The following is a 72,089-nucleotide window of genomic DNA, read 5'->3' on the forward strand; positions in this document are numbered from 1 at the left end:
GCATTCAACTCACAGACTTGAACGTTCCTTTTGATAGAACAGTTTTGGAACACTCTTTCTGCAGAATCTGCAAGTGTTTATTTCGAGCGATTTGAGGCCTATGCTGGAAAAGGAAATGTCTTCAAATAACAACTACACAGAAGCATTCTCAGAAACTTCTTTGTGATGAGTGCATTCAACTCACAGACTTGAACCTTCCTTTTGAAAGAGCAGTTTTGAAACACTATTTTTGTAGAGTCTGCAAGTGGATATTTGGAGCGCTTTCAGGCCTATGCTGGGAAATGAAATATCTTCACCTAAAAACTAGACAGAAGCATTCTCAGAAACTTCTGTGTGATGAGTGCATTCAACTCACAGACTTGAACATTCCTTTTGATAGAGCAGTTTGGAAACACTCCTTTTGTAAAATCTGCAAGTGTTTATTTGGAGCGCTCTGAGGCCTATGCTGGAAAAGGAAATATCTTCAAATAAAAACTAGACAGAAGCATTCTCAGAAACTTCTGTGTGATGAGTGCATTCTACTTGCAGAGTTGAACCTTCTTTTTGATAGAAGAGTTTTCAAACTCTCTTTTTGTAGAATCTGCAAGTGCATATTTGGAGCTGTTGGGGGCCAATGCTGGAAAAGGGAACATCCTCAGATAGAGACTAGACAGAAACATTCCCAGAAACTCCTTTGTGACGAGTGAATTCAACTCACAGATTTGAACGATTCTTTTGAAAGAGCAGTTTTGGAACACTCTTTTTGTGGAATCTGCTAGTGTATATTTGGAGCGCTGAGAGGCCTATCCTGGGAAATGTAATGTCTCCACTTAAAAACTAGACAGAAGCATTCTCAGAAACTTCTGTGTGATGAGTGCATTCAACTCACAGACTTGAACGTTCCTTTTGATAGAACAGTTTTGAAACACTCTTTCTGCAGAATCTGCAAGTGTTCATTTCGAGCGATTTGAGGCCTATGCTGGAAAAGGAAATGTCTTCAAATAACAACTACACAGAAGCATTCTCAGAAACTTCTTTGAGATGAGTGCATTCTACTCGCAGAGTTGAACCTTCTTTTTAGTAGAAGAGTTTTCAAACTCTCTTTTTGTAGAATCTGCAAGTGCATACATGGAGCTGTTGGAGGCCAATGCTGGGAAAGGGAACATCCTCAGATAGAGACTAGAGAGAAGCATTCCCAGAAACTTGTTTGTGACGAGTGCATTCAACTCACAGACGTGAACGTTACTTTTGAAAGAGCAGTTTTGGAACAATCATTTTGTGGAATCTTCTAGTGTATATTTGGAGCGCTGTGAGGCCTACGCTGGGAAATGTAATGTCTCCACTTAAAAACTAGACAGAAGCATTCTCAGAAACTTCTGTGTGATGAGTGCGTTCAACTCACAGACTTGAACGTTCCTTTTGATAGAACAGTTTTGAAAAACTCTTTCTGCAGAATCTGCAAGTGTTTATTTCGAGCGATTTGAGGCCTATGCTGGAAAAGGAAATGTCTTCAAATAACAACTACACAGAAGCATTCTCAGAAACTTCTTTGTGATGAGTGCATTCAACTCACAGACTTGAACCTTCCTTTTGAAAGAGCAGTTTTGAAACACTCTTTTTGTAGAATCTGCAAGTGGATATTTGGAGCGCTTTCAGGCCTATGCTGGGAAATGAAATATCTTCACCTAAAAACTAGACAGAAGCATTCTCAGAAACTTCTGTGTGATGAGTACATTCAACTCACAGACTTGAACATTCCTTTTCATAGAGCAGTTTGGAAAGACTCCTTTTGCAAAATCTGCAAGTATTTATTTGGAGCGCTCTGAGGCCTATGCTGGAAAAGGAAATATCTTCAAATAAAAATTAGACGGAAGCATTCTCAGAAACTACTTTGTGATGAGTGCATTCTACTCGCAGAGTTGAACATTCTTTTTGATAGAAGAGTTTTCAAACTCTCTTTTTGTAGAATCTGCAAGTGCATATTTTGAGCTGTTGTAGGCCAATGATGGAAAATGGAACATCCTCAGATAGAGACTGGACAGAAGCATTCCCAGAAACGTGTTTGTGATGAGTGCATTCAACTCACAGACTTGAACGTTTGTTTTGAAAGAGCAGTTTTGGAACACTCTTTTTGTGGAATCTTCTAGTGTATATTTGGAGCGCTGTGAGGCCTATGCTGGGAAATGAAATGTCTTCACATAAAAACTAGACAGAAGCATTCTCAGAAACTTCTGTGTGATGAGTGCATTCAACTCACAGACTTGAACGTTCCTTTTGAAAGAGCAGTTTTGAAACACTCTTTTTGTAGAATCTGCAAGTGGATATTTGGAGCACTTTCAGGCCTATGCTGGGAAATGAAATATCTTCACGTAAAAACTAGACAGAAGCATTCTCAGAAACTTCTGTGTGATGAGTGCATTCAACTAACAGACTTGAACATTCCTTTTGACAGAGCAGTTTGGAAACACTCCTTTTTTAAAATCTGCAAGTGTTTATTTGGAGCGCTCTGAGGCCTATGCTGGAAAAGGAAATATCTTCAAATAAAAACTAGACAGAAGCATTCTCAGAAACTACTTTGTGATGAGTGCATTCTACTCGCAGAGTTGAACCTTCTTTTTGGTAGAAGAGTTTTCAAACTCTCTTTTTGTAGAATCTGCAAGTGCATATTTGGAGCTGTTGGAGGCCAATGCTGGGAAAGGAAACAGCCTCAGATAGAGACTAGAGAGAAGCATTCCCAGAAACTTGTTTGTGACGAGTGCATTAAACTCACAGACTTGAACGTTTCTTTTGAAAGAGCAGTTTTGGAACACTCTTTTTGTACAATCTGCTAGTGTATATTTAGAGCGCTGAGAGGCCTATGCTGGGAAATGTAATGTCTCCACTTAAAAACTAGACAGAAGCATTCTCAGAAACTTCTTTGTGATGAGTGCATTCAACTCACAGACTTGAACCTTCCTTTTGAAAGAGCAGTTTTGAAACACTATTTTTGTAGAGTCTGCAAGTGGATATTTGGAGCGCTTTCAGGCCTATGCTGGGAAATGAAATATCTTCACCTAAAAACTAGACAGAAGCATTCTCAGAAACTTCTGTGTGATGAGTGCATTCAACTCACAGACTTGAACATTCCTTTTGATAGAGCAGTTTGGAAACACTCCTTTTGTAAAATCTGCAAGTGTTTATTTGGAGCGCTCTGAGGCCTATGCTGGAAAAGGAAATATCTTCAAATAAAAACTAGACAGAAGCATTCTCAGAAACTTCTTTGTGATGAGTGCATTCTACTTGCAGAGTTGAACCTTCTTTTTGATAGAAGAGTTTTCAAACTCTCTTTTCGTAGAATCTGCAAGTGCATATTTGGAGCTGTTGGAGGCCAATGCTGGAAAAGGAAACATCCTCAGATAGAGACTAGACAGAAACATTCCCAGAAACTTCTTTGTGACGAGTGAATTCAACTCACAGATTTGAACGATTCTTTTGAAAGAGCAGTTTTGGAACACTCTTTTTGTGGAATCTGCTAGTGTATATTTGGAGCGCTGAGAGGCCTATCCTGGGAAATGTAATGTCTCCACTTAAAAACTAGACAGAAGCATTCTCAGAAACTTCTGTGTGATGAGTGCATTCAACTCACAGACTTGAACGTTCCTTTTGATAGAACAGTTTTGAAACACTCTTTCTGCAGAATCTGCAAGTGTTCATTTCGAGCGATTTGAGGCCTATGCTGGAAAAGGAAATGTCTTCAAATAACAACTACACAGAAGCATTCTCAGAAACTTCTTTGTGATGAGTGCATTCTACTCGCAGAGTTGAACCTTCTTTTTAGTAGAAGAGTTTTCAAACTCTCTTTTTGTAGAATCTGCAAGTGCATACATGGAGCTGTTGGAGGCCAATGCTGGGAAAGGGAACATCCTCAGATAGAGACTAGAGAGAAGCATTCCCAGAAACTTGTTTGTGACGAGTGCATTCAACTCACAGACGTGAACGTTACTTTTGAAAGAGCAGTTTTGGAACACTCATTTTGTGGAACCTGCTAGTGTATATTTGGAGCCCTGTGAGGCCTACGCTGGGAAATGTAATGTCTCCACTTAAAAACTAGACAGAAGCATTCTCAGAAACTTCTGTGTGATGAGTGCGTTCAACTCACAGACTTGAACGTTCCTTTTGATAGAACAGTTTTGAAAAACTCTTTCTGCAGAATCTGCAAGTGTTTATTTCGAGCGATTTGAGGCCTATGCTGGAAAAGGAAATGTCTTCAAATAACAACTAGACAGAAGCATTCTCAGAAACTTCTTTGTGATGAGTGCATTCAACTCACAGACTTGAACCTTCCTTTTGAAAGAGCAGTTTTGAAACACTCTTTTTGTAGAATCTGCAAGTGGATATTTGGAGCGCTTTCAGGCCTATGCTGGGAAATGAAATATCTTCACCTAAAAACTAGACAGAAGCATTCTCAGAAACTTCTGTGTGATGAGTACATTCAACTCACAGACTTGAACATTCCTTTTCATAGAGCAGTTTGGAAAGACTCCTTTTGCAAAATCTGCAAGTATTTATTTGGAGCGCTCTGAGGCCTATGCTGGAAAAGGAAATATCTTCAAATAAAAACTAGACGGAAGCATTCTCAGAAACTACTTTGTGATGAGTGCATTCTACTCGCAGAGTTGAACATTCTTTTTGATAGAAGAGTTTTCAAACTCTCTTTTTGTAGAATCTGCAAGTGCATATTTTGAGCTGTTGTAGGCCAATGATGGAAAATGGAACATCCTCAGATAGAGACTGGACAGAAGCATTCCCAGAAACGTGTTTGTGATGAGTGCATTCAACTCACAGACTTGAACGTTTCTTTTGAAAGAGCAGTTTTGGAACACTCTTTTTGTGGAATCTTCTAGTGTATATTTGGAGCGCTGTGAGGCCTATGCTGGGAAATGAAATGTCTTCACACAAAAACTAGACAGAAGCATTCTCAGAAACTTCTGTGTGATGAGTGCATTCAACTCACAGACTTGAACGTTCCTTTTGAAAGAGCAGTTTTGAAACACTCTTTTTGTAGAATCTGCAAGTGGATATTTGGAGCACTTTCAGGCCTATGCTGGGAAATGAAATATCTTCACATAAAAACTAGACAGAAGCATTCTCAGAAACTTCTGTGTGATGAGTGCATTCAACTCACAGACTTGAACATTCCTTTTGACAGAGCAGTTTGGAAACACTCCTTTTGTAAAATCTGCAAGTGTTTATTTGGAGCGCTGTGGGGCCTATGCTGGAAAAGGAAATATCTTCAAATAAAAACTAGACAGAAGCATTCTCAGAAACTACTTTGTGATGAGTGCATTCTACTCGCAGAGTTGAACCTTCTTTTTGGTAGAAGAGTTTTCAAACTCTCTTTTTGTAGAATCTGCAAGTGCATATTTGGAGCTGTTGGAGGCCAATGCTGGGAAAGGAAACAGCCTCAGATAGAGACTAGAGAGAAGCATTCCCAGAAACTTGTTTGTGACGAGTGCATTAAACTCACAGACTTGAACGTTTCTTTTGAAAGAGCAGTTTTGGAACACTCTTTTTGTACAATCTGCTAGTGTATATTTAGAGCGCTGAGAGGCCTATGCTGGGAAATGTAATGTCTCCACTTAAAAACTAGACAGAAGCATTCTCAGAAACTTCTGTGTGATGAGTGCATTCAACTCACAGACTTGAACATTCCTTTTGATAGAGCAGTTTGGAAACACTCCTTTTGTAAAATCTGCAAGTGTTTATTTTGAGCGCTCTGAGGCCTAGGCTGGAAAAGGAAATATCTTCAAATAAAAACTAGACAGAAGCATTCTCAGAAACTTCTTTGTGATGAGTGCATTCTACTTGCAGAGTTGAACCTTCTTTTTGATAGAAGAGTTTTCAAACTCTCTTTTTGTAGAATCTGCAAGTGCATATTTGGAGCTGTTGGAGGCCAATGCTGGAAAAGGGAACATCCTCAGATAGAGACTAGACAGAAACATTCCCAGAAACTTCTTTGTGACGAGTGAATTCAACTCACAGATTTGAACGATTCTTTTGAAAGAGCAGTTTTGGAACACTCTTTTTGTGGAATCTGCTAGTGTATATTTGGAGCGCTGAGAGGCCTATCCTGGGAAATGTAATGTCTCCACTTAAAAACTAGACAGAAGCATTCTCAGAAACTTCTGTGTGATGAGTGCATTCAACTCACAGACTTGAACGTTCCTTTTGATAGAACAGTTTTGAAACACTCTTTCTGCAGAATCTGCAAGTGTTCATTTCGAGCGATTTGAGGCCTATGCTGGAAAAGGTAATGTCTTCAAATAACAACTACACAGAAGCATTCTCAGAAACTTCTTTGTGATGAGTGCATTCTACTCGCAGAGTTGAACCTTCTTTTTAGTAGAAGAGTTTTCAAACTCTCTTTTTGTAGAATCTGCAAGTGCATACATGGAGCTGTTGGAGGCCAATGCTGGGAAAGGGAACGTCCTCAGATAGAGACTAGAGAGAAGCATTCCCAGAAACTTGTTTGTGACGAGTGCATTCAACTCACAGACGTGAACGTTACTTTTGAAAGAGCAGTTTTGGAACACTCATTTTGTGGAATCTGCTAGTGTATATTTGGAGCGCTGTGAGGCCTACGCTGGGAAATGTAATGTCTCCACTTAAAAACTAGACAGAAGCATTCTCAGAAACTTCTGTGTGATGAGTGCGTTCAACTCACAGACTTGAACGTTCCTTTTGATAGAACAGTTTTGAAAAACTCTTTCTGCAGAATCTGCAAGTGTTTATTTCGAGCGATTTGAGGCCTATGCTGGAAAAGGAAATGTCTTCAAATAACAACTACACAGAAGCATTCTCAGAAACTTCTTTGTGATGAGTGCATTCAACTCACAGACTTGAACCTTCCTTTTGAAAGAGCAGTTTTGAAACACTCTTTTTGTAGAATCTGCAAGTGGATATTTGGAGCGCTTTCAGGCCTATGCTGGGAAATGAAATATCTTCACCTAAAAACTAGACAGAAGCATTCTCAGAAACTTCTGTGTGATGAGTACATTCAACTCACAGACTTGAACATTCCTTTTCATAGAGCAGTTTGGAAAGACTCCTTTTGCAAAATCTGCAAGTATTTATTTGGAGCGCTCTGAGGCCTATGCTGGAAAAGGAAATATCTTCAAATAAAAACTAGACGGAAGCATTCTCAGAAACTACTTTGTGATGAGTGCATTCTACTCGCAGAGTTGAACATTCTTTTTGATAGAAGAGTTTTCAAACTCTCTTTTTGTAGAATCTGCAAGTGCATATTTTGAGCTGTTGTAGGCCAATGATGGAAAATGGAACATCCTCAGATAGAGACTGGACAGAAGCATTCCCAGAAACGTGTTTGTGATGAGTGCATTCAACTCACAGACTTGAACGTTTCTTTTGAAAGAGCAGTTTTGGAACACTCTTTTTGTGGAATATTCTAGTGTATATTTGGAGCGCTGTGAGGCCTATGCTGGGAAATGAAATGTCTTCACATAAAAACTAGACAGAAGCATTCTCAGAAAGTTCTGTGTGATGAGTGCATTCAACTCACAGACTTGAACGTTCCTTTTGAAAGAGCAGTTTTGAAACACTCTTTCTGCAGAATCTGCAAGTGTTCATTTCGAGCGATTTGAGGCCTATGCTGGAAAAGGAAATGTCTTCAAATAACAACTACACAGAAGCATTCTCAGAAACTTCTTTGTGATGAGTGCATTCAACTCACAGACTTGACTTCCTTTTGAAAGAGCAGTTTTGAAACACACTTTTTGTAGAACCTGCAAGTGGATATTTGGAGCGCTTTGAGGCCTATGCTGGGAAATGAAATATCTTCACCTAAAAACTAGACAGAAGCATTCTCAGAAACTTCTGTGTGATGAGTGCATTCAACTCACAGACTTGAACGCTCCTTTTGATAGAACAGTTTTGAAACACTCTTTCTGCAGAATCGGCAAGTGTTTATTTGGAGCGCTCTGAGGCCAATGCTGGAAAAGGAAATATCTTCAAATAAAAACTAGACAGAAGCATTCTCAGAAACTTCTTTGTGATGAGTGCATTCTACTCACAGAGTTGAACCTTCTTTTTGATAGAAGAGTTTTCAAACTCTCTTTTTGTAGAATCTGCAAGTGCATATTTGGAGCTGTTGGAGGCCAATGCTGGAAAAGGGAACATCCTCAGATAGAGACTGGACAGAAACATTCCCAGAAACTTCTTTGTGACGAGTGAATTCAACTCACAGACTTGAACGATTCTTTTTAAAGAGCAGTTTTGGAACACTCTTTTTGTACAATCTGCTAGTGTATATTTGGAGCGCTGAGAGGCCTATCCTGGGAAATGTAATGTCTCCACTTAAAAACTAGACAGAAGCATTCTCAGAAACTTCTGTGTGATGAGTGCATTCAACTCACAGACTTGAACGTTCCTTTTGATAGAACAGTTTTGAAACACTCTTTCTGCAGAATCTGCAATTGTTCATTTCGAGCGATTTGAGGCCTATGCTAGAAAAGGAAATGTCTTCAAATAACAACTACACAGAAGCATTCTCAGAAACTTCTTCGTGATGAGTGCATTCAACTCACAGACTTGAACATTCCTTTTGATAGAGCAGTTTGGAAACACTCCTTTTGTAAAATCTGCAAGTGTTTATTTGGAGCGCTCTGAGGCCTAAGCTGGAAAAGGAAATATCTTCAAATAAAAACTAGACAGAAGCATTCTCAGAAACTTCTTTGTGATGAGTGCATTCTACTCGCAGAGTTGAACCTTCTTTTTGGTAGAAGAGTTTTCAAACTCTCTTTTTGTAGAATCTGCAAGTGCATATTTGGAGCTGTTGGAGGCCAATGCTGGGAAAGGAAACACCCTCAGATAGAGACAAGAGAGAAGCATTTCCAGAAACTTGTTTGTGACGAGTGCATTCAACTCACAGACTTGAACGTTTCTTTTGAAAGAGCAGTTTTGGAACACTCTTTTTGTACAATCTGCTAGTGTATATTTGGAGCGCTGAGAGGCCTATGCTGGGAAATGTAATGTCTCCACTTAAAAACTAGACAGAAGAATTCTAAGAAACTTCTGTGTGATGAGTGCATTCAACTCACAGACTTGAACGTTCCTTTTGATAGAACAGTTTTGAAACACTCTTTCTGCAGAATCTGCAATTGTTCATTTCGAGCGATGTGAAGCCTATGCTAGAAAAGGAAATGTCTTCAAATAACAACTACACAGAAGCATTCTCAGAAACTTCTTCGTGATGAGTGCATTCAACTCACAGACTTGAACGATTCTTTTGAAAGAGGAGTTTTGGAACACTCTTTTTGTGGAATCTGCTAGTGTATATTTGGAGCGCTGAGAGGCCTATGTTGGGAAATGTAATGTCTCCACTTAAAAACTAGACAGAAGCATTCTCAGAAACTACTGTGTGTTTAGTGCATTCAACTCACAGACTTGAACGTTCCTTTTGATAGAACAGTTTTGAAACACTCTTTCTGCAGAATCTGCAAGTGTTTATTTCGAGCGCTTTGAGGCCTATGCTGGAAAAGGAAATGTCTTCAAATAACAACTACACAGAAACATTCTCAGAAACTTCTTTGTGATGAGTGCATTCAACTCACAGACTTGAACCTTCCCTTTGAAAGAGCAGTTTTGAAACTCTCTTTTTGTAGAATCTGCAAGTAGATATTTGGAGCGCTTTCAGGCCTATGCTGGGAAATGAAATATCTTCACCTAAAAACTAGACAGAAGCATTCTCAGAAACTTCTGTGTGATGAATGCATTCAACTCACAGACTTGAACGTTCTTTTTGATAGAACAGTTTTGAAACCCTCCCTCTGCAGAATCTGCAAGTGTTTATTTCGAGCGCTTTGAGGCCTATGCTGGAAAAGGAAATGTCTTCAAATAACAACTACACAGAAACATTCTCAGAAACTTCTGTGTGATGAGTGCATTCAACTCACAGACTTGAACATTCCTTTTGATAGAACAGTTTTGAAACACTCTTTCTGCAGAATCGGCAAGTGTTTATTTCGAGCGCTTTGAGGCCTATGCTGGAAAAGGAAATGTCTTCAAATAACAACTACACAGAAGCATTCTCAGAAACTTCTTTGTGATGAGTGCATTCAACTCACAGACTTGAACCTTCCTTTTGAAAGAGCAGTTTTGAAACACTCTTTTTGTAGAATCTGCAAGTGGATATTTGGAGCGCTTTCAGGCCTATGCTGGGAAATGAAATATCTTCACCTAAAAACTAGACAGAAGCATTCTCAGAAACTTCTGTGTGATGAGTGCATTCAACTCACAGACTTGAACATTCCTTTTGATAGAGCAGTTTGGAAACACTCCTTTTGTAAAATCTGCAAGTGTTTATTTGGAGCGCTCTGAGGCCTATGCTGGAAAAGGAAATATCTTCAAATAAAAACTAGACGGAAGCATTCTCAGAAACTACTTAGTGATGAGTGCATTCTACTCGCAGAGTTGAACCTTCTTTTTGGTAGAAGAGTTTTCAAACTCCCTTTTTGTAGAATCTGCAAGTGCATATTTGGAGCTGTTGGAAGCCAATGCTTGGAAAGGAAACATCCTCAGATAGAGACTAGAGAGAAGCATTCCCAGAAACTTGTTTGGAACGAGTGCATTCAACTCACGGACTTGAACGTTTCTTTTGAAAGAGCAGTTTTGTAACACTCTTTTTGTGGTATCTGCTAGTGTATATTTGGAGCGCTGTGAGGCCTATGCTGGGAAATGTAATGTCTGCACATAAAAACTAGACAGAAGCATTCTCAGAAACTTCTGTGTGATGAGTGCATTCAACTCACAGACTTGAACGTTCCTTTTGATAGAACAGTTTTGGAACACTCTTTCTGCAGAATCTGCAAGTGTTTATTTCGAGCGATTTGAGGCCTATGCTGGAAAAGGAAATGTCTTCAAATAACAACTACACAGAAGCATTCTCAGAAACTTCTTTGTGATGAGTGCATTCAACTCACAGACTTGAACCTTCCTTTTGAAAGAGCAGTTTTGAAACACTATTTTTGTAGAGTCTGCAAGTGGATATTTGGAGCGCTTTCAGGCCTATGCTGGGAAATGAAATATCTTCACCTAAAAACTAGACAGAAGCATTCTCAGAAACTTCTGTGTGATGAGTGCATTCAACTCACAGACTTGAACATTCCTTTTGATAGAGCAGTTTGGAAACACTCCTTTTGTAAAATCTGCAAGTGTTTATTTGGAGCGCTCTGAGGCCTATGCTGGAAAAGGAAATATCTTCAAATAAAAACTAGACAGAAGCATTCTCAGAAACTTCTGTGTGATGAGTGCATTCTACTTGCAGAGTTGAACCTTCTTTTTGATAGAAGAGTTTTCAAACTCTCTTTTTGTAGAATCTGCAAGTGCATATTTGGAGCTGTTGGGGGCCAATGCTGGAAAAGGGAACATCCTCAGATAGAGACTAGACAGAAACATTCCCAGAAACTCCTTTGTGACGAGTGAATTCAACTCACAGATTTGAACGATTCTTTTGAAAGAGCAGTTTTGGAACACTCTTTTTGTGGAATCTGCTAGTGTATATTTGGAGCGCTGAGAGGCCTATCCTGGGAAATGTAATGTCTCCACTTAAAAACTAGACAGAAGCATTCTCAGAAACTTCTGTGTGATGAGTGCATTCAACTCACAGACTTGAACGTTCCTTTTGATAGAACAGTTTTGAAACACTCTTTCTGCAGAATCTGCAAGTGTTCATTTCGAGCGATTTGAGGCCTATGCTGGAAAAGGAAATGTCTTCAAATAACAACTACACAGAAGCATTCTCAGAAACTTCTTTGAGATGAGTGCATTCTACTCGCAGAGTTGAACCTTCTTTTTAGTAGAAGAGTTTTCAAACTCTCTTTTTGTAGAATCTGCAAGTGCATACATGGAGCTGTTGGAGGCCAATGCTGGGAAAGGGAACATCCTCAGATAGAGACTAGAGAGAAGCATTCCCAGAAACTTGTTTGTGACGAGTGCATTCAACTCACAGACGTGAACGTTACTTTTGAAAGAGCAGTTTTGGAACAATCATTTTGTGGAATCTTCTAGTGTATATTTGGAGCGCTGTGAGGCCTACGCTGGGAAATGTAATGTCTCCACTTAAAAACTAGACAGAAGCATTCTCAGAAACTTCTGTGTGATGAGTGCGTTCAACTCACAGACTTGAACGTTCCTTTTGATAGAACAGTTTTGAAAAACTCTTTCTGCAGAATCTGCAAGTGTTTATTTCGAGCGATTTGAGGCCTATGCTGGAAAAGGAAATGTCTTCAAATAACAACTACACAGAAGCATTCTCAGAAACTTCTTTGTGATGAGTGCATTCAACTCACAGACTTGAACCTTCCTTTTGAAAGAGCAGTTTTGAAACACTCTTTTTGTAGAATCTGCAAGTGGATATTTGGAGCGCTTTCAGGCCTATGCTGGGAAATGAAATATCTTCACCTAAAAACTAGACAGAAGCATTCTCAGAAACTTCTGTGTGATGAGTACATTCAACTCACAGACTTGAACATTCCTTTTCATAGAGCAGTTTGGAAAGACTCCTTTTGCAAAATCTGCAAGTATTTATTTGGAGCGCTCTGAGGCCTATGCTGGAAAAGGAAATATCTTCAAATAAAAATTAGACGGAAGCATTCTCAGAAACTACTTTGTGATGAGTGCATTCTACTCGCAGAGTTGAACATTCTTTTTGATAGAAGAGTTTTCAAACTCTCTTTTTGTAGAATCTGCAAGTGCATATTTTGAGCTGTTGTAGGCCAATGATGGAAAATGGAACATCCTCAGATAGAGACTGGACAGAAGCATTCCCAGAAACGTGTTTGTGATGAGTGCATTCAACTCACAGACTTGAACGTTTGTTTTGAAAGAGCAGTTTTGGAACACTCTTTTTGTGGAATCTTCTAGTGTATATTTGGAGCGCTGTGAGGCCTATGCTGGGAAATGAAATGTCTTCACATAAAAACTAGACAGAAGCATTCTCAGAAACTTCTGTGTGATGAGTGCATTCAACTCACAGACTTGAACGTTCCTTTTGAAAGAGCAGTTTTGAAACACTCTTTTTGTAGAATCTGCAAGTGGATATTTGGAGCACTTTCAGGCCTATGCTGGGAAATGAAATATCTTCACGTAAAAACTAGACAGAAGCATTCTCAGAAACTTCTGTGTGATGAGTGCATTCAACTAACAGACTTGAACATTCCTTTTGACAGAGCAGTTTGGAAACACTCCTTTTGTAAAATCTGCAAGTGTTTATTTGGAGCGCTCTGAGGCCTATGCTGGAAAAGGAAATATCTTCAAATAAAAACTAGACAGAAGCATTCTCAGAAACTACTTTGTGATGAGTGCATTCTACTCGCAGAGTTGAACCTTCTTTTTGGTAGAAGAGTTTTCAAACTCTCTTTTTGTAGAATCTGCAAGTGCATATTTGGAGCTGTTGGAGGCCAATGCTGGGAAAGGAAACAGCCTCAGATAGAGACTAGAGAGAAGCATTCCCAGAAACTTGTTTGTGACGAGTGCATTAAACTCACAGACTTGAACGTTTCTTTTGAAAGAGCAGTTTTGGAACACTCTTTTTGTACAATCTGCTAGTGTATATTTAGAGCGCTGAGAGGCCTATGCTGGGAAATGTAATGTCTCCACTTAAAAACTAGACAGAAGCATTCTCAGAAACTTCTTTGTGATGAGTGCATTCAACTCACAGACTTGAACCTTCCTTTTGAAAGAGCAGTTTTGAAACACTATTTTTGTAGAGTCTGCAAGTGGATATTTGGAGCGCTTTCAGGCCTATGCTGGGAAATGAAATATCTTCACCTAAAAACTAGACAGAAGCATTCTCAGAAACTTCTGTGTGATGAGTGCATTCAACTCACAGACTTGAACATTCCTTTTGATAGAGCAGTTTGGAAACACTCCTTTTGTAAAATCTGCAAGTGTTTATTTGGAGCGCTCTGAGGCCTATGCTGGAAAAGGAAATATCTTCAAATAAAAACTAGACAGAAGCATTCTCAGAAACTTCTTTGTGATGAGTGCATTCTACTTGCAGAGTTGAACCTTCTTTTTGATAGAAGAGTTTTCAAACTCTCTTTTCGTAGAATCTGCAAGTGCATATTTGGAGCTGTTGGAGGCCAATGCTGGAAAAGGAAACATCCTCAGATAGAGACTAGACAGAAACATTCCCAGAAACTTCTTTGTGACGAGTGAATTCAACTCACAGATTTGAACGATTCTTTTGAAAGAGCAGTTTTGGAACACTCTTTTTGTGGAATCTGCTAGTGTATATTTGGAGCGCTGAGAGGCCTATCCTGGGAAATGTAATGTCTCCACTTAAAAACTAGACAGAAGCATTCTCAGAAACTTCTGTGTGATGAGTGCATTCAACTCACAGACTTGAACGTTCCTTTTGATAGAACAGTTTTGAAACACTCTTTCTGCAGAATCTGCAAGTGTTCATTTCGAGCGATTTGAGGCCTATGCTGGAAAAGGAAATGTCTTCAAATAACAACTACACAGAAGCATTCTCAGAAACTTCTTTGTGATGAGTGCATTCTACTCGCAGAGTTGAACCTTCTTTTTAGTAGAAGAGTTTTCAAACTCTCTTTTTGTAGAATCTGCAAGTGCATACATGGAGCTGTTGGAGGCCAATGCTGGGAAAGGGAACATCCTCAGATAGAGACTAGAGAGAAGCATTCCCAGAAACTTGTTTGTGACGAGTGCATTCAACTCACAGACGTGAACGTTACTTTTGAAAGAGCAGTTTTGGAACACTCATTTTGTGGAACCTGCTAGTGTATATTTGGAGCCCTGTGAGGCCTACGCTGGGAAATGTAATGTCTCCACTTAAAAACTAGACAGAAGCATTCTCAGAAACTTCTGTGTGATGAGTGCGTTCAACTCACAGACTTGAACGTTCCTTTTGATAGAACAGTTTTGAAAAACTCTTTCTGCAGAATCTGCAAGTGTTTATTTCGAGCGATTTGAGGCCTATGCTGGAAAAGGAAATGTCTTCAAATAACAACTAGACAGAAGCATTCTCAGAAACTTCTTTGTGATGAGTGCATTCAACTCACAGACTTGAACCTTCCTTTTGAAAGAGCAGTTTTGAAACACTCTTTTTGTAGAATCTGCAAGTGGATATTTGGAGCGCTTTCAGGCCTATGCTGGGAAATGAAATATCTTCACCTAAAAACTAGACAGAAGCATTCTCAGAAACTTCTGTGTGATGAGTACATTCAACTCACAGACTTGAACATTCCTTTTCATAGAGCAGTTTGGAAAGACTCCTTTTGCAAAATCTGCAAGTATTTATTTGGAGCGCTCTGAGGCCTATGCTGGAAAAGGAAATATCTTCAAATAAAAACTAGACGGAAGCATTCTCAGAAACTACTTTGTGATGAGTGCATTCTACTCGCAGAGTTGAACATTCTTTTTGATAGAAGAGTTTTCAAACTCTCTTTTTGTAGAATCTGCAAGTGCATATTTTGAGCTGTTGTAGGCCAATGATGGAAAATGGAACATCCTCAGATAGAGACTGGACAGAAGCATTCCCAGAAACGTGTTTGTGATGAGTGCATTCAACTCACAGACTTGAACGTTTCTTTTGAAAGAGCAGTTTTGGAACACTCTTTTTGTGGAATCTTCTAGTGTATATTTGGAGCGCTGTGAGGCCTATGCTGGGAAATGAAATGTCTTCACACAAAAACTAGACAGAAGCATTCTCAGAAACTTCTGTGTGATGAGTGCATTCAACTCACAGACTTGAACGTTCCTTTTGAAAGAGCAGTTTTGAAACACTCTTTTTGTAGAATCTGCAAGTGGATATTTGGAGCACTTTCAGGCCTATGCTGGGAAATGAAATATCTTCACATAAAAACTAGACAGAAGCATTCTCAGAAACTTCTGTGTGATGAGTGCATTCAACTCACAGACTTGAACATTCCTTTTGACAGAGCAGTTTGGAAACACTCCTTTTGTAAAATCTGCAAGTGTTTATTTGGAGCGCTGTGGGGCCTATGCTGGAAAAGGAAATATCTTCAAATAAAAACTAGACAGAAGCATTCTCAGAAACTACTTTGTGATGAGTGCATTCTACTCGCAGAGTTGAACCTTCTTTTTGGTAGAAGAGTTTTCAAACTCTCTTTTTGTAGAATCTGCAAGTGCATATTTGGAGCTGTTGGAGGCCAATGCTGGGAAAGGAAACAGCCTCAGATAGAGACTAGAGAGAAGCATTCCCAGAAACTTGTTTGTGACGAGTGCATTAAACTCACAGACTTGAACGTTTCTTTTGAAAGAGCAGTTTTGGAACACTCTTTTTGTACAATCTGCTAGTGTATATTTAGAGCGCTGAGAGGCCTATGCTGGGAAATGTAATGTCTCCACTTAAAAACTAGACAGAAGCATTCTCAAAAACTTCTGTGTGATGAGTGCATTCAACTCACAGACTTGAACGTTCCTTTTGATAGAACAGTTTTGAAACACTCTTTCTGCAGAATCTGCAAGTGTTCATTTCGAGCGATGTGAAGCCTATGCTGGAAAAGGAAATGTCTTCAAATAACAACTACACAGAAGCATTCTCAGAAACTTCTTTGTGATGAGTGCATTCAACTCACAGACTTGAACGAATCTTTTGAAAGAGCAGTTTTGGAACACTCTTTTTGTTCAATCTGCTAGTGTACATTTGGAGGGCTGAGAGGCCTATGCTGGGAAATGTAATGTCTCCAGTTAAAAACTAGACAGAAGCATTCTCAGAAACTACTGTGTGATGTGTGCATTCAGCTCACAGACTTGAACGTTCCTTTTGATAGAACAGTTTTGAAACACTCTTTCTGCAGAATCTGCAAGGGTTTATTTCGAGCGCTTTGAGGCCTATGCTGGAAAAGGAAATGTCTTCAAATAACAACTACACAGAAGCATTCTCAGAAACTTCTTTGTGATGAGTGCATTCAACTCACAGACTTGAACCTTCCCTTTGAAAGAGCAGTTTTGAAACTCTCTTTTTGTAGAATCTGCAAGTAGATATTTGGAGCGCTTTCAGGCCTATGCTGGGAAATGAAATATCTTCACCTAAAAACTAGACGGAAGCATTCTCAGAAACTTCTGTGAGATGAATGCATTCAACTCACAGACTTGAACGTTCTTTTTGATAGAACAGTTTTGAAACACTCCTTCTGCAGAATCTGCAAGTGTTTATTTCGAGCGCTTTGAGGCCTATGCTGGAAAAGGAAATGTCTTCAAATAACAACTACACAGAAGCATTCTCAGAAACTTCTTTGTGATGAGTGCATTCAACTCACAGACTTGAACCTTCCTTTTGAAAGAGCAGTTTTGAAACACACTTTTTGTAGAATCTGCAAGTGGATATTTGGAGCGCTTTGAGGCCTATGCTGGGAAATGAAATATCCTCACCTAAAAACTAGACAGAAGCATTCTCCGAAACTTCTGTGTGATGAGTGCATTCAACTCACAGACTTGAACATTCCTTTTGATAGAACAGTTTTGAAACACTCTTTCTGCAGAATCTGCAAGTGTTTATTTCGAGTGCTTTGAGGCCTATGCTGGAAAAGGAAATGTCTTCAAATAACAACTACACAGAAGCATTCTCAGAAACTTCTGTGTGATGAGTGCATTCAACTCAAAGACTTGAACCTTCCCTTTGATAGAGCAGTTTTGAAACACTCTTTTTGTAGAATCTGCAAGTAGATATTTGGAGCGCTTTGAGGCCTAGGCTGGGAAATGAAATATCTTCACCTAAAAACTAGACAGAATCATTCTCAGAAACTTCTGTGTGTTGAGTGCATTCAACTCACAGACTTGAACGTTCCTTTTGATAGAACAGTTTTGAAACACTCTTTCTGCAGAATCTGCAACTGTTCATTTCGAGCGAATTGAGGCCTACGCTGGAAAAGGAAATCTCTTCAAATAACAACTGCACAGAAGCATTCTCAGAAACTTCTTTGTGATGAGTGCATTCAACTCACAGACTTGAACCTTCCTTTTGAAAGAGCAGTTTTGAAACACACTTTTTGTAGAATCTGCAAGTGGATATTTGGAGCGCTTTGAGGACTATGCTGGGAAATGAAATATCTTCACCTAAAAACTAGACAGAAGCATTCTCAGAAACTTCTGTGTGATGAGGACATTCAACTCACAGACTTGAACGCTCCTTTTGATAGAACAGTTTTGAAATACTCTTTCTGCAGAATCTGCAAGTGTTTACTTCGAGCGCTTTGAGGCCTATGCTGGAAAAGGAAATGTCTTCAAATAACAACTACAGAGAAGCATTCTCAGAAACTTCTTTGTGATGAGTGCATTCAACTCACAGACTTGAACCTTCCTTTTGAAAGAGCAGTTTTGAAACACTCTTATTGTAGTATCTGCAAGAGAATATTTAGAGCGCTTTGAGGCCTATGCTGGGAAATGAAATATCTTCACCTAAAAACTAGACAGAAGCATTCTCAGAAACTTCTGTGTGATGAGTGCATTCAACTCACAGACTTGAACATTCGTTTTCATAGAGCAGTTTGGAAACACTCCTTTTGTAAAATCTGCAAGTGTTTATTTGGAGCGCTCTGAGGCCTATGCTGGAAAAGGAAATATCTTTAAATAAAAACTAGACAGAAGCATTCTCAGAAACTTCTTTGTGATGAGTGCATTCTACTCGCAGAGTTGAACTTTCTTTTTGATAGAAGAGTTTTCAAACTCTCTTTTTGTAGAATCTACAAGTGCATATTTGCAGCTGTTGTAGGCCAATGCTGGAAAAGGGAACATCCTCAGATAGAGACTATACAGAAGCATTCCGAGAAACTTGTTTGTGACGAGTGCATTAAACTCACAGACTTGAAAGATTCTTTTGAAAGAGCAGTTTTGTAACACTCTTTTTGTGGAATCTGCTAGTGTATATTGGGAGCGCTGAGAGGCCTATGCTGGGAAATGTAATGTCTCCACTTAAAAACTAGACAGAAGCATTCTCAGAAACTTCTGTGTGATGAGTGCATTCAACTCACAGACTTGAACGTTACTTTTGATAGAACAGTTTTGAAACACTCTTTCTGCAGAATCTGCAACTGTTCATTTCGAGCGAATTGAGGCCTACGCTGGAAAAGGAAATGTCTTCAAATAATAACTACACAGAAGCATTCTCAGAAACTTCTTTGTGATAAGTGCATTCAACTCACAGACTTGAACCTTTCTTTGGAAAGAGCAGTTTTGAAACACTCTTTTTGTAGAATCTGCAAGTGGATATTTGGAGCGCTTTCAGGCCTATGCTGGGAAATGAAATATCTTCACCTAAAAACTAGACAGAAGCATTCTCAGAAACTTCTGTGTGATGAGTGCATTCAACTCACAGACTTGAACATTCCTTTTGATAGAGCAGTTTGGAAACACTCCTTTTAAAAAATCTGCAAGTGTTTATTTGGAGCGCTCTGAGGCCTATGCTGGAAAAGGAAATATCTTCAAATAAAAACTAGACAGAAGCATTCTCAGAAACTTCTTTGTGATGAGTGCATTCTACTCGCAGAGTTGAACCTTCTTTTTGATAGAAGAGGTTTCAAACTCTCTTTTTGTAGAATCTGCAAGTGCATATTTGGAGCTGTTGGAGGCCAATGCTGGAAAAGGGAACATCCTCAGATAGAGACTGGACAGAAACATTCCCAGAAACTAGTTTGTGACGAGTGAATTCAACTCACAGACTTGAACGATTCTTTTGAAAGAGCAGTTTTGGAACCCTCTTTTTGTGGAATCTGCTAGTGTATATTTGGAGCGCTGAGAGGCCTATCCTGGGAAACGTAATGTCTCCACTTAAAAACTAGACAGAAGCATTCCCAGAAACTTCTGTGTGATGAGTGCATTCAACTCACAGAATTGAACGTTCCTTTTGATAGAACAGTTTTGAAACACTCTTTCTGCAGAATCTGCAAGTGTTCATTTCGAGCGATTTGAGGCCTATGCTGGAAAAGGAAATGTCTTCAAATAACAACTACACAGAGGCATTCTCAGAAACTTCTTTGTGATGAGTGCATTCAACTCACAGACTTGAACCTTCCTTTTGAAAGAGCAGTTTTGAAACACTCTTTTTGTAGAATCTGCAAGAGGATATTTAGAGCGCTTTGAGGCCTATGCTGGGAAATGAAATATCTTCACCTAAAAACTAGACAGAAGCATTCTCAGAAACTTCTGTGTGATGAGTGCATTCAACTCACAGACTTGAACATTCCTTTTGATAGAGCAGTTTGGAAACACTCCTTTTGTAAAATCTGCAAGTGTTTATTTGGAGCGCTCTGAGGCCTATGCTGGAAAAGGAAATATCTTCAAATAAAAACTAGAAAGACGCATTCTCAGAAACTACTTTGTGATGAGTGCTTTCTACTCGCAGAGTTGAACCTTCTTTTTGATAGAAGAGTTTTCAAACTCTCTTTTTGTAGAATCTGCAAGTGCATATTTGCAGCTGTTGTAGGCCAATGCCGGAAAAGGGAACATCCCCAGATAGAGACTAGACAGAAGCATTCCGAGAAACTTGTTTGTGACGAGTGCATTCAACTCACAGACTTGAACGATTCTTTTGAAAGAGCAGTTTAGTATCACTCTTTTTGTGGAATCTGCTAGTGTATATTTGGAGCGCTGAGAGGCCTATGCTGGGAAATGTAATGTCTCCACTTAAAAACTAGACAGAAGCATTCTCAGAAACTTCTGTGTGATGAGTGCATTCAACTCACAGACTTGAACGTTCCTTTTGATAGAACAGTTTTGAAACACTCTTTCTGCAGAATCTGCAAGTGTTCATTTCGAGCGAATTGAGGCCTACGCTGGAAAAGGAAATCTCTTCAAATAACAACTACACAGAAGCATTCTCAGAAACTTCTTTGTGATGAGTGCATTCAACTCACAGACTTGAACCTTCCTTTTGAAAGAGCAGTTTTGAAACACACTTTTTGTAGAATCTGCAAGTGGATATTTGGAGCGCTTTGAGGCCTATGCTGGGAAATGAAATATCTTCACCTAAAAACTAGACAGAAGCATTCTCAGAAACTTCTGTGTGATGAATGCATTCAACTCACAGACTTGAACGTTCCTTTTGATAGAACAGTTTTGAAACACTCCTTCTGCAGAAGCTGCAAGTGTTTATTTCGAGCGCTTTGAGGCCTATGCTGGAAAAGGAAATGTCTTCAAATAACAACTACACAGAAGCATTCTCAGAAACTTCTGTGTGATGGGTGCATTCAACTCAAAGACTTGAACCTTCCCTTTGATAGAGCAGTTTTGAAACACTCTTTTTGTATAATCTGCAAGTAGATATTTGGAGCGCTTTGAGGCCTATGCTGGGAAATGAAATATCTTCACCTAAAAACTAGACAGAAGCATTCTCAGAAAATTCTTTGTGATGAGTGCATTCTACTCGCAGAGTTGAACCTTCTTTTTGATAGAAGAGTTTTCAAACTCTCTTTTTGTAGAATCTGCAAGTGCATATTTGCAGCTGTTGTAGGCCAATGCTGGAAAAGGGAACATCCTCAGATAGAGACTAGACAGAAGCATTCCGAGAAACTTGTTTGCGACGAGTGCATTGAACTCACAGACTTGAACGATTCTTTTGAAAGAGCAGTTTTCTAACACTCTTTTTGTGGAATCTGCTAGTGTATATTTGGAGCGCTGAGAGGCCTATGCTGGGAAATGTAATGTCTCCACTTAAAAACTAGACAGAAGCATTCTCAGAAACTTCTGTGTGATGAGTGCATTCAACTCACAGACTTGAACATTCCTTTTGATAGAGCAGATTGGAAACACTCCTTTTGAAAAATCTGCAAGTGTTTGTTTGGAGCGCTCTGAGGCCTATGCAGGAAAAGGAAATATCTTCAAATAAAAACTAGACGGAGGCATTCTCAGAAACTACTTTGTGATGAGTGCATTCTACTCGCAGAGTTGAACCTTCTTTTTGGTAGAAGAGTTTTCAAACTCTCTTTTTGTAGAATCTGCAAGTGCATATTTGGAGCTGTTGGGGGAAAATGCTTGGAAAGGAAACATCCTCAGATAGAGACTAGAGAGAAGCATTCCCAGAAAATTGTTTGTGACGAGTGTATTCAACTCACAGACTTGAACGTTACTTTTGAAAGAGCAGTTTTGTAACACTCTTTTTGTGGAATCTGCTAGTGTATATTTGGAGCGCTGTGAGGCCTACGCTGGGAAATGTAATGTCTCCACTTAAAAACTAGACAGAAGCATTCTCAGAAACTTCTGTGTGATGAGTGCGTTCAACTCACAGACTTGAACGTTCCTTTTGATAGAACAGTTTTTAAACACTCTTTCTGCAGAATCTGCAAGTGTTTATTTCGAGCGATTTGAGGCCTATGCTGGAAAAGGAAATGTCTTCAAATAACAACTACACAGAAGCATTCTGAGAAACTTCTTTGTGATGAGTGCATTCAACTCACAGACTTGAACCTTCCTTTTGAAAGAGCAGTTTTGAAACACTCTTTTTGTAGAATCTGCAATTGGATATTTGGAGCGCTTTCAGGCCTATGCTGGGAAATGAAATATCTTCTCCTAAAAACTAGACAGAAGCATTCTCAGAAACTTCTGTGTGATGAGTGCATTCAACTCACAGACTTGAACATCCCTTTTGATAGAGCAGTTTGGAAACACTCCTTTTGTAAAATCTGCAAGTGTTTATTTGGAGCGCTCTGAGGCCTATGCTGGAAAAGGAAATATCTTCAAATAAAAACTAGACAGAAGCATTCTCAGAAACTACTTTGTGATGAGTGCATTCTACTCGCAGAGTTGAACCTTCTTTTTGGTAGAAGAGTTTTCAAACTCTCTTTTTGTAGAATCTGCAAGTGCATATTTGGAGCTGTTGGAGGCCAATGCTGGGAAAGGAAACATCCTCAGATAGAGACTAGAGAGAAGCATTCCGAGAAACTTGTTTGTGACGAGTGCATTCAACTCACAGACTTGAACGTTTCTTTTGAAAGAGCAGTTTTGGAACACTCTTTTTGTGGAATCTGCTAGTGTATATTTGGAGCGCTGTGAGGCCTATGCTGGGAAATGTAATGTCTCCACATAAAAACTAGACAGAAGCATTCTCAGAAACTTCTGTGTGATGAGTGCATTCAACTCACAGACTTGAACGTTCCTTTTGATAGAACAGTTTTGAAACACTCTTTCTGCAGAATCTGCAAGTGTTCATTTGAGAGAATTGATGCCTATGCTGGAAAAGGAAATGCCTTCAAATAACAACTACACAGAAGCATTCTCAGAAACTTCTTTGTGATGAGTGCATTCAACTCACAGACTTGAACCTTCCTTTTGAAAGAGCAGTTTTGAAACACACTTTTTGTAGAATCTGCAAGTGGATATTTGGAACGCTTTGAGGCCTATACTGGGAAATGAAATATCTTCATCTAAAAACTAGACAGAAGCATTCTCAGAAACTTCTGTGTGATGAGTGCATTCAACTCACAGACTTGAACGATCCTTTTGATACAACAGTTTTGAAACACTCTTTCTGCAGAATCTGCAAGTGTTTATTTCGAGCGCTTTGAGGCCTATGCTGGAAAAGGAAATGTCTTCAAATAGCAACTACACAGAAGCATTCTCAGAAACTTCTTTGTGATGAGTGCATTCAACTCACTGACTTGAACCTTCCTTTTGAAAGAGCAGTTTTGAAACACTCTTTTTGTAGAATCTGCAAGAGGATATTTAGAGCGCTTTGAGGCCCATGCTGGGAAATGAAATATCTTCACCTAAAAACTAGACAGAAGCATTCTCAGAAACTTCTGTGTGATGAGTGCATTCAACTCACAGACTTGAACATTCCTTTTGATAGAGCAGTTTGGAAACACTCCTTTTGTAAAATCTGCAAGTGTTTATTTGGAGCGCTCTGAGGCCTATGCTGGAAAAGGAAATATCTTCAAATAAAAACTAGACGGAAGCATTCTCAGAAACTACTTTGTGATGAGTGCATTCTACTCGCAGAGTTGAACCTTCTTTGTGGTAGAAGAGTTTTCAAACTCCCTTTTTCTAGAATCTGCAAGTGCATATTTGGAGCTGTTGGAGGCCAATGCTTGGAAAGGAAACATCGTCAGATAGAGACTAGAGAGAAGCATTCCGAGAAACTTGTTTGGAACGAGTGCATTCAACTGACGGACTTGAACGTTTCTTTTGAAAGAGCAGTTTTGTAACACTCTTTTTGTGGTATCTGCTAGTGTATATTTGGAGCGCTGTGAGGCCTATGCTGGGAAATGTAATGTCTCCACTTAAAAACTAGACAGAAGCATTCTCAGAAACTTCTGTTTGATGAGTGCATTCAACTCGCAGACTTGAACGCTCCTTTTGATAGAACAGTTTTGAAACACTCTTTCTGCAGAATCTGCAAGTGTTTATTTCGAGCGCTTTGAGGCCTATGCTGGAAAAGGAAATGTCTTCAAATAACAACTACACAGAAGCATTCTCAGAAACTTCTTTGTGATGAGTGCATTCAACTCACAGACTTGAACCTTCCTTTTGAAAGAGCAGTTTTGAAACACTCTTTTTGTAGAATCTGCAAGTGGATATTTGGAGCGGTTTCAGGCCTATGCTGTGAAATGAAATATCTTCACCTAAAAACTAGACAGAAGCATTCTCAGAAACTTCTGTGTGATGAGTGCATTCAACTCACAGACTTGAACATTCCTTTTGATAGGGCAGTTTGGAAACACTCCTTTTGAAAAATCTGCAAGTGTTTGTTTGGAGCGCTCTGAGGCCTATGCAGGAAAAGGAAATATCTTCAAATAAAAACTAGACGGAAGCATTCTCAGAAACTACTTTGTGATGAGTGCATTCTACTCTCAGAGGTGAACCTTCTTTTTTGTAGAAGAGTTTTGAAACTCTCTTTTTGTAGAATCTGCAAGTGCATATTTGGAGCTGTTGGGGGCCAATGCTTGGAAAGGAAACATCCTCAGATAGAGACTAGACAGAAGCATTCCCAGAAACTTGTTTGGAACGAGTGTATTCAACTCACAGACTTGAACGTTACTTTTGAAAGAGCAGTTTTGGAACACTCTTTTTGTGGAATCTGCTAGTGTATATTTGGAGCGCTGTGAGGCCTACGCTGGGAAATGTAATGTCTCCACTTAAAAACTAGACAGAAGCATTCTCAGAAACTTCTGTGTGATGAGTGCGTTCAACTGACAGACTTGAACGTTCCTTTTGATAGAACAGTTTTGAAACACTCTTTCTGCAGAATCTTCAAGTGTTTATTTCGAGCGATTTGAGGCCTATGCTGGAAAAGGAAATGTCTTCAAGTAACAACTACACAGAAGCATTCTCAGAAACTTCTTTGTGATGAGTGCATTCAACTCACAGACTTGAACCTTCCTTTTGAAAGAGCAGTTTTGAAACACTCTTTTTGTAGAATCTGCAAGTGGATATTTGGAGCGCTTTCAGGCCTATGCTGGGAAATGAAATATCTTCACCTAAAAACTAGACAGAAGCATTCTCAGAAACTTCTGTGTGATGAGTGCATTCAACTCACAGACTTGAACATCCGTTTTGATAGAGCAGTTTGGAAACACTCCTTTTGTAAAATCTGCAAGTGTTTATTTGGAGCGCTCTGAGGCCTAGGCTGGAAAAGGAAATATCTTCAAATAAAAACTAGACAGAAGCATTCTCAGAAACTACTTTGTGATGAGTGCATTCTACTCGCAGAGTTGAACCTTCTTTTTGGTAGAAGAGTTTTCAAACTCTCTTTTTGTAGAATCTGCAAGTGCATATTTGCAGCTGTTGTAGGCCAATGCTGGAAAAGGGAACATCCTCAGATAGAGACTAGACAGAAGCATTCCGAGAAACTTGTTTGCGACGAGTGCATTGAACTCACAGACTTGAACGATTCTTTTGAAAGAGCAGTTTTCTAACACTCTTTTTGTGGAATCTGCTAGTGTATATTTGGAGCGCTGAGACGCCTATGCTGGGAAATGTAATGTCTCCACTTAAAAACTAGACAGAAGCATTCTCAGAAACTTCTGTGTGATGAGTGCATTCAACTCACAGACTTGAACGTTCCTTTTGATAGAGCAGTTTTGAAACACTCTTTCTGCAGAATCTGCAACTGTTCAATTCGAGCGAATTGAGGCCTACGCTGGAAAAGGAAATCTCTTCAAATAACAACTACACAGAAGCATTCTCAGAAACTTCTTTGTGATGAGTGCATTCAACTCACAGACTTGAACCTTCCTTTTGAAAGAGCAGTTTTGAAACACACTTTTTGTAGAATCTGCAAGTGGATATTTGGAGCGCTTTGAGGCCTATGCTGGGAAATGAAATATCTTCACCTAAAAACTAGACAGAAGCATTCTCAGAAACTTCTGTGTGATGAGTGCATTCAACTCACAGACTTGAACGTTCCTTTTGATAGAACAGTTTTGGAACACTCTTTCTGCAGAATCTGCAACTGTTCATTTCGAGCGAATTGAGGCCTACGCTGGAAAAGGAAATCTCTTCAAATAACAACTACACAGAAGCATTCTCAGAAACTTCTTTGTGATGAGTGCATTCAACTCACAGACTTGAACCTTCCTTTTGAAAGAGCAGTTTTGAAACACTCTTTTTGTAGAATCTGCAAGTGGATATTTCGAGCGCTTTCAGGCCTATGCTGAGAAATGAAATATCTTCACCTAAAAACTAGACAGAAGCATTCTCAGAAACTTCTGTGTGATGAGTGCATTCAACTCACAGACTTGAACATTCCTTTTGATAGAGCAGTTTGGAAACACTCCTTTTGTAAAATCTGCAAGTGTTTATTTGGAGCTCTCTGAGGCCTATGCTGGAAAAGGAAATATCTTCAAATAAAAACTAGACGGAAGCATTCTCAGAAACTACTTTGTGATGAGTGCATTCTACTCGCAGAGTTGAACCTTCTTTTTGGCAGAAGAGTTTTCAAACTCTCTTTTTGTAGAATCTGGAAGTGCATAGTTGGAGCTGTTGGAGGCCAATGCTGGGAAAGGAAACATCCTCAGATAGAGACTAGAGAGAAGCATTCCCAGAAACTTGTTTGTGACGAGTGCATTCAACTCACAGACTTGAAAGTTTCTTTTGAAAGAGCAGTTTTGGAACACTCTTTTTGTGGTATCCGCTAGTGTATATTTGGAGCGCTGTGAGGCCTATGCTGGGAAATGTAATGTCTCCACATAAAAACTAGACAGAAGCATTCTCAGAAACTTCTGTGTGATGAGTGCATTCAACTCACAGACTTGAACGTTTCTTTTGATAGAACAGTTTTGAAACACTCTTTCTGCAGAATCTGCAAGTGTTCATTTCGAGCGATTTGAGGCCTATGCTGGAAAAGGAAATGTCTTCAAATAACAACTACACAGAAGCATTCTCAGAAACTTCTTTGTGATGAGTGCATTCAACTCACAGACTTGAACCTTCCTTTTGAAAGAGCAGTTTTGAAACACACTATTTGTAGAATCTGCAAGTGGATATTTGGAGCGCTTTGAGGCCTATGCTGGGAAATGAAATATCTTCACCTAAAAACAAGACAGAATCATTCTCAGAAACTTCTGTGTGATGAGTGCATTCAACACACAGACTTGAACATTCCTTTTCATAGAACAGTTTTGAAACACTCTTTCTGCAGAATCTGCAAGTGTTTATTTCGAGCGCTTTGAGGCCTATGCTGGAAAAGGAAATGTCTTCAAATAACAACTACACAGAAGCATTCTCAGAAACTTCTGTGTGATGGGTGCATTCAACTCAAAGACTTGAACCTTCCCTTTGATAGAGCAGTTTTGAAACACTCTTTTTGTAGAATCTGCAAGTAGATATTTGGAGCGCTTTGAGGCCTATGCTGGGAAATGAATTATCTTCACCTAAAAACTAGACAGAAGCATTCTCAGAAACTTCTTTGTGATGAGTGCATTCTACTCGCAGAGTTGAACCTTCTGTTTGGTAGAAGAGTTTTCAAACTCTCTTTTTGTAGAATCTGCAAGTGCATATTTGCAGCTGTTGTAGGCCAATGCTGGAAAAGGGAACATCCTCAGATAGAGACTAGACAGAAGCATTCCGAGAAACTTGTTTGTGACGAGTGCATTGAACTCACAGACTTGAACGATTCTTTTGAAAGAGCAGTTTTGTAACACTCTTTTTGTGGAATCTGCTAGTGTATATTTGGAGCGCTGAGAGGCCTATGCTGGGAAATGTAATGTCTCCACTTAAAAACTAGACAGAAGCATTCTCAGAAACTTCTGTGTGATGAGTGCATTCAACTCACAGACTTGAACGTTCCTTTTGATAGAACAGTTTTGAAACAGTCTTTCTGCAGAATCTGCAACTGTTCATTTCGAGCGAATTGAGGCCTACGCTGGAAAAGGAAATGTCTTCAAATAACAACTACACAGAAGCATTTTCAGAAACTTCTTTGTGATGAGTGCATTCAACTCACAGACTTGAACCTTCCTTTTGAAAGAGCAGTTTTGAAACACACTTTTTGTAGAACCTGCAAGTGGATATTTGGAGCGCTTTGAGGCCTATGCTGGGAAATGAAATATCTTCACCTAAAAACTAGACAGAAGCATTCTCAGAAACTTCTGTGTGATGAGTGCATTCAACTCACAGACTTGAACGCTCCTTTTGATAGAACAGTTTTGAAACACTCTTTCTGCAGAATCGGCAATGTTTATTTCGAGCGCTTTGAGGCCTATGCTGGAAAAGGAAATGTCTTCAAATAACAACTACACAGAAGCATTCTCAGAAACTTCTTTGTGATGAGTGCATTCAACTCCCAGACTTGAACCTTCCTTTTGAAAGAGCAGTTTTGAAACACTCTTTTTGTAGAATCTGCAAGTGGATATTTGGAGCGCTTTCAGGCCTATGCTGGGAAATGAAATATCTTCACCTAAAAACTAGGCAGAAGCATTCTCAGAAACTTCTGTGTGATGAGTGTATTCAACTCACAGACTTGAACATTCCTTTTGATAGAGCAGTTTGGAAGCACTCCTTTTGTAAAATTTGCAAGTGTTTATTTGGAGCGCTCTGAGGCCAATGCTGGAAAAGGAAATATCTTCAAATAAAAACTAGACAGAAGCATTCTCAGAAACTTCTTTGTGATGAGTGCATTCTACTCGCAGAGTTGAACCTCCTTTTTGATAGAAGAGTTTTCAAACTCTCTTTTTGTAGAATCTGCAAGTGCATATTTGCAGCTGTTGTAGGCCAATGCTGGAAAAGGGAACATCCTCAGATAGAGACTAGACAGAAGCATTCCGAGAAACTTGTTTGCGACGAGTGCATTGAACTCACAGACTTGAACGATTCTTTTGAAAGAGCAGTTTTCTAACACTCTTTTTGTGGAATCTGCTAGTGTATATTTGGAGCGCTGAGACGCCTATGCTGGGAAATGTAATGTCTCCACTTTAAAACTAGACAGAAGCATTCTCAGAAACTTCTGTGTGATGAGTGCATTCAACTCACAGACTTGAACGTTCCTTTTGATAGAGCAGTTTTGAAACACTCTTTCTGCAGAATCTGCAACTGTTCAATTCGAGCGAATTGAGGCCTACGCTGGAAAAGGAAATCTCTTCAAATAACAACTACACAGAAGCATTCTCAGAAACTTCTTTGTGATGAGTGCATTCAACTCACAGACTTGAACCTTCCTTTTGAAAGAGCAGTTTTGAAACACACTTTTTGTAGAATCTGCAAGTGGATATTTGGAGCGCTTTGAGGCCTATGCTGGCAAATGAAATATCTTCACCTAAAAACTAGACAGAAGCATTCTCAGAAACTTCTGTGTGATGAGTGCATTCAACTCACAGACTTGAACGTTCCTTTTGATAGAAGAGTTTTGGAACACTCTTTCTGCAGAATCTGCAACTGTTCATTTCGAGCGAATTGAGGCCTACGCTGGAAAAGGAAATCTCTTCAAATAACAACTACACAGAAGCATTCTCAGAAACTTCTTTGTGATGAGTGCATTCAACTCACAGACTTGAACCTTCCTTTTGAAAGAGCAGTTTTGAAACACTCTTTTTGTAGAATCTGCAAGTGGATATTTCGAGCGCTTTCAGGCCTATGCTGAGAAATGAAATATCTTCACCTAAAAACTAGACAGAAGCATTCTCAGAAACTTCTGTGTGATGAGTGCATTCAACTCACAGACTTGAACATTCCTTTTGATAGAGCAGTTTGGAAACACTCCTTTTGTAAAATCTGCAAGTGTTTATTTGGAGCTCTCTGAGGCCTATGCTGGAAAAGGAAATATCTTCAAATAAAAACTAGACGGAAGCATTCTCAGAAACTACTTTGTGATGAGTGCATTCTACTCGCAGAGTTGAACCTTCTTTTTGGCAGAAGAGTTTTCAAACTCTCTTTTTGTAGAATCTGGAAGTGCATAGTTGGAGCTGTTGGAGGCCAATGCTGGGAAAGGAAACATCCTCAGATAGAGACTAGAGAGAAGCATTCCCAGAAACTTGTTTGTGACGAGTGCATTCAACTCACAGACTTGAAAGTTTCTTTTGAAAGAGCAGTTTTGGAACACTCTTTTTGTGGTATCTGCTAGTGTATATTTGGAGCGCTGTGAGGCCTATGCTGGGAAATGTAATGTCTCCACATAAAAACTAGACAGAAGCATTCTCAGAAACTTCTGTGTGATGAGTGCATTCAACTCACAGACTTGAACGTTTCTTTTGATAGAACAGTTTTGAAACACTCTTTCTGCAGAATCTGCAAGTGTTCATTTCGAGCGATTTGAGGCCTATGCTGGAAAAGGAAATGTCTTCAAATAACAACTACACAGAAGCATTCTCAGAAACTTCTTTGTGATGAGTGCATTCAACTCACAGACTTGAACCTTCCTTTTGAAAGAGCAGTTTTGAAACACACTATTTGTAGAATCTGCAAGTGGATATTTGGAGCGCTTTGAGGCCTATGCTGGGAAATGAAATATCTTCACCTAAAAACAAGACAGAACCATTCTCAGAAACTTCTGTGTGATGAGTGCATTCAACACACAGACTTGAACATTCCTTTTCATAGAACAGTTTTGAAACACTCTTTCTGCAGAATCTGCAAGTGTTTATTTCGAGCGCTTTGAGGCCTATGCTGGAAAAGGAAATGTCTTCAAATAACAACTACACAGAAGCATTCTCAGAAACTTCTGTGTGATGGGTGCATTCAACTCAAAGACTTGAACCTTCCCTTTGATAGAGCAGTTTTGAAACACTCTTTTTGTAGAATCTGCAAGTAGATATTTGGAGCGCTTTGAGGCCTATGCTGGGAAATGAATTATCTTCACCTAAAAACTAGACAGAAGCATTCTCAGAAACTTCTTTGTGATGAGTGCATTCTACTCGCAGAGTTGAACCTTCTGTTTGGTAGAAGAGTTTTCAAACTCTCTTTTTGTAGAATCTGCAAGTGCATATTTGCAGCTGTGGTAGGCCAATGCTGGAAAAGGGAACATCCTCAGATAGAGACTAGACAGAAGCATTCCGAGAAACTTGTTTGTGACGAGTGCATTGAACTCACAGACTTGAACGATTCTTTTGAAAGAGCAGTTTTGTAACACTCTTTTTGTGGAATCTGCTAGTGTATATTTGGAGCGCTGAGAGGCCTATGCTGGGAAATGTAATGTCTCCACTTAAAAACTAGACAGAAGCATTCTCAGAAACTTCTGTGTGATGAGTGCATTCAACTCACAGACTTGAACGTTTCTTTTGATAGAACAGTTTTGAAACACTCTTTCTGCAGAATCTGCAACTGTTCATTTCGAGCGAATTGAGGCCTACGCTGGAAAAGGAAATGTCTTCAAATAACAACTACACAGAAGCATTTTCAGAAACTTCTTTGTGATGAGTGCATTCAACTCACAGACTTGAACCTTCCTTTTGAAAGAGCAGTTTTGAAACACACTTTTTGTAGAACCTGCAAGTGGATATTTGGAGCGCTTTGAGGCCTATGCTGGGAAATGAAATATCTTCACCTAAAAACTAGACAGAAGCATTCTCAGAAACTTCTGTGTGATGAGTGCATTCAACTCACAGACTTGAACGCTCCTTTTGATAGAACAGTTTTGAAACACTCTTTCTGCAGAATCGGCAATGTTTATTTCGAGCGCTTTGAGGCCTATGCTGGAAAAGGAAATGTCTTCAAATAACAACTACACAGAAGCATTCTCAGAAACTTCTTTGTGATGAGTGCATTCAACTCACAGACTTGAACCTTCCTTTTGAAAGAGCAGTTTTGAAACACTCTTTTTGTAGAATCTGCAAGTGGATATTTGGAGCGCTTTCAGGCCTATGCTGGGAAATGAAATATCTTCACCTAAAAACTAGACAGAAGCATTCTCAGAAACTTCTGTGTGATGAGTGTATTCAACTCACAGACTTGAACATTCCTTTTGATAGAGCAGTTTGGAAGCACTCCTTTTGTAAAATTTGCAAGTGTTTATTTGGAGCGCTCTGAGGCCAATGCTGGAAAAGGAAATATCTTCAAATAAAAACTAGACAGAAGCATTCTCAGAAACTTCTTTGTGATGAGTGCATTCTACTCACAGAGTTGAACCTTCTTTTTGATAGAAGAGTTTTCAAACTCTCTTTTTGTAGAATCTGCAAGTGCATATTTGGAGCTGTTGGAGGCCAATGCTAGAAAAGGGAGCATCCTCAGATAGAGACTGGACAGAAACATTCCCAGAAACTTCTTTGTGACAAGTGAATTCAACTCACAGACTTGAACGATTCTTTTGAAAGAGCAGTTTTGGAACACTCTTTTTGTACAATCTGCTAGTGTATATTTGGAGCGCTGAGAGGCCTATCCTGGGAAATGTAATGTCTCCACTTAAAAACTAGACAGAAGCATTCTCAGAAACTTCTGTGTGATGAGTGCATTCAACTCACAGACTTGAACGTTCCTTTTGATAGAACAGTTTTGAAACACTCTTTCTGCAGAATCTGCAATTGTTCATTTCGAGCGATTTGAGGCCTATGCTAGAAAAGGAAATGTCTTCAAATAACAACTACACAGAAGCATTCTCAGAAACTTCTTCGTGATGAGTGCATTCAACTCACAGACTTGAACATTCCTTTTGATAGAGCAGTTTGGAAACACTCCTTTTGTAAAATCTGCAAGTGTTTATTTGGAGCGCTCTGAGGCCTAAGCTGGAAAAGGAAATATCTTCAAATAAAAACTAGACAGAAGCATTCTCAGAAACTTCTTTGTGATGAGTGCATTCTACTCGCAGAGTTGAACCTTCTTTTTGGTAGAAGAGTTTTCAAACTCTCTTTTTGTAGAATCTGCAAGTGCATATTTGGAGCTGTTGGAGGCCAATGCTGGGAAAGGAAACACCCTCAGATAGAGACAAGAGAGAAGCATTTCCAGAAACTTGTTTGTGACGAGTGCATTCAACTCACAGACTTGAACGTTTCTTTTGAAAGAGCAGTTTTGGAACACTCTTTTTGTACAATCTGCTAGTGTATATTTGGAGCGCTGAGAGGCCTATGCTGGGAAATGTAATGTCTCCACTTAAAAACTAGACAGAAGTATTCTAAGAAACTTCTGTGTGATGAGTGCATTCAACTCACAGACTTGAACGTTCCTTTTGATAGAACAGTTTTGAAACACTCTTTCTGCAGAATCTGCAATTGTTCATTTCGAGCGATGTGAAGCCTATGCTAGAAAAGGAAATGTCTTCAAATAACAACTACACAGAAGCATTCTCAGAAACTTCTTTGTGATGAGTGCATTCAACTCACAGACTTGAACGATTCTTTTGAAAGAGGAGTTTTGGAACACTCTTTTTGTGGAATCTGCTAGTGTATATTTGGAGCGCTGAGAGGCCTATGTTGGGAAATGTAATGTCTCCACTTAAAAACTAGACAGAAGCATTCTCAGAAACTACTGTGTGTTTAGTGCATTCAACTCACAGACTTGAACGTTCCTTTTGATAGAACAGTTTTGAAACACTCTTTCTGCAGAATCTGCAAGTGTTTATTTCGAGCGCTTTGAGGCCTATGCTGGAAAAGGAAATGTCTTCAAATAACAACTACACAGAAACATTCTCAGAAACTTCTTTGTGATGAGTGCATTCAACTCACAGACTTGAACCTTCCCTTTGAAAGAGCAGTTTTGAAACTCTCTTTTTGTAGAATCTGCAAGTAGATATTTGGAGCGCTTTCAGGCCTATGCTGGGAAATGAAATATCTTCACCTAAAAACTAGACAGAAGCATTCTCAGAAACTTCTGTGTGATGAATGCATTCAACTCACAGACTTGAACGTTCTTTTTGATAGAACAGTTTTGAAACCCTCCTTCTGCAGAATCTGCAAGTGTTTATTTCGAGCGCTTTGAGGCCTATGCTGGAAAAGGAAATGTCTTCAAATAACAACTACACAGAAACATTCTCAGAAACTTCTGTGTGATGAGTGCATTCAACTCACAGACTTGAACATTCCTTTCGATAGAACAGTTTTGAAACACTCTTTCTGCAGAATCGGCAAGTGTTTATTTCGAGCGCTTTGAGGCCTATGCTGGAAAAGGAAATGTCTTCAAATAACAACTACACAGAAGCATTCTCAGAAACTTCTTTGTGATGAGTGCATTCAACTCACAGACTTGAACCTTCCTTTTGAAAGAGCAGTTTTGAAACACTATTTTTGTAGAGTCTGCAAGTGGATATTTGGAGCGCTTTCAGGCCTATGCTGGGAAATGAAATATCTTCACCTAAAAACTAGACAGAAGCATTCTCAGAAACTTCTGTGTGATGAGTGCATTCAACTCACAGACTTGAACATTCCTTTTGATAGAGCAGTTTGGAAACACTCCTTTTGTAAAATCTGCAAGTGTTTATTTGGAGCGCTCTGAGGCCTATGCTGGAAAAGGAAATATCTTCAAATAAAAACTAGACAGAAGCATTCTCAGAAACTTCTTTGTGATGAGTGCATTCTACTTGCAGAGTTGAACCTTCTTTTTGATAGAAGAGTTTTCAAACTCTCTTTTCGTAGAATCTGCAAGTGCATATTTGGAGCTGTTGGAGGCCAATGCTGGAAAAGGAAACATCCTCAGATAGAGACTAGACAGAAACATTCCCAGAAACTTCTTTGTGACGAGTGAATTCAACTCACAGATTTGAACGATTGTTTTGAAAGAGCAGTTTTGGAACACTCTTTTTGTGGAATCTGCTAGTGTATATTTGGAGCGCTGAGAGGCCTATCCTGGGAAATGTAATGTCTCCACTTAAAAACTAGACAGAAGCATTCTCAGAAACTTCTGTGTGATGAGTGCATTCAACTCACAGACTTGAACGTTCCTTTTGATAGAACAGTTTTGAAACACTCTTTCTGCAGAATCTGCAAGTGTTCATTTCGAGCGATTTGAGGCCTATGCTGGAAAAGGAAATGTCTTCAAATAACAACTACACAGAAGCATTCTCAGAAACTTCTTTGTGATGAGTGCATTCTACTCGCAGAGTTGAACCTTCTTTTTAGTAGAAGAGTTTTCAAACTCTCTTTTTGTAGAATCTGCAAGTGCATACATGGAGCTGTTGGAGGCCAATGCTGGGAAAGGGAACATCCTCAGATAGAGACTAGAGAGAAGCATTCCCAGAAACTTGTTTGTGACGAGTGCATTCAACTCACAGACGTGAACGTTACTTTTGAAAGAGCAGTTTTGGAACACTCATTTTGTGGAACCTGCTAGTGTATATTTGGAGCGCTGTGAGGCCTACGCTGGGAAATGTAATGTCTCCACTTAAAAACTAGACAGAAGCATTCTCAGAAACTTCTGTGTGATGAGTGCGTTCAACTCACAGACTTGAACGTTCCTTTTGATAGAACAGTTTTGAAAAACTCTTTCTGCAGAATCTGCAAGTGTTTATTTCGAGCGATTTGAGGCCTATGCTGGAAAAGGAAATGTCTTCAAATAACAACTAGACAGAAGCATTCTCAGAAACTTCTTTGTGATGAGTGCATTCAACTCACAGACTTGAACCTTCCTTTTGAAAGAGCAGTTTTGAAACACTCTTTTTGTAGAATCTGCAAGTGGATATTTGGAGCGCTTTCAGGCCTATGCTGGGAAATGAAATATCTTCACCTAAAAACTAGACAGAAGCATTCTCAGAAACTTCTGTGTGATGAGTACAATCAACTCACAGACTTGAACATTCCTTTTCATAGAGCAGTTTGGAAAGACTCCTTTTGCAAAATCTGCAAGTATTTATTTGGAGCGCTCTGAGGCCTATGCTGGAAAAGGAAATATCTTCAAATAAAAACTAGACGGAAGCATTCTCAGAAACTACTTTGTGATGAGTGCATTCTACTCGCAGAGTTGAACATTCTTTTTGATAGAAGAGTTTTCAAACTCTCTTTTTGTAGAATCTGCAAGTGCATATTTTGAGCTGTTGTAGGCCAATGATGGAAAATGGAACATCCTCAGATAGAGACTGGACAGAAGCATTCCCAGAAACGTGTTTGTGATGAGTGCATTCAACTCACAGACTTGAACGTTTCTTTTGAAAGAGCAGTTTTGGAACACTCTTTTTGTGGAATCTTCTAGTGTATATTTGGAGCGCTGTGAGGCCTATGCTGGGAAATGAAATGTCTTCACACAAAAACTAGACAGAAGCATTCTCAGAAACTTCTGTGTGATGAGTGCATTCAACTCACAGACTTGAACGTTCCTTTTGAAAGAGCAGTTTTGAAACACTCTTTTTGTAGAATCTGCAAGTGGATATTTGGAGCACTTTCAGGCCTATGCTGGGAAATGAAATATCTTCACATAAAAACTAGACAGAAGCATTCTCAGAAACTTCTGTGTGATGAGTGCATTCAACTCACAGACTTGAACATTCCTTTTGACAGAGCAGTTTGGAAACACTCCTTTTGTAAAATCTGCAAGTGTTTATTTGGAGCGCTGTGGGGCCTATGCTGGAAAAGGAAATATCTTCAAATAAAAACTAGACAGAAGCATTCTCAGAAACTACTTTGTGATGAGTGCATTCTACTCGCAGAGTTGAACCTTCTTTTTGGTAGAAGAGTTTTCAAACTCTCTTTTTGTAGAATCTGCAAGTGCATATTTGGAGCTGTTGGAGGCCAATGCTGGGAAAGGAAACAGCCTCAGATAGAGACTAGAGAGAAGCATTCCCAGAAACTTGTTTGTGACGAGTGCATTAAACTCACAGACTTGAACGTTTCTTTTGAAAGAGCAGTTTTGGAACACTCTTTTTGTACAATCTGCTAGTGTATATTTAGAGCGCTGAGAGGCCTATGCTGGGAAATGTAATGTCTCCACTTAAAAACTAGACAGAAGCATTCTCAAAAACTTCTGTGTGATGAGTGCATTCAACTCACAGACTTGAACGTTCCTTTTGATAGAACAGTTTTGAAACACTCTTTCTGCAGAATCTGCAAGTGTTCATTTCGAGCGATGTGAAGCCTATGCTGGAAAAGGAAATGTCTTCAAATAACAACTACACAGAAGCATTCTCAGAAACTTCTTTGTGATGAGTGCATTCAACTCACAGACTTGAACGAATCTTTTGAAAGAGCAGTTTTGGAACACTCTTTTTGTTCAATCTGCTAGTGTACATTTGGAGGGCTGAGAGGCCTATGCTGGGAAATGTAATGTCTCCAGTTAAAAACTAGACAGAAGCATTCTCAGAAACTACTGTGTGATGTGTGCATTCAGCTCACAGACTTGAACGTTCCTTTTGATAGAACAGTTTTGAAACACTCTTTCTGCAGAATCTGCAAGGGTTTATTTCGAGCGCTTTGAGGCCTATGCTGGAAAAGGAAATGTCTTCAAATAACAACTACACAGAAGCATTCTCAGAAACTTCTTTGTGATGAGTGCATTCAACTCACAGACTTGAACCTTCCCTTTGAAAGAGCAGTTTTGAAACTCTCTTTTTGTAGAATCTGCAAGTAGATATTTGGAGCGCTTTCAGGCCTATGCTGGGAAATGAAATATCTTCACCTAAAAACTAGACGGAAGCATTCTCAGAAACTTCTGTGAGATGAATGCATTCAACTCACAGACTTGAACGTTCTTTTTGATAGAACAGTTTTGAAACACTCCTTCTGCAGAATCTGCAAGTGTTTATTTCGAGCGCTTTGAGGCCTATGCTGGAAAAGGAAATGTCTTCAAATAACAACTACACAGAAGCATTCTCAGAAACTTCTTTGTGATGAGTGCATTCAACTCACAGACTTGAACCTTCCTTTTGAAAGAGCAGTTTTGAAACACACTTTTTGTAGAATCTGCAAGTGGATATTTGGAGCGCTTTGAGGCCTATGCTGGGAAATGAAATATCCTCACCTAAAAACTAGACAGAAGCATTCTCCGAAACTTCTGTGTGATGAGTGCATTCAACTCACAGACTTGAACATTCCTTTTGATAGAACAGTTTTGAAACACTCTTTCTGCAGAATCTGCAAGTGTTTATTTCGAGTGCTTTGAGGCCTATGCTGGAAAAGGAAATGTCTTCAAATAACAACTACACAGAAGCATTCTCAGAAACTTCTGTGTGATGAGTGCATTCAACTCAAAGACTTGAACCTTCCCTTTGATAGAGCAGTTTTGAAACACTCTTTTTGTAGAATCTGCAAGTAGATATTTGGAGCGCTTTGAGGCCTAGGCTGGGAAATGAAATATCTTCACCTAAAAACTAGACAGAATCATTCTCAGAAACTTCTGTGTGTTGAGTGCATTCAACTCACAGACTTGAACGTTCCTTTTGATAGAACAGTTTTGAAACACTCTTTCTGCAGAATCTGCAACTGTTCATTTCGAGCGAATTGAGGCCTACGCTGGAAAAGGAAATCTCTTCAAATAACAACTGCACAGAAGCATTCTCAGAAACTTCTTTGTGATGAGTGCATTCAACTCACAGACTTGAACCTTCCTTTTGAAAGAGCAGTTTTGAAACACACTTTTTGTAGAATCTGCAAGTGGATATTTGGAGCGCTTTGAGGACTATGCTGGGAAATGAAATATCTTCACCTAAAAACTAGACAGAAGCATTCTCAGAAACTTCTGTGTGATGAGGACATTCAACTCACAGACTTGAACGCTCCTTTTGATAGAACAGTTTTGAAATACTCTTTCTGCAGAATCTGCAAGTGTTTACTTCGAGCGCTTTGAGGCCTATGCTGGAAAAGGAAATGTCTTCAAATAACAACTACAGAGAAGCATTCTCAGAAACTTCTTTGTGATGAGTGCATTCAACTCACAGACTTGAACCTTCCTTTTGAAAGAGCAGTTTTGAAACACTCTTATTGTAGTATCTGCAAGAGAATATTTAGAGCGTTTTGAGGCCTATGCTGGGAAATGAAATATCTTCACCTAAAAACTAGACAGAAGCATTCTCAGAAACTTCTGTGTGATGAGTGCATTCAACTCACAGACTTGAACATTCGTTTTCATAGAGCAGTTTGGAAACACTCCTTTTGTAAAATCTGCAAGTGTTTATTTGGAGCGCTCTGAGGCCTATGCTGGAAAAGGAAATATCTTTAAATAAAAACTAGACAGAAGCATTCTCAGAAACTTCTTTGTGATGAGTGCATTCTACTCGCAGAGTTGAACTTTCTTTTTGATAGAAGAGTTTTCAAACTCTCTTTTTGTAGAATCTACAAGTGCATATTTGCAGCTGTTGTAGGCCAATGCTGGAAAAGGGAACATCCTCAGATAGAGACTATACAGAAGCATTCCGAGAAACTTGTTTGTGACGAGTGCATTAAACTCACAGACTTGAAAGATTCTTTTGAAAGAGCAGTTTTGTAACACTCTTTTTGTGGAATCTGCTAGTGTATATTGGGAGCGCTGAGAGGCCTATGCTGGGAAATGTAATGTCTCCACTTAAAAACTAGACAGAAGCATTCTCAGAAACTTCTGTGTGATGAGTGCATTCAACTCACAGACTTGAACGTTACTTTTGATAGAACAGTTTTGAAACACTCTTTCTGCAGAATCTGCAAGTGTTCATTTCGAGCGAATTGAGGCCTACGCTGGAAAAGGAAATGTCTTCAAATAATAACTACACAGAAGCATTCTCAGAAACTTCTTTGTGATAAGTGCATTCAACTCACAGACTTGAACCTTTCTTTGGAAAGAGCAGTTTTGAAACACTCTTTTTGTAGAATCTGCAAGTGGATATTTGGAGCGCTTTCAGGCCTATGCTGGGAAATGAAATATCTTCACCTAAAAACTAGACAGAAGCATTCTCAGAAACTTCTGTGTGATGAGTGCATTCAACTCACAGACTTGAACATTCCTTTTGATAGAGCAGTTTGGAAACACTCCTTTTATAAAATCTGCAAGTGTTTATTTGGAGCGCTCTGAGGCCTATGCTGGAAAAGGAAATATCTTCAAATAAAAACTAGACAGAAGCATTCTCAGAAACTTCTTTGTGATGAGTGCATTCTACTCGCAGAGTTGAACCTTCTTTTTGATAGAAGAGGTTTCAAACTCTCTTTTTGTAGAATCTGCAAGTGCATATTTGGAGCTGTTGGAGGCCAATGCTGGAAAAGGGAACATCCTCAGATAGAGACTGGACAGAAACATTCCCAGAAACTAGTTTGTGACGAGTGAATTCAACTCACAGACTTGAACGATTCTTTTGAAAGAGCAGTTTTGGAACCCTCTTTTTGTGGAATCTGCTAGTGTATATTTGGAGCGCTGAGAGGCCTATCCTGGGAAACGTAATGTCTCCACTTAAAAACTAGACAGAAGCATTCCCAGAAACTTCTGTGTGATGAGTGCATTCAACTCACAGAATTGAACGTTCCTTTTGATAGAACAGTTTTGAAACACTCTTTCTGCAGAATCTGCAAGTGTTCATTTCGAGCGATTTGAGGCCTATGCTGGAAAAGGAAATGTCTTCAAATAACAACTACACAGAGGCATTCTCAGAAACTTCTTTGTGATGAGTGCATTCAACTCACAGACTTGAACCTTCCTTTTGAAAGAGCAGTTTTGAAACACTCTTTTTGTAGAATCTGCAAGTGGATATTTGGAGCGCTTTGATGCCTATGCTGGGAAATGAAATATCTTCACCTAAAAACTAGACAGAAGCATTCTCAGAAACTTCTGTGTGATGAGTGCATTCAACTCACAGACTTGAACGTTCCTTTTGACAGAGCAGTTTTGAAACACTCTTTCTGCAGAATCTGCAAGTGTTTATTTCGAGGGCTTTGAGGCCTATGCTGGAAAAGGAAATGTCTTCAAATAACAACTACACAGAAGCATTCTCAGAAACTTCTTTGTGATGAGTGCATTCAACTCACAGACTTGAAACTTCCCTTTGAAAGAGCAGTTTTGAAACTCTCTTTTTGTAGAATCTGCAAGTGGATATTTGGAGCGCTTTCAGTCCTATGCTGGGAAATGAAATATCTTCACCTAAAAACTAGACAGAAGCATTCTCAGAAACTTCTGTGTGATGAGTGCATTCAACTCACAGACTTGAACATTCCTTTTGATAGAGCAGTTTGGAAACACTCCTTTTGTAAAATCTGAAAGTGTTTATTTGGAGCGCTCAGAGGCCTAACCTGGAAATGGAAATAACTTCAAATAAAAACTAGACAGAAGCATTCTCAGAAACTTCTTTGTGATGAGTGCATTCTACTCGCAGAGTTGAACCTTCTTTTTCGTAGAAGAGTTTTCAAACTCTCTTTTTGTAGAATCTGCAAGTGCATATTTGGAGCTGTTGGAGGCCAATGCTGGGAAAGGAAACACCCTCAGATAGAGACAAGAGAGAAGCATTTCCAGAAACTTGTTTGTGACGAGTGCATTCAACTCACAGACTTGAACGTTTCTTTTGAAAGACCAGTTTTGGAACACTCTTTTTGTACAATCTGCTAGTGTATATTTGGAGCGCTGAGAGGCCTATGCTGGGAAATGTAATGTCTCCACTTAAAAACTAGACAGAAGCATTCTCAGAAACTTCTGTGTGATGAGTGCATTCAACTCACAGACTTGAACGTTCCTTTTGATAGAACAGTTTTGAAACACTCTTTCTGCAGAATCTGCAAGTGTTCATTTCGAGCGATGTGAAGCCTATGCTGGAAAAGGAAATGTCTTCAAATAACAACTACACAGAAGCATTCTCAGAAACTTCTTCGTGATGAGTGCATTCAACTCACAGACTTGAACCTTCCCCTTGAAAGAGCAGTTTTGAAACTCTCTTTTTGTAGAATCTGCAAGTAGATATTTGGAGCGTTTGAGGCCTATGCTGGGAAATGAAATATCTTCACCTAAAAACTAGACAGAAGCATTCTCAGAAACTTCTGTGTGATGAATGCATTCAACTCACAGACTTGAACGTTCCTTTTGATAGAACAGTTTTGAAACACTCCTTCTGCAGAATCTGCAAGTGTTTATTTCGAGCGCTTTGAGGCCTATGCAGGAAAAGGAAATGTCTTCAAATAACAACTACACAGAGGCATTCTCAGAAACTTCTTTGTGATGAGTGCATTCAACTCACAGACTTGAACCTTCCTTTTGAAAGAGCAGTTTTGAAACACTCTTTTTGTAGAATCTGCAAGAGGATATTTAGAGCGCTTTGAGGCCTATGCTGGGAAATGAAATATCTTCACGTAAAAACTAGACAGAAGCATTCTCAGAAACTTCTGTGTGATGAGTGCATTCAACTCACAGACTTGAACATTCCTTTTGATAGAGCAGTTTGGAAACACTCCTTTTGTAAAATCTGCAAGTGTTTATTTGGAGCGCTCTGAGGCCTATGCTGGAAAAGGAAATATCTTCAAATAAAAACTAGAAAGACGCATTCTCAGAAACTACTTTGTGATGAGTGCTTTCTACTCGCAGAGTTGAACCTTCTTTTTGATAGAAGAGTTTTCAAACTCTCTTTTTGTAGAATCTGCAAGTGCATATTTGCAGCTGTTGTAGGCCAATGCTGGAAAAGGGAACATCCCCAGATAGAGACTAGACAGAAGCATTCCGAGAAACTTGTTTGTGACGAGTGCATTCAACTCACAGACTTGAACGATTCTTTTGAAAGAGCAGTTTTGTATCACTCTTTTTGTGGAATCTGCTAGTGTATATTTGGAGCGCTGAGAGGCCTATGCTGGGAAATGTAATGTCTCCACTTAAAAACTAGACAGAAGCATTCTCAGAAACTTCTGTGTGATGAGTGCATTCAACTCACAGACTTGAACGTTCCTTTTGATAGAACAGGTTTGAAACACTCTTTCTGCAGAATCTGCAAGTGTTCATTTCGAGCGAATTGAGGCCTACGCTGGAAAAGGAAATCTCTTCAAATAACAACTACACAGAAGCATTCTCAGAAACTTCTTTGTGATGAGTGCATTCAACTCACAGACTTGAACCTTCCTTTTGAAAGAGCAGTTTTGAAACACACTTTTTGTAGAATCTGCAAGTGGATATTTGGAGCGCTTTGAGGCCTATGCTGGGAAATGAAATATCTTCACCTAAAAACTAGACAGAAGCATTCTCAGAAACTTCTGTGTGATGAATGCATTCAACTCACAGACTTGAACGTTCCTTTTGATAGAACAGTTTTGAAACACTCCTTCTGCAGAAGCTGCAAGTGTTTATTTCGAGCGCTTTGAGGCCTATGCTGGAAAAGGAAATGTCTTCAAATAACAACTACACAGAAGCATTCTCAGAAACTTCTGTGTGATGGGTGCATTCAACTCAAAGACTTGAACCTTCCCTTTGATAGAGCAGTTTTGAAACACTCTTTTTGTATAATCTGCAAGTAGATATTTGGAGCGCTTTGAGGCCTATGCTGGGAAATGAAATATCTTCACCTAAAAACTAGACAGAAGCATTCTCAGAAAATTCTTTGTGATGAGTGCATTCTACTCGCAGAGTTGAACCTTCTTTTTGATAGAAGAGTTTTCAAACTCTCTTTTTGTAGAATCTGCAAGTGCATATTTGCAGCTGTTGTAGGCCAATGCTGGAAAAGGGAACATCCTCAGATAGAGACTAGACAGAAGCATTCCGAGAAACTTGTTTGCGACGAGTGCATTGAACTCACAGACTTGAACGATTCTTTTGAAAGAGCAGTTTTCTAACACTCTTTTTGTGGAATCTGCTAGTGTATATTTGGAGCGCTGAGAGGCCTATGCTGGGAAATGTAATGTCTCCACTTAAAAACTAGACAGAAGCATTCTCAGAAACTTCTGTGTGATGAGTGCATTCAACTCACAGACTTGAACATTCCTTTTGATAGAGCAGATTGGAAACACTCCTTTTGAAAAATCTGCAAGTGTTTGTTTGGAGCGCTCTGAGGCCTATGCAGGAAAAGGAAATATCTTCAAATAAAAACTAGACGGAGGCATTCTCAGAAACTACTTTGTGATGAGTGCATTCTACTCGCAGAGTTGAACCTTCTTTTTGGTAGAAGAGTTTTCAAACTCTCTTTTTGTAGAATCTGCAAGTGCATATTTGGAGCTGTTGGGGGAAAATGCTTGGAAAGGAAACATCCTCAGATAGAGACTAGAGAGAAGCATTCCCAGAAAATTGTTTGTGACGAGTGTATTCAACTCACAGACTTGAACGTTACTTTTGAAAGAGCAGTTTTGTAACACTCTTTTTGTGGAATCTGCTAGTGTATATTTGGAGCGCTGTGAGGCCTACGCTGGGAAATATAATGTCTCCACTTAAAAACTAGACAGAAGCATTCTCAGAAACTTCTGTGTGATGAGTGCGTTCAACTCACAGACTTGAACGTTCCTTTTGATAGAACAGTTTTTAAACACTCTTTCTGCAGAATCTGCAAGTGTTTATTTCGAGCGATTTGAGGCCTATGCTGGAAAAGGAAATGTCTTCAAATAACAACTACACAGAAGCATTCTGAGAAACTTCTTTGTGATGAGTGCATTCAACTCACAGACTTGAACCTTCCTTTTGAAAGAGCAGTTTTGAAACACTCTTTTTGTAGAATCTGCAATTGGATATTTGGAGCGCTTTCAGGCCTATGCTGGGAAATGAAATATCTTCTCCTAAAAACTAGACAGAAGCATTCTCAGAAACTTCTGTGTGATGAGTGCATTCAACTCACAGACTTGAACATCCCTTTTGATAGAGCAGTTTGGAAACACTCCTTTTGTAAAATCTGCAAGTGTTTATTTGGAGCGCTCTGAGGCCTATGCTGGAAAAGGAAATATCTTCAAATAAAAACTAGACAGAAGCATTCTCAGAAACTACTTTGTGATGAGTGCATTCTACTCGCAGAGTTGAACCTTCTTTTTGGTAGAAGAGTTTTCAAACTCTCTTTTTGTAGAATCTGCAAGTGCATATTTGGAGCTGTTGGAGGCCAATGCTGGGAAAGGAAACATCCTCAGATAGAGACTAGAGAGAAGCATTCCGAGAAACTTGTTTGTGACGAGTGCATTCAACTCACAGACTTGAACGTTTCTTTTGGAAGAGCAGTTTTGGAACACTCTTTTTGTGGAATCTGCTAGTGTATATTTGGAGCGCTGTGAGGCCTATGCTGGGAAATGTAATGTCTCCACATAAAAACTAGACAGAAGCATTCTCAGAAACTTCTGTGTGATGAGTGCATTCAACTCACAGACTTGAACGTTCCTTTTGATAGAACAGTTTTGAAACACTCTTTCTGCAGAATCTGCAAGTGTTCATTTGAGCGAATTGATGCCTATGCTGGAAAAGGAAATGCCTTCAAATAACAACTACACAGAAGCATTCTCAGAAACTTCTTTGTGATGAGTGCATTCAACTCACAGACTTGAACCTTCCTTTTGAAAGAGCAGTTTTGAAACACACTTTTTGTAGAATCTGCAAGTGGATATTTGGAACGCTTTGAGGCCTATACTGGGAAATGAAATATCTTCATCTAAAAACTAGACAGAAGCATTCTCAGAAACTTCTGTGTGATGAGTGCATTCAACTCACAGACTTGAACGATCCTTTTGATACAACAGTTTTGAAACACTCTTTCTGCAGAATCTGCAAGTGTTTATTTCGAGCGCTTTGAGGCCTATGCTGGAAAAGGAAATGTCTTCAAATAGCAACTACACAGAAGCATTCTCAGAAACTTCTTTGTGATGAGTGCATTCAACTCACAGACTTGAACCTTCCTTTTGAAAGAGCAGTTTTGAAACACTCTTTTTGTAGAATCTGCAAGAGGATATTTAGAGCGCTTTGAGGCCCATGCTGGGAAATGAAATATCTTCACCTAAAAACTAGACAGAAGCATTCTCAGAAACTTCTGTGTGATGAGTGCATTCAACTCACAGACTTGAACATTCCTTTTGATAGAGCAGTTTGGAAACACTCCTTTTGTAAAATCTGCAAGTGTTTATTTGGAGCGCTCTGAGGCCTATGCTGGAAAAGGAAATATCTTCAAATAAAAACTAGACGGAAGCATTCTCAGAAACTACTTTGTGATGAGTGCATTCTACTCGCAGAGTTGAACCTTCTTTTTGGTAGAAGAGTTTTCAAACTCCCTTTTTCTAGAATCTGCAAGTGCATATTTGGAGCTGTTGGAGGCCAATGCTTGGAAAGGAAACATCGTCAGATAGAGACTAGAGAGAAGCATTCCGAGAAACTTGTTTGGAACGAGTGCATTCAACTGACGGACTTGAACGTTTCTTTTGAAAGAGCAGTTTTGTAACACTCTTTTTGTGGTATCTGCTAGTGTATATTTGGAGCGCTGTGAGGCCTATGCTGGGAAATGTAATGTCTCCACTTAAAAACTAGACAGAAGCATTCTCAGAAACTTCTGTTTGATGAGTGCATTCAACTCACAGACTTGAACGTTCCTTTTGATAGAACAGTTTTGAAACACTCTTTCTGCAGAATCTGCAACTGTTCATTTCGAGCGAATTGAGGCCTACGCTGGAAAAGGAAATGTCTTCAAATAACAACTACACAGAAGCATTCTCAGAAACTTCTTTGTGATGAGTGCATTCAACTCACAGACTTGAACCTTCCTTTTGAAAGAGCAGTTTTGAAACACACTTTTTGTAGAATCTGCAAGTGCATATTTGGAGCGCTTTGAGGCCTATGCTGGGAAATGAAATATCTTCACCTAAAAACTAGACAGAAGCATTCTCAGAAACTTCTGTGTGATGAGTGCATTCAACTCGCAGACTTGAACGCTCCTTTTGATAGAACAGTTTTGAAACACTCTTTCTGCAGAATCTGCAAGTGTTTATTTCGAGCGCTTTGAGGCCTATGCTGGAAAAGGAAATGTCTTCAAATAACAACTACACAGAAGCATTCTCAGAAACTTCTTTGTGATGAGTGCATTCAACTCACAGACTTGAACCTTCCTTTTGAAAGAGCAGTTTTGAAACACTCTTTTTGTAGAATCTGCAAGTGGATATTTGGAGCGGTTTCAGGCCTATGCTGTGAAATGAAATATCTTCACCTAAAAACTAGACAGAAGCATTCTCAGAAACTTCTGTGTGATGAGTGCATTCAACTCACAGACTTGAACATTCCTTTTGATAGGGCAGTTTGGAAACACTCCTTTTGAAAAATCTGCAAGTGTTTGTTTGGAGCGCTCTGAGGCCTATGCAGGAAAAGGAAATATCTTCAAATAAAAACTAGACGGAAGCATTCTCAGAAACTACTTTGTGATGAGTGCATTCTACTCTCAGAGGTGAACCTTCTTTTTTGTAGAAGAGTTTTCAAACTCTCTTTTTGTAGAATCTGCAAGTGCATATTTGGAGCTGTTGGGGGCCAATGCTTGGAAAGGAAACATCCTCAGATAGAGACTAGACAGAAGCATTCCCAGAAACTTGTTTGGAACGAGTGTATTCAACTCACAGACTTGAACGTTACTTTTGAAAGAGCAGTTTTGGAACACTCTTTTTGTGGAATCTGCTAGTGTATATTTGGAGCGCTGTGAGGCCTACGCTGGGAAATGTAATGTCTCCACTTAAAAACTAGACAGAAGCATTCTCAGAAACTTCTGTGTGATGAGTGCGTTCAACTGACAGACTTGAACGTTCCTTTTGATAGAACAGTTTTGAAACACTCTTTCTGCAGAATCTTCAAGTGTTTATTTCGAGCGATTTGAGGCCTATGCTGGAAAAGGAAATGTCTTCAAGTAACAACTACACAGAAGCATTCTCAGAAACTTCTTTGTGATGAGTGCATTCAACTCACAGACTTGAACCTTCCTTTTGAAAGAGCAGTTTTGAAACACTCTTTTTGTAGAATCTGGAAGTGGATATTTGGAGCGCTTTGAGGCCTATGCTGGGAAATGAAATATCTTCACCTAAAAACTAGACAGAAGCATTCTCAGAAACTTCTGTGTGATGAGTGCATTCAACTCACAGACTTGAACGCTCCTTTTGATACAACAGTTTTGAAACACTCTTTCTTCAGAATCTGCAAGTGTTTATTTCGAGCGATTTGAGGCCTATGCTGGAAAAGGAAATATCTTCAAATAACAACTACACAGAAGCATTCTCAGAAACTTCTGTGTGATGGGTGCATTCAACTCAAAGACTTGAACCTTCCCTTTGATAGAGCAGTTTTGAAACACTCTTTTTGTAGAATCTGCAAGTAGATATTTGGAGCGCTTTGAGGCCTATGCTGGGAAATGAAATATCTTCACCTAAAAACTAGACAGAAGCATTCTCAGAAACTTCTTTGTGATGAGTGCATTCTACTCGCAGAGTTGAACCTCCTTTTTGATAGAAGAGTTTTCAAACTCTCTTTTTGTAGAATCTGCAAGTGCATATTTGCAGCTGTTGTAGGCCAATGCTGGAAAAGGGAACATCCTCAGATAGAGACTAGACAGAAGCATTCCGAGAAACTTGTTTGCGACGAGTGCATTGAACTCACAGACTTGAACGATTCTTTTGAAAGAGCAGTTTTCTAACACTCTTTTTGTGGAATCTGCTAGTGTATATTTGGAGCGCTGAGACGCCTATGCTGGGAATTGTAATGTCTCCACTTAAAAACTAGACAGAAGCATTCTCAGAAACTTCTGTGTGATGAGTGCATTCAACTCACAGACTTGAACGTTCCTTTTGATAGAGCAGTTTTGAAACACTCTTTCTGCAGAATCTGCAACTGTTCAATTCGAGCGAATTGAGGCCTACGCTGGAAAAGGAAATCTCTTCAAATAACAACTACACAGAAGCATTCTCAGAAACTTCTTTGTGATGAGTGCATTCAACTCACAGACTTGAACCTTCCTTTTGAAAGAGCAGTTTTGAAACACACTTTTTGTAGAATCTGCAAGTGGATATTTGGAGCGCTTTGAGGCCTATGCTGGGAAATGAAATATCTTCACCTAAAAACTAGACAGAAGCATTCTCAGAAACTTCTGTGTGATGAGTGCATTCAACTCACAGACTTGAACGTTCCTTTTGATAGAACAGTTTTGGAACACTCTTTCTGCAGAATCTGCAACTGTTCATTTCGAGCGAATTGAGGCCTACGCTGGAAAAGGAAATCTCTTCAAATAACAACTACACAGAAGCATTCTCAGAAACTTCTTTGTGATGAGTGCATTCAACTCACAGACTTGAACCTTCCTTTTGAAAGAGCAGTTTTGAAACACTCTTTTTGTAGAATCTGCAAGTGGATATTTCGAGCGCTTTCAGGCCTATGCTGAGAAATGAAATATCTTCACCTAAAAACTAGACAGAAGCATTCTCAGAAACTTCTGTGTGATGAGTGCATTCAACTCACAGACTTGAACATTCCTTTTGATAGAGCAGTTTGGAAACACTCCTTTTGTAAAATCTGCAAGTGTTTATTTGGAGCTCTCTGAGGCCTATGCTGGAAAAGGAAATATCTTCAAATAAAAACTAGACGGAAGCATTCTCAGAAACTACTTTGTGATGAGTGCATTCTACTCGCAGAGTTGAACCTTCTTTTTGGCAGAAGAGTTTTCAAACTCTCTTTTTGTAGAATCTGGAAGTGCATAGTTGGAGCTGTTGGAGGCCAATGCTGGGAAAGGAAACATCCTCAGATAGAGACTAGAGAGAAGCATTCCCAGAAACTTGTTTGTGACGAGTGCATTCAACTCACAGACTTGAAAGTTTCTTTTGAAAGAGCAGTTTTGGAACACTCTTTTTGTGGTATCCGCTAGTGTATATTTGGAGCGCTGTGAGGCCTATGCTGGGAAATGTAATGTCTCCACATAAAAACTAGACAGAAGCATTCTCAGAAACTTCTGTGTGATGAGTGCATTCAACTCACAGACTTGAACGTTTCTTTTGATAGAACAGTTTTGAAACACTCTTTCTGCAGAATCTGCAAGTGTTCATTTCGAGCGATTTGAGGCCTATGCTGGAAAAGGAAATGTCTTCAAATAACAACTACACAGAAGCATTCTCAGAAACTTCTTTGTGATGAGTGCATTCAACTCACAGACTTGAACCTTCCTTTTGAAAGAGCAGTTTTGAAACACACTATTTGTAGAATCTGCAAGTGGATATTTGGAGCGCTTTGAGGCCTATGCTGGGAAATGAAATATCTTCACCTAAAAACAAGACAGAATCATTCTCAGAAACTTCTGTGTGATGAGTGCATTCAACACAGAGACTTGAACATTCCTTTTCATAGAACAGTTTTGAAACACTCTTTCTGCAGAATCTGCAAGTGTTTATTTCGAGCGCTTTGAGGCCTATGCTGGAAAAGGAAATGTCTTCAAATAACAACTACACAGAAGCATTCTCAGAAACTTCTGTGTGATGGGTGCATTCAACTCAAAGACTTGAACCTTCCCTTTGATAGAGCAGTTTTGAAACACTCTTTTTGTAGAATCTGCAAGTAGATATTTGGAGCGCTTTGAGGCCTATGGTGGAAATGAATTATCTTCACCTAAAAACTAGACAGAAGCATTCTCAGAAACTTCTTTGTGATGAGTGCATTCTACTCGCAGAGTTGAACCTTCTGTTTGGTAGAAGAGTTTTCAAACTCTCTTTTTGTAGAATCTGCAAGTGCATATTTGCAGCTGTTGTAGGCCAATGCTGGAAAAGGGAACATCCTCAGATAGAGACTAGACAGAAGCATTCCGAGAAACTTGTTTGTGACGAGTGCATTGAACTCACAGACTTGAACGATTCTTTTGAAAGAGCAGTTTTGTAACACTCTTTTTGTGGAATCTGCTAGTGTATATTTGGAGCGCTGAGAGGCCTATGCTGGGAAATGTAATGTCTCCACTTAAAAACTAGACAGAAGCATTCTCAGAAACTTCTGTGTGATGAGTGCATTCAACTCACAGACTTGAACGTTCCTTTTGATAGAACAGTTTTGAAACAGTCTTTCTGCAGAATCTGCAACTGTTCATTTCGAGCGAATTGAGGCCTACGCTGGAAAAGGAAATGTCTTCAAATAACAACTACACAGAAGCATTTTCAGAAACTTCTTTGTGATGAGTGCATTCAACTCACAGACTTGAACCTTCCTTTTGAAAGAGCAGTTTTGAAACACACTTTTTGTAGAACCTGCAAGTGGATATTTGGAGCGCTTTGAGGCCTATGCTGGGAAATGAAATATCTTCACCTAAAAACTAGACAGAAGCATTCTCAGAAACTTCTGTGTGATGAGTGCATTCAACTCACAGACTTGAACGCTCCTTTTGATAGAACAGTTTTGAAACACTCTTTCTGCAGAATCGGCAATGTTTATTTCGAGCGCTTTGAGGCCTATGCTGGAAAAGGAAATGTCTTCAAATAACAACTACACAGAAGCATTCTCAGAAACTTCTTTGTGATGAGTGCATTCAACTCCCAGACTTGAACCTTCCTTTTGAAAGAGCAGTTTTGAAACACTCTTTTTGTAGAATCTGCAAGTGGATATTTGGAGCGCTTTCAGGCCTATGCTGGGAAATGAAATATCTTCACCTAAAAACTAGGCAGAAGCATTCTCAGAAACTTCTGTGTGATGAGTGTATTCAACTCACAGACTTGAACATTCCTTTTGATAGAGCAGTTTGGAAGCACTCCTTTTGTAAAATTTGCAAGTGTTTATTTGGAGCGCTCTGAGGCCAATGCTGGAAAAGGAAATATCTTCAAATAAAAACTAGACAGAAGCATTCTCAGAAACTTCTTTGTGATGAGTGCATTCTACTCGCAGAGTTGAACCTCCTTTTTGATAGAAGAGTTTTCAAACTCTCTTTTTGTAGAATCTGCAAGTGCATATTTGCAGCTGTTGTAGGCCAATGCTGGAAAAGGGAACATCCTCAGATAGAGACTAGACAGAAGCATTCCGAGAAACTTGTTTGCGACGAGTGCATTGAACTCACAGACTTGAACGATTCTTTTGAAGGAGCAGTTTTCTAACACTCTTTTTGTGGAATCTGCTAGTGTATATTTGGAGCGCTGAGACGCCTATGCTGGGAAATGTAATGTCTCCACTTAAAAACTAGACAGAAGCATTCTCAGAAACTTCTGTGTGATGAGTGCATTCAACTCACAGACTTGAACGTTCCTTTTGATAGAGCAGTTTTGAAACACTCTTTCTGCAGAATCTGCAACTGTTCAATTCGAGCGAATTGAGGCCTACGCTGGAAAAGGAAATCTCTTCAAATAACAACTACACAGAAGCATTCTCAGAAACTTCTTTGTGATGAGTGCATTCAACTCACAGACTTGAACCTTCCTTTTGAAAGAGCAGTTTTGAAACACACTTTTTGTAGAATCTGCAAGTGGATATTTGGAGCGCTTTGAGGCCTATGCTGGGAAATGAAATATCTTCACCTAAAAACTAGACAGAAGCATTCTCAGAAACTTCTGTGTGATGAGTGCATTCAACTCACAGACTTGAACGTTCCTTTTGATAGAACAGTTTTGGAACACTCTTTCTGCAGAATCTGCAACTGTTCATTTCGAGCGAATTGAGGCCTACGCTGGAAAAGGAAATCTCTTCAAATAACAACTACACAGAAGCATTCTCAGAAACTTCTTTGTGATGAGTGCATTCAACTCACAGACTTGAACCTTCCTTTTGAAAGAGCAGTTTTGAAACACTCTTTTTGTAGAATCTGCAAGTGGATATTTCGAGCGCTTTCAGGCCTATGCTGAGAAATGAAATATCTTCACCTAAAAACTAGACAGAAGCATTCTCAGAAACTTCTGTGTGATGAGTGCATTCAACTCACAGACTTGAACATTCCTTTTGATAGAGCAGTTTGGAAACACTCCTTTTGTAAAATCTGCAAGTGTTTATTTGGAGCTCTCTGAGGCCTATGCTGGAAAAGGAAATATCTTCAAATAAAAACTAGACGGAAGCATTCTCAGAAACTACTTTGTGATGAGTGCATTCTACTCGCAGAGTTGAACCTTCTTTTTGGCAGAAGAGTTTTCAAACTCTCTTTTTGTAGAATCTGGAAGTGCATAGTTGGAGCTGTTGGAGGCCAATGCTGGGAAAGGAAACATCCTCAGATAGAGACTAGAGAGAAGCATTCCCAGAAACTTGTTTGTGACGAGTGCATTCAACTCACAGACTTGAAAGTTTCTTTTGAAAGAGCAGTTTTGGAACACTCTTTTTGTGGTATCCGCTAGTGTATATTTGGAGCGCTGTGAGGCCTATGCTGGGAAATGTAATGTCTCCACATAAAAACTAGACAGAAGCATTCTCAGAAACTTCTGTGTGATGAGTGCATTCAACTCACAGACTTGAACGTTTCTTTTGATAGAACAGTTTTGAAACACTCTTTCTGCAGAATCTGCAAGTGTTCATTTCGAGCGATTTGAGGCCTATGCTGGAAAAGGAAATGTCTTCAAATAACAACTACACAGAAGCATTCTCAGAAACTTCTTTGTGATGAGTGCATTCAACTCACAGACTTGAACCTTAATTTTGAAAGAGCAGTTTTGAAACACACTATTTGTAGAATCTGCAAGTGGATATTTGGAGCGCTTTGAGGCCTATGCTGGGAAATGAAATATCTTCACCTAAAAACAAGACAGAATCATTCTCAGAAACTTCTGTGTGATGAGTGCATTCAACACACAGACTTGAACATTCCTTTTCATAGAACAGTTTTGAAACACTCTTTCTGCAGAATCTGCAAGTGTTTATTTCGAGCGCTTTGAGGCCTATGCTGGAAAAGGAAATGTCTTCAAATAACAACTACACAGAAGCATTCTCAGAAACTTCTGTGTGATGGGTGCATTCAACTCAAAGACTTGAACCTTCCCTTTGATAGAGCAGTTTTGAAACACTCTTTTTGTAGAATCTGCAAGTAGATATTTGGAGCGCTTTGAGGCCTATGCTGGGAAATGAATTATCTTCACCTAAAAACTAGACAGAAGCATTCTCAGAAACTTCTTTGTGATGAGTGCATTCTACTCGCAGAGTTGAACCTTCTGTTTGGTAGAAGAGTTTTCAAACTCTCTTTTTGTAGAATCTGCAAGTGCATATTTGCAGCTGTTGTAGGCCAATGCTGGAAAAGGGAACATCCTCAGATAGAGACTAGACAGAAGCATTCCGAGAAACTTGTTTGTGACGAGTGCATTGAACTCACAGACTTGAACGATTCTTTTGAAAGAGCAGTTTTGTAACACTCTTTTTGTGGAATCTGCTAGTGTATATTTGGAGCGCTGAGAGGCCTATGCTGGGAAATGTAATGTCTCCACTTAGAAACTAGACAGAAGCATTCTCAGAAACTTCTGTGTGATGAGTGCATTCAACTCACAGACTTGAACGTTCCTTTTGATAGAACAGTTTTGAAACAGTCTTTCTGCAGAATCTGCAACTGTTCATTTCGAGCGAATTGAGGCCTACGCTGGAAGAGGAAATGTCTTCAAATAACAACTACACAGAAGCATTTTCAGAAACTTCTTTGTGATGAGTGCATTCAACTCACAGACTTGAACCTTCCTTTTGAAAGAGCAGTTTTGAAACACACTTTTTGTAGAACCTGCAAGTGGATATTTGGAGCGCTTTGAGGCCTATGCTGGGAAATGAAATATCTTCACCTAAAAACTAGACAGAAGCATTCTCAGAAACTTCTGTGTGATGAGTGCATTCAACTCACAGACTTGAACGCTCCTTTTGATAGAACAGTTTTGAAACACTCTTTCTGCAGAATCGGCAATGTTTATTTCGAGCGCTTTGAGGCCTATGCTGGAAAAGGAAATGTCTTCAAATAACAACTACACAGAAGCATTCTCAGAAACTTCTTTGTGATGAGTGCATTCAACTCCCAGACTTGAACCTTCCTTTTGAAAGAGCAGTTTTGAAACACTCTTTTTGTAGAATCTGCAAGTGGATATTTGGAGCGCTTTCAGGCCTATGCTGGGAAATGAAATATCTTCACCTAAAAACTAGGCAGAAGCATTCTCAGAAACTTCTGTGTGATGAGTGTATTCAACTCACAGACTTGAACATTCCTTTTGATAGAGCAGTTTGGAAGCACTCCTTTTGTAAAATTTGCAAGTGTTTATTTGGAGCGCTCTGAGGCCAATGCTGGAAAAGGAAATATCTTCAAATAAAAACTAGACAGAAGCATTCTCAGAAACTTCTTTGTGATGAGTGCATTCTACTCGCAGAGTTGAACCTCCTTTTTGATAGAAGAGTTTTCAAACTCTCTTTTTGTAGAATCTGCAAGTGCATATTTGCAGCTGTTGTAGGCCAATGCTGGAAAAGGGAACATCCTCAGATAGAGACTAGACAGAAGCATTCCGAGAAACTTGTTTGCGACGAGTGCATTGAACTCACAGACTTGAACGATTCTTTTGAAAGAGCAGTTTTCTAACACTCTTTTTGTGGAATCTGCTAGTGTATATTTGGAGCGCTGAGACGCCTATGCTGGGAAATGTAATGTCTCCACTTAAAAACTAGACAGAAGCATTCTCAGAAACTTCTGTGTGATGAGTGCATTCAACTCACAGACTTGAACGTTCCTTTTGATAGAGCAGTTTTGAAACACTCTTTCTGCAGAATCTGCAACTGTTCAATTCGAGCGAATTGAGGCCTACGCTGGAAAAGGAAATCTCTTCAAATAACAACTACACAGAAGCATTCTCAGAAACTTCTTTGTGATGAGTGCATTCAACTCACAGACTTGAACCTTCCTTTTGAAAGAGCAGTTTTGAAACACACTTTTTGTAGAATCTGCAAGTGGATATTTGGAGCGCTTTGAGGCCTATGCTGGGAAATGAAATATCTTCACCTAAAAACTAGACAGAAGCATTCTCAGAAACTTCTGTGTGATGAGTGCATTCAACTCACAGACTTGAACGTTCCTTTTGATAGAAGAGTTTTGGAACACTCTTTCTGCAGAATCTGCAACTGTTCATTTCGAGCGAATTGAGGCCTACGCTGGAAAAGGAAATCTCTTCAAATAACAACTACACAGAAGCATTCTCAGAAACTTCTTTGTGATGAGTGCATTCAACTCACAGACTTGAACCTTCCTTTTGAAAGAGCAGTTTTGAAACACTCTTTTTGTAGAATCTGCAAGTGGATATTTCGAGCGCTTTCAGGCCTATGCTGAGAAATGAAATATCTTCACCTAAAAACTAGACAGAAGCATTCTCAGAAACTTCTGTGTGATGAGTGCATTCAACTCACAGACTTGAACATTCCTTTTGATAGAGCAGTTTGGAAACACTCCTTTTGTAAAATCTGCAAGTGTTTATTTGGAGCTCTCTGAGGCCTATGCTGGAAAAGGAAATATCTTCAAATAAAAACTAGACGGAAGCATTCTCAGAAACTACTTTGTGATGAGTGCATTCTACTCGCAGAGTTGAACCTTCTTTTTGGCAGAAGAGTTTTCAAACTCTCTTTTTGTAGAATCTGGAAGTGCATAGTTGGAGCTGTTGGAGGCCAATGCTGGGAAAGGAAACATCCTCAGATAGAGACTAGAGAGAAGCATTCCCAGAAACTTGTTTGTGACGAGTGCATTCAACTCACAGACTTGAAAGTTTCTTTTGAAAGAGCAGTTTTGGAACACTCTTTTTGTGGTATCCGCTAGTGTATATTTGGAGCGCTGTGAGGCCTATGCTGGGAAATGTAATGTCTCCACATAAAAACTAGACAGAAGCATTCTCAGAAACTTCTGTGTGATGAGTGCATTCAACTCACAGACTTGAACGTTTCTTTTGATAGAACAGTTTTGAAACACTCTTTCTGCAGAATCTGCAAGTGTTCATTTCGAGCGATTTGAGGCCTATGCTGGAAAAGGAAATGTCTTCAAATAACAACTACACAGAAGCATTCTCAGAAACTTCTTTGTGATGAGTGCATTCAACTCACAGACTTGAACCTTCCTTTTGAAAGAGCAGTTTTGAAACACACTATTTGTAGAATCTGCAAGTGGATATTTGGAGCGCTTTGAGGCCTATGCTGGGAAATGAAATATCTTCACCTAAAAACAAGACAGAACCATTCTCAGAAACTTCTGTGTGATGAGTGCATTCAACACACAGACTTGAACATTCCTTTTGATAGAGCAGTTTGGAAACACTCCTTTTGTAAAATCTGCAAGTGTTTATTTGGAGCGCTCTGAGGCCTATGCTGGAAAAGGAAATATCTTCAAATAAAAACTAGACGGAAGCATTCTCAGAAACTACTTAGTGATGAGTGCATTCTACTCGCAGAGTTGAACCTTCTTTTTGGTAGAAGAGTTTTCAAACTCCCTTTTTGTAGAATCTGCAAGTGCATATTTGGAGCTGTTGGAAGCCAATGCTTGGAAAGGAAACATCCTCAGATAGAGACTAGAGAGAAGCATTCCCAGAAACTTGTTTGGAACGAGTGCATTCAACTCACGGACTTGAACGTTTCTTTTGAAAGAGCAGTTTTGTAACACTCTTTTTGTGGTATCTGCTAGTGTATATTTGGAGCGCTGTGAGGCCTATGCTGGGAAATGTAATGTCTGCACATAAAAACTAGACAGAAGCATTCTCAGAAACTTCTGTGTGATGAGTGCATTCAACTCACAGACTTGAACGTTCCTTTTGATAGAACAGTTTTGGAACACTCTTTCTGCAGAATCTGCAAGTGTTTATTTCAAGCGATTTGAGGCCTATGCTGGAAAAGGAAATGTCTTCAAATAACAACTACACAGAAGCATTCTCAGAAACTTCTTTGTGATGAGTGCATTCAACTCACAGACTTGAACCTTCCTTTTGAAAGAGCAGTTTTGAAACACTATTTTTGTAGAGTCTGCAAGTGGATATTTGGAGCGCTTTCAGGCCTATGCTGGGAAATGAAATATCTTCACCTAAAAACTAGACAGAAGCATTCTCAGAAACTTCTGTGTGATGAGTGCATTCAACTCACAGACTTGAACATTCCTTTTGATAGAGCAGTTTGGAAACACTCCTTTTGTAAAATCTGCAAGTGTTTATTTGGAGCGCTCTGAGGCCTATGCTGGAAAAGGAATTATCTTCAAATAAAAACTAGACAGAAGCATTCTCAGAAACTTCTGTGTGATGAGTGCATTCTACTTGCAGAGTTGATCCTTCTTTTTGATAGAAGAGGTTTCAAACTCTCTTTTTGTAGAATCTGCAAGTGCATATTTGGAGCTGTTGGAGGCCAATGCTGGAAAAGGGAACATCCTCAGATAGAGACTAGACAGAAACATTCCCAGAAACTCCTTTGTGACGAGTGAATTCAACTCACAGATTTGAACGATTCTTTTGAAAGAGCAGTTTTGGAACACTCTTTTTGTGGAATCTGCTAGTGTATATTTGGAGCGCTGAGAGGCCTATCCTGGGAAATGTAATGTCTCCACTTAAAAACTAGACAGAAGCATTCTCAGAAACTTCTGTGTGATGAGTGCATTCAACTCACAGACTTGAACGTTCCTTTTGATAGAACAGTTTTGAAACACTCTTTCTGCAGAATCTGCAAGTGTTCATTTCGAGCGATTTGAGGCCTATGCTGGAAAAGGAAATGTCTTCAAATAACAACTACACAGAAGCATTCTCAGAAACTTCTTTGAGATGAGTGCATTCTACTCGCAGAGTTGAACCTTCTTTTTAGTAGAAGAGTTTTCAAACTCTCTTTTTGTAGAATCTGCAAGTGCATACATGGAGCTGTTGGAGGCCAATGCTGGGAAAGGGAACATCCTCAGATAGAGACTAGAGAGAAGCATTCCCAGAAACTTGTTTGTGACGAGTGCATTCAACTCACAGACGTGAACGTTACTTTTGAAAGAGCAGTTTTGGAACACTCATTTTGTGGAATCTGCTGGTGTATATTTGGAGCGCTGTGAGGCCTACGCTGGGAAATGTAATGTCTCCACTTAAAAACTAGACAGAAGGATTCTCAGAAACTTCTGTGTGATGAGTGCGTTGAACTCACAGACTTGAACGTTCCTTTTGATAGAACAGTTTTGAAAAACTCTTTCTGCAGAATCTGCAAGTGTTTATTTCGAGCGATTTGAGGCCTATGCTGGAAAAGGAAATGTCTTCAAATAACAACTACACAGAAGCATTCTCAGAAACTTCTTTGTGATGAGTGCATTCAACTCACAGACTTGAACCTTCCTTTTGAAAGAGCAGTTTTGAAACACTCTTTTTGTAGAATCTGCAAGTGGATATTTGGAGCGCTTTCAGGCCTATGCTGGGAAATGAAATATCTTCACCTAAAAACTAGACAGAAGCATTCTCAGAAACTTCTGTGTGATGAGTACATTCAACTCACAGACTTGAACATTCCTTTTCATAGAGCAGTTTGGAAAGACTCCTTTTGCAAAATCTGCAAGTATTTATTTGGAGCGCTCTGAGGCCTATGCTGGAAAAGGAAATATCTTCAAATAAAAACTAGACGGAAGCATTCTCAGAAACTACTTTGTGATGAGTGCATTCTACTCGCAGAGTTGAACATTCTTTTTGATAGAAGAGTTTTCAAACTCTCTTTTTGTAGAATCTGCAAGTGCATATTTTGAGCTGTTGTAGGCCAATGATGGAAAATGGAACATCCTCAGATAGAGACTGGACAGAAGCATTCCCAGAAACGTGTTTGTGATGAGTGCATTCAACTCACAGACTTGAACGTTTCTTTTGAAAGAGCAGTTTTGGAACACTCTTTTTGTGGAATCTTCTAGTGTATATTTGGAGCGCTGTGAGGCCTATGCTGGGAAATGAAATGTCTTCACATAAAAACTAGACAGAAGCATTCTCAGAAACTTCTGTGTGATGAGTGCATTCAACTCACAGACTTGAACGTTCCTTTTGAAAGAGCAGTTTTGAAACACTCTTTTTGTAGAATCTGCAAGTGGATATTTGGAGCACTTTCAGGCCTATGCTGGGAAATGAAATATCTTCACGTAAAAACTAGACAGAAGCATTCTCAGAAACTTCTGTGTGATGAGTGCATTCAACTCACAGACTTGAACATTCCTTTTGACAGAGTAGTTTGGAAACACTCCTTTTGTAAAATCTGCAAGTGTTTATTTGGAGCGCTCTGAGGCCTATGCTGGAAAAGGAAATATCTTCAAATAAAAACTAGACAGAAGCATTCTCAGAAACTACTTTGTGATGAGTGCATTCTACTCGCAGAGTTGAACCTTCTTTTTGGTAGAAGAGTTTTCAAACTCTCTTTTTGTAGAATCTGCAAGTGCATATTTGGAGCTGTTGGAGGCCAATGCTGGGACAGGAAACAGCCTCAGATAGAGACTAGAGAGAAGCATTCCCAGAAACTTGTTTGTGACGAGTGCATTAAACTCACAGACTTGAACGTTTCTTTTGAAAGAGCAGTTTTGGAACACTCTTTTTGTACAATCTGCTAGTGTATATTTAGAGCGCTGAGAGGCCTATGCTGGGAAATGTAATGTCTCCACTTAAAAACTAGACAGAAGCATTCTCAGAAACTTCTTTGTGATGAGTGCATTCAACTCACAGACTTGAACCTTCCTTTTGAAAGAGCAGTTTTGAAACACTATTTTTGTAGAGTCTGCAAGTGGATATTTGGAGCGCTTTCAGGCCTATGCTGGGAAATGAAATATCTTCACCTAAAAACTAGACAGAAGCATTCTCAGAAACTTCTGTGTGATGAGTGCATTCAACTCACAGACTTGAACATTCCTTTTGATAGAGCAGTTTGGAAACACTCCTTTTGTAAAATCTGCAAGTGTTTATTTTGAGCGCTCTGAGGCCTAGGCTGGAAAAGGAAATATCTTCAAATAAAAACTAGACAGAAGCATTCTCAGAAACTTCTTTGTGATGAGTGCATTCTACTTGCAGAGTTGAACCTTCTTTTTGATAGAAGAGTTTTCAAACTCTCTTTTTGTAGAATCTGCAAGTGCATATTTGGAGCTGTTGGAGGCCAATGCTGGAAAAGGGAACATCCTCAGATAGAGACTAGACAGAAACATTCCCAGAAACTTCTTTGTGACGAGTGAATTCAACTCACAGATTTGAACGATTCTTTTGAAAGAGCAGTTTTGGAACACTCTTTTTGTGGAATCTGCTAGTGTATATTTGGAGCGCTGAGAGGCCTATCCTGGGAAATGTAATGTCTCCACTTAAAAACTAGACAGAAGCATTCTCAGAAACTTCTGTGTGATGAGTGCATTCAACTCACAGACTTGAACGTTCCTTTTGATAGAACAGTTTTGAAACACTCTTTCTGCAGAATCTGCAAGTGTTCATTTCGAGCGATTTGAGGCCTATGCTGGAAAAGGAAATGTCTTCAAATAACAACTACACAGAAGCATTCTCAGAAACTTCTTTGTGATGAGTGCATTCTACTCGCAGAGTTGAACCTTCTTTTTAGTAGAAGAGTTTTCAAACTCTCTTTTTGTAGAATCTGCAAGTGCATACATGGAGCTGTTGGAGGCCAATGCTGGGAAAGGGAACATCCTCAGATAGAGACTAGAGAGAAGCATTCCCAGAAACTTGTTTGTGACGAGTGCATTCAACTCACAGACGTGAACGTTACTTTTGAAAGAGCAGTTTTGGAACACTCATTTTGTGGAATCTGCTAGTGTATATTTGGAGCGCTGTGAGGCCTACGCTGGGAAATGTAATGTCTCCACTTAAAAACTAGACAGAAGCATTCTCAGAAACTTCTGTGTGATGAGTGCGTTCAACTCACAGACTTGAACGTTCCTTTTGATAGAACAGTTTTGAAAAACTCTTTCTGCAGAATCTGCAAGTGTTTATTTCGAGCGATTTGAGGCCTATGCTGGAAAAGGAAATGTCTTCAAATAACAACTACACAGAAGCATTCTCAGAAACTTCTTTGTGATGAGTGCATTCAACTCACAGACTTGAACCTTCCTTTTGAAAGAGCAGTTTTGAAACACTCTTTTTGTAGAATCTGCAAGTGGATATTTGGAGCGCTTTCAGGCCTATGCTGGGAAATGAAATATCTTCACCTAAAAACTAGACAGAAGCATTCTCAGAAACTTCTGTGTGATGAGTACATTCAACTCACAGACTTGAACATTCCTTTTCATAGAGCAGTTTGGAAAGACTCCTTTTGCAAAATCTGCAAGTATTTATTTGGAGCGCTCTGAGGCCTATGCTGGAAAAGGAAATATCTTCAAATAAAAACTAGACGGAAGCATTCTCAGAAACTACTTTGTGATGAGTGCATTCTACTCGCAGAGTTGAACATTCTTTTTGATAGAAGAGTTTTCAAACTCTCTTTTTGTAGAATCTGCAAGTGCATATTTTGAGCTGTTGTAGGCCAATGATGGAAAATGGAACATCCTCAGATAGAGACTGGACAGAAGCATTCCCAGAAACGTGTTTGTGATGAGTGCATTCAACTCACAGACTTGAACGTTTCTTTTGAAAGAGCAGTTTTGGAACACTCTTTTTGTGGAATCTTCTAGTGTATATTTGGAGCGCTGTGAGGCCTATGCTGGGAAATGAAATGTCTTCACATAAAAACTAGACAGAAGCATTCTCAGAAAGTTCTGTGTGATGAGTTCATTCAACTCACAGACTTGAACGTTCCTTTTGAAAGAGCAGTTTTGAAACACTCTTTCTGCAGAATCTGCAAGTGTTCATTTCGAGCGATTTGAGGCCTATGCTGGAAAAGGAAATGTCTTCAAATAACAACTACACAGAAGCATTCTCAGAAACTTCTTTGTGATGAGTGCATTCAACTCACAGACTTGAACCTTCCTTTTGAAAGAGCAGTTTTGAAACACACTTTTTGTAGAATCTGCAAGTGGATATTTGGAGCGCTTTGAGGCCTATGCTGGGAAATGAAATATCTTCACCTAAAAACAAGACAGAATCATTCTCAGAAACTTCTGTGTGATGAGTGCATTCAACACACAGACTTGAACATTCCTTTTCATAGAACAGTTTTGAAACACTCTTTCTGCAGAATCTGCAAGTGTTTATTTCGAGCGCTTTGAGGCCTATGCTGGAAAAGGAAATGTCTTCAAATAACAACTACACAGAAGCATTCTCAGAAACTTCTGTGTGATGGGTGCATTCAACTCAAAGACTTGAACCTTCCCTTTGATAGAGCAGTTTTGAAACACTCTTTTTGTAGAATCTGCCAGTAGATATTTGGAGCGCTTTGAGGCCTATGCTGGGAAATGAAATATCTTCACCTAAAAACTAGACAGAAGCATTCTCAGAAACTTCTTTGTGATGAGTGCATTCTACTCGCAGAGTTGAACCTCCTTTTTGATAGAAGAGTTTTCAAACTCTCTTTTTGTAGAATCTGCAAGTGCATATTTGCAGCTGTTGTAGGCCAATGCTGGAAAAGGGAACATCCTCAGATAGAGACTAGACAGAAGCATTCCGAGAAACTTGTTTGCGACGAGTGCATTGAACTCACAGACTTGAACGATTCTTTTGAAAGAGCAGTTTTCTAACACTCTTTTTGTGGAATCTGCTAGTGTATATTTGGAGCGCTGAGACGCCTATGCTGGGAAATGTAATGTCTCCACTTAAGAACTAGACAGAAGCATTCTCAGAAACTTCTGTGTGATGAGTGCATTCAACTCACAGACTTGAACGTTCCTTTTGATAGAGCAGTTTTGAAACACTCTTTCTGCAGAATCTGCAACTGTTCAATTCGAGCGAATTGAGGCCTACGCTGGAAAAGGAAATCTCTTCAAATAACAACTACACAGAAGCATTCTCAGAAACTTCTTTGTGATGAGTGCATTCAACTCACAGACTTCAACCTTCCTTTTGAAAGAGCAGTTTTGAAACACACTTTTTGTAGAATCTGCAAGTGGATATTTGGAGCGCTTTGAGGCCTATGCTGGGAAATGAAATATCTTCACCTAAAAACTAGACAGAAGCATTCTCAGAAACTTCTGTGTGATGAGTGCATTCAACTCACAGACTTGAACGTTCCTTTTGATAGAACAGTTTTGGAACACTCTTTCTGCAGAATCTGCAACTGTTCATTTCGAGCGAATTGAGGCCTACGCTGGAAAAGGAAATCTCTTCAAATAACAACTACACAGAAGCATTCTCAGAAACTTCTTTGTGATGAGTGCATTCAACTCACAGACTTGAACCTTCCTTTTGAAAGAGCAGTTTTGAAACACTCTTTTTGTAGAATCTGCAAGTGGATATTTCGAGCGCTTTCAGGCCTATGCTGAGAAATGAAATATCTTCACCTAAAAACTAGACAGAAGCATTCTCAGAAACTTCTGTGTGATGAGTGCATTCAACTCACAGACTTGAACATTCCTTTTGATAGAGCAGTTTGGAAACACTCCTTTTGTAAAATCTGCAAGTGTTTATTTGGAGCTCTCTGAGGCCTATGCTGGAAAAGGAAATATCTTCAAATAAAAACTAGACGGAAGCATTCTCAGAAACTACTTTGTGATGAGTGCATTCTACTCGCAGAGTTGAACCTTCTTTTTGGCAGAAGAGTTTTCAAACTCTCTTTTTGTAGAATCTGGAAGTGCATAGTTGGAGCTGTTGGAGGCCAATGCTGGGAAAGGAAACATCCTCAGATAGAGACTAGAGAGAAGCATTCCCAGAAACTTGTTTGTGACGAGTGCATTCAACTCACAGACTTGAAAGTTTCTTTTGAAAGAGCAGTTTTGGAACACTCTTTTTGTGGTATCTGCTAGTGTATATTTGGAGCGCTGTGAGGCCTATGCTGGGAAATGTAATGTCTCCACATAAAAACTAGACAGAAGCATTCTCAGAAACTTCTGTGTGATGAGTGCATTCAACTCACAGACTTGAACGTTTCTTTTGATAGAACAGTTTTGAAACACTCTTTCTGCAGAATCTGCAAGTGTTCATTTCGAGCGATTGGAGGCCTATGCTGGAAAAGGAAATGTCTTCAAATAACAACTACACAGAAGCATTCTCAGAAACTTCTTTGTGATGAGTGCATTCAACTCACAGACTTGAACCTTCCTTTTGAAAGAGCAGTTTTGAAACACACTATTTGTAGAATCTGCAAGTGGATATTTGGAGCGCTTTGAGGCCTATGCTGGGAAATGAAATATCTTCACCTAAAAACAAGACAGAATCATTCTCAGAAACTTCTGTGTGATGAGTGCATTCAACACACAGACTTGAACATTCCTTTTCATAGAACAGTTTTGAAACACTCTTTCTGCAGAATCTGCAAGTGTTTATTTCGAGCGCTTTGAGGCCTATGCTGGAAAAGGAAATGTCTTCAAATAACAACTACACAGAAGCATTCTCAGAAACTTCTGTGTGATGGGTGCATTCAACTCAAAGACTTGAACCTTCCCTTTGATAGAGCAGTTTTGAAACACTCTTTTTGTAGAATCTGCAAGTAGATATTTTGAGCGCTTTGAGGCCTATGCTGGGAAATGAATTATCTTCACCTAAAAACTAGACAGAAGCATTCTCAGAAACTTCTTTGTGATGAGTGCATTCTACTCGCAGAGTTGAACCTTCTGTTTGGTAGAAGAGTTTTCAAACTCTCTTTTTGTAGAATCTGCAAGTGCATATTTGCAGCTGTTGTAGGCCAATGCTGGAAAAGGGAACATCCTCAGATAGAGGCTAGACAGAAGCATTCCGAGAAACTTGTTTGTGACGAGTGCATTGAACTCACAGACTTGAACGATTCTTTTGAAAGAGCAGTTTTGTAACACTCTTTTTGTGGAATCTGCTAGTGTATATTTGGAGCGCTGAGAGGCCTATGCTGGGAAATGTAATGTCTCCACTTAAAAACTAGACAGAAGCATTCTCAGAAACTTCTGTGTGATGAGTGCATTCAACTCACAGACTTGAACGTTCCTTTTGATAGAACAGTTTTGAAACACTCTTTCTGCAGAATCTGCAACTGTTCATTTCGAGCGAATTGAGGCCTACGCTGGAAAAGGAAATGTCTTCAAATAACAACTACACAGAAGCATTTTCAGAAACTTCTTTGTGATGAGTGCATTCAACTCACAGACTTGAACCTTCCTTTTGAAAGAGCAGTTTTGAAACACACTTTTTGTAGAACCTGCAAGTGGATATTTGGAGCGCTTTGAGGCCTATGCTGGGAAATGAAATATCTTCACCTAAAAACTAGACAGAAGCATTCTCAGAAACTTCTGTGTGATGAGTGCATTCAACTCACAGACTTGAACGCTCCTTTTGATAGAACAGTTTTGAAACACTCTTTCTGCAGAATCGGCAATGTTTATTTCGAGCGCTTTGAGGCCTATGCTGGAAAAGGAAATGTCTTCAAATAACAACTACACAGAAGCATTCTCAGAAACTTCTTTGTGATGAGTGCATTCAACTCACAGACTTGAACCTTCCTTTTGAAAGAGCAGTTTTGAAACACTCTTTTTGTAGAATCTGCAAGTGGATATTTGGAGCGCTTTCAGGCCTATGCTGGGAAATGAAATATCTTCACCTAAAAACTAGACAGAAGCATTCTCAGAAACTTCTGTGTGATGAGTGTATTCAACTCACAGACTTGAACATTCCTTTTGATAGAGCAGTTTGGAAGCAATCCTTTTGTAAAATTTGCAAGTGTTTATTTGGAGCGCTCTGAGGCCAATGCTGGAAAAGGAAATATCTTCAAATAAAAACTAGACAGAAGCATTCTCAGAAACTTCTTTGTGATGAGTGCATTCTACTCACAGAGTTGAACCTTCTTTTTGATAGAAGAGTTTTCAAACTCTCTTTTTGTAGAATCTGCAAGTGCATATTTGGAGCTGTTGGAGGCCAATGCTGGAAAAGGGAGCATCCTCAGATAGAGACTGGACAGAAACATTCCCAGAAACTTCTTTGTGACGAGTGAATTCAACTCACAGACTTGAACGATTCTTTTGAAAGAGCAGTTTTGGAACACTCTTTTTGTACAATCTGCTAGTGTATATTTGGAGCGCTGAGAGGCCTATCCTGGGAAATGTAATGTCTCCACTTAAAAACTAGACAGAAGCATTCTCAGAAACTTCTGTGTGATGAGTGCATTCAACTCACAGACTTGAACGTTCCTTTTGATAGAACAGTTTTGAAACACTCTTTCTGCAGAATCTGCAATTGTTCATTTCGAGCGATTTGAGGCCTATGCTAGAAAAGGAAATGTCTTCAAATAACAACTACACAGAAGCATTCTCAGAAACTTCTTCGTGATGAGTGCATTCAACTCACAGACTTGAACATTCCTTTTGATAGAGCAGTTTGGAAACACTCCTTTTGTAAAATCTGCAAGTGTTTATTTGGAGCGCTCTGAGGCCTAAGCTGGAAAAGGAAATATCTTCAAATAAAAACTAGACAGAAGCATTCTCAGAAACTTCTTTGTGATGAGTGCATTCTACTCGCAGAGTTGAACCTTCTTTTTGGTAGAAGAGTTTTCAAACTCTCTTTTTGTAGAATCTGCAAGTGCATATTTGGAGCTGTTGGAGGCCAATGCTGGGAAAGGAAACACCCTCAGATAGAGACAAGAGAGAAGCATTTCCAGAAACTTGTTTGTGACGAGTGCATTCAACTCACAGACTTGAACGTTTCTTTTGAAAGAGCAGTTTTGGAACACTCTTTTTGTACAATCTGCTAGTGTATATTTGGAGCGCTGAGAGGCCTATGCTGGGAAATGTAATGTCTCCACTTAAAAACTAGACAGAAGCATTCTAAGAAACTTCTGTGTGATGAGTGCATTCAACTCACAGACTTGAACGTTCCTTTTGATAGAACAGTTTTGAAACACTCTTTCTGCAGAATCTGCAATTGTTCATTTCGAGCGATGTGAAGCCTATGCTAGAAAAGGAAATGTCTTCAAATAACAACTACACAGAAGCATTCTCAGAAACTTCTTCGTGATGAGTGCATTCAACTCACAGACTTGAACGATTCTTTTGAAAGAGGAGTTTTGGAACACTCTTTTTGTGGAATCTGCTAGTGTATATTTGGAGCGCTGAGAGGCCTATGTTGGGAAATGTAATGTCTCCACTTAAAAACTAGACAGAAGCATTCTCAGAAACTACTGTGTGTTTAGTGCATTCAACTCACAGACTTGAACGTTCCTTTTGATAGAACAGTTTTGAAACACTCTTTCTGCAGAATCTGCAAGTGTTTATTTCGAGCGCTTTGAGGCCTATGCTGGAAAAGGAAATGTCTTCAAATAACAACTACACAGAAACATTCTCAGAAACTTCTTTGTGATGAGTGCATTCAACTCACAGACTTGAACTTTCCCTTTGAAAGAGCAGTTTTGAAACTCTCTTTTTGTAGAATCTGCAAGTAGATATTTGGAGCGCTTTCAGGCCTATGCTGGGAAATGAAATATCTTCACCTAAAAACTAGACAGAAGCATTCTCAGAAACTTCTGTGTGATGAAGGCATTCAACTCACATACTTGAACGTTCTTTTTGATAGAACAGTTTTGAAACCCTCCTTCTGCAGAATCTGCAAGTGTTTATTTCGAGCGCTTTGAGGCCTATGCTGGAAAAGGAAATGTCTTCAAATAACAACTACACAGAAGCATTCTCAGAAACTTCTGTGTGATGAGTGCATTCAACTCACAGACTTGAACATTCCTTTTGATAGAACAGTTTTGAAACACTCTTTCTGCAGAATCGGCAAGTGTTTATTTCGAGCGCTTTGAGGCCTATGCTGGAAAAGGAAATGTCTTCAAATAACAACTACACAGAAGCATTCTCAGAAACTTCTTTGTGATGAGTGCATTCAACTCACAGACTTGAACCTTCCTTTTGAAAGAGCAGTTTTGAAACACTCTTTTTGTAGAATCTGCAAGTGGATATTTGGAGCGCTTTCAGGCCTATGATGGGAAATGAAATATCTTCACCTAAAAACTAGACAGAAGCATTCTCAGAAACTTTTGTGTGATGAGTGCATTCAACTCACAGACTTGAACATTCCTTTTGATAGAGCAGTTTGGAAACACTCCTTTTGTAAAATCTGCAAGTGTTTATTTGGAGCGCTCTGAGGCCTATGCTGGAAAAGGAAATATCTTCGAATAAAAACTAGACGGAAGCATTCTCAGAAACTACTTAGTGATGAGTGCATTCTACTCGCAGAGTTGAACCTTCTTTTTGGTAGAAGAGTTTTCAAACTCCCTTTTTGTAGAATCTGCAAGTGCATATTTGGAGCTGTTGGAAGCCAATGCTTGGAAAGGAAACATCCTCAGACAGAGACTAGAGAGAAGCATTCCCAGAAACTTGTTTGGAACGAGTGCATTCAACTCACGGACTTGAACGTTTCTTTTGAAAGAGCAGTTTTGTAACACTCTTTTTGTGGTATCTGCTAGTGTATATTTGGAGCGCTGTGAGGCCTATGCTGGGAAATGTAATGTCTGCACATAAAAACTAGACAGAAGGATTCTCAGAAACTTCTGTGTGATGAGTGCATTCAACTCACAGACTTGAACGTTCCTTTTGATAGAACAGTTTTGGAACACTCTTTCTGCAGAATCTGCAAGTGTTTATTTCGAGCGATTTGAGGCCTATGCTGGAAAAGGAAATGTCTTCAAATAACAACTACACAGAAGCATTCTCAGAAACTTCTTTGTGATGAGTGCATTCAACTCACAGACTTGAACCTTCCTTTTGAAAGAGCAGTTTTGAAACACTATTTTTGTAGAGTCTGCAAGTGGATATTTGGAGCGCTTTCAGGCCTATGCTGGGAAATGAAATATCTTCACCTAAAAACTAGACAGAAGCATTCTCAGAAACTTCTGTGTGATGAGTGCATTCAACTCACAGACTTGAACATTCCTTTTGATAGAGCAGTTTGGAAACACTCCTTTTGTAAAATCTGCAAGTGTTTATTTGGAGCGCTCTGAGGCCTATGCTGGAAAAGGAAATATCTTCAAATAAAAACTAGACAGAAGCATTCTCAGAAACTTCTGTGTGATGAGTGCATTCTACTTGCAGAGTTGAACCTTCTTTTTGATAGAAGAGTTTTCAAACTCTCTTTTTGTAGAATCTGCAAGTGCATATTTGGAGCTGTTGGAGGCCAATGCTGGAAAAGGGAACATCCTCAGATAGAGACTAGACAGAAACATTCCCAGAAACTCCTTTGTGACGAGTGAATTCAACTCACAGATTTGAACGATTCTTTTGAAAGAGCAGTTTTGGAACACTCTTTTTGTGGAATCTGCTAGTGTATATTTGGAGCGCTGAGAGGCCTATCCTGGGAAATGTAATGTCTCCACTTAAAAACTAGACAGAAGCATTCTCAGAAACTTCTGTGTGATGAGTGCATTCAACTCACAGACTTGAACGTTCCTTTTGATAGAACAGTTTTGAAAAACTCTTTCTGCAGAATCTGCAAGTGTTTATTTCGAGGGATTTGAGGCCTATGCTGGAAAAGGAAATGTCTTCAAATAACAACTACACAGAAGCATTCTCAGAAACTTCTTTGTGATGAGTGCATTCAACTCACAGACTTGAACCTTCCTTTTGAAAGAGCAGTTTTGAAACACTCTTTTTGTAGAATCTGCAAGTGGATATTTGGAGCGCTTTCAGGCCTATGCTGGGAAATGAAATATCTTCACCTAAAAACTAGACAGAAGCATTCTCAGAAACTTCTGTGTGATGAGTACATTCAACTCACAGACTTGAACATTCCTTTTCATAGAGCAGTTTGGAAAGACTCCTTTTGCAAAATCTGCAAGTATTTATTTGGAGCGCTCTGAGGCCTATGCTGGAAAAGGAAATATCTTCAAATAAAAACTAGACGGAAGCATTCTCAGAAACTACTTTGTGATGAGTGCATTCTACTCGCAGAGTTGAACATTCTTTTTGATAGAAGAGTTTTCAAACTCTCTTTTTGTAGAATCTGCAAGTGCATATTTTGAGCTGTTGTAGGCCAATGATGGAAAATGGAACATCCTCAGATAGAGACTGGACAGAAGCATTCCCAGAAACGTGTTTGTGATGAGTGCATTCAACTCACAGACTTGAACGTTTCTTTTGAAAGAGCAGTTTTGGAACACTCTTTTTGTGGAATCTTCTAGTGTATATTTGGAGCGCTGTGAGGCCTATGCTGGGAAATGAAATGTCTTCACATAAAAACTAGACAGAAGCATTCTCAGAAACTTCTGTGTGATGAGTGCATTCAACTCACAGACTTGAACGTTCCTTTTGAAAGAGCAGTTTTGAAACACTCTTTTTGTAGAATCTGCAAGTGGATATTTGGAGCACTTTCAGGCCTATGCTGGGAAATGAAATATCTTCACGTAAAAACTAGACAGAAGCATTCTCAGAAACTTCTGTGTGATGAGTGCATTCAACTCACAGACTTGAACATTCCTTTTGACAGAGTAGTTTGGAAACACTCCTTTTGTAAAATCTGCAAGTGTTTATTTGGAGCGCTCTGAGGCCTATGCTGGAAAAGGAAATATCTTCAAATAAAAACTAGACAGAAGCATTCTCAGAAACTACTTTGTGATGAGTGCATTCTACTCGCAGAGTTGAACCTTCTTTTTGGTAGAAGAGTTTTCAAACTCTCTTTTTGTAGAATCTGCAAGTGCATATTTGGAGCTGTTGGAGGCCAATGCTGGGAAAGGAAACAGCCTCAGATAGAGACTAGAGAGAAGCATTCCCAGAAACTTGTTTGTGACGAGTGCATTAAACTCACAGACTTGAACGTTTCTTTTGAAAGAGCAGTTTTGGAACACTCTTTTTGTACAATCTGCTAGTGTATATTTAGAGCGCTGAGAGGCCTATGCTGGGAAATGTAATGTCTCCACTTAAAAACTAGACAGAAGCATTCTCAGAAACTTCTTTGTGATGAGTGCATTCAACTCACAGACTTGAACCTTCCTTTTGAAAGAGCAGTTTTGAAACACTATTTTTGTAGAGTCTGCAAGTGGATATTTGGAGCGCTTTCAGGCCTATGCTGGGA

This window comes from Pongo pygmaeus, chromosome 18, assembly GCF_028885625.2.
Source record: "Pongo pygmaeus isolate AG05252 chromosome 18, NHGRI_mPonPyg2-v2.0_pri, whole genome shotgun sequence".
Lineage (NCBI taxonomy): Eukaryota > Metazoa > Chordata > Mammalia > Primates > Hominidae > Pongo > Pongo pygmaeus.